Source organism: Aristolochia californica, unplaced genomic scaffold (genome assembly GCF_029961685.1).
Source record: "Aristolochia californica isolate CCGP_79_NKW_82.1479 unplaced genomic scaffold, dmAriCali1.0.hap1 SCAF_8, whole genome shotgun sequence".
Taxonomy (NCBI): Eukaryota; Viridiplantae; Streptophyta; class Magnoliopsida; order Piperales; family Aristolochiaceae; genus Aristolochia; species Aristolochia californica.
Genome location: NW_027182279.1, coordinates 8,288,666 through 8,360,754, shown reverse-complemented (window position 1 = coordinate 8,360,754; position 72,089 = coordinate 8,288,666). Strand labels below are relative to the sequence as shown.

The 72,089-nt window shown below is 36.8% G+C and overlaps 2 protein-coding genes, 1 non-coding gene and 1 pseudogene across 3 annotated transcripts; all 4 read left to right on the top strand.

The window, feature by feature from the left end:
- The first annotated feature begins 27,859 nt into the window (after positions 1–27,859).
- On the top strand, positions 27,860–27,966 carry LOC137939592 (small nucleolar RNA R71). The gene has a single exon (XR_011109973.1). It is a non-coding gene; the product is annotated as a small nucleolar RNA R71 (small nucleolar RNA).
- A 3,187-nt stretch (positions 27,967–31,153) lies between these two features.
- LOC137938266 (uncharacterized) lies at positions 31,154–31,693 on the top strand. Its single transcript, XM_068783253.1, has 2 exons — positions 31,154–31,243; positions 31,289–31,693. The coding sequence occupies exons 1-2, from the start codon at positions 31,154–31,156 to the stop codon at positions 31,691–31,693; spliced, it is 495 nt and encodes a 164-aa protein (XP_068639354.1).
- A 10,645-nt stretch (positions 31,694–42,338) lies between these two features.
- LOC137938265 (uncharacterized) lies at positions 42,339–42,947 on the top strand. Its single transcript, XM_068783252.1, has 2 exons — positions 42,339–42,428; positions 42,474–42,947. Exons 1-2 carry the CDS (start codon positions 42,339–42,341, stop codon positions 42,945–42,947), a joined length of 564 nt encoding a protein of 187 aa, XP_068639353.1.
- A 5,328-nt stretch (positions 42,948–48,275) lies between these two features.
- LOC137939634 (5S ribosomal RNA) lies at positions 48,276–48,394 on the top strand (annotated as a pseudogene).
- The last annotated feature ends 23,695 nt before the right edge of the window (positions 48,395–72,089 follow it).

Below are 72,089 nucleotides of genomic sequence, written 5' to 3'. Positions count from 1 at the left end.
TTTCTTCTAGTTAATTTACTAATTTTTATCTTGCTAATTAATTTTATCTATCTTCCCTTTGATTCAAGTAATTGTAAGTCTCTTTCATATCCCTCTTTTATTTTTCTCTCCCCTTCCTCTTTTCCTTGTCATTTTGATCTCTTTTCCTAGAATTATGGTAATCCAAGAGCTTGTAACGTAATAGTCATATTTTCTCTTTCTCGCTTGAAATGAGGATGAGGTTGAGAGAAAAGGAAATGAAGTGGAGAAAAGGTTTAGAGAAAGGGGAATGGTTGGGTTTCAGGGTCAAGCTTTAGTATTGGAATTTAGGTTTTCAAGAACTGTACAAATCCTACTTGTGCCCACCCCTAGTATTCGAGATAGTGAGGAGAGGAGTAAACGTGTAAATAGGGATTTCAAATTTGTTAGTGATATTAGTCCCCTCTAATAACATGAAAAGGATAAATAAAATTGGTCTACATGGAAGAATGGTTTGTCCATGGGAAGGGAACCAACCCATAGCTAGTACATATGTACTAACAAATCTCACAAGCTATTAGCAAAAACTCCTAACCATATATATCCAACGTACCCTTACATCAAAATGTAATACCCTAATTAAAATTATAAAATACTATTTTACACCTAATAAAAAGTAAAACTTCCCAATGGAGCTTCTTTGAAAGACATACAAATGACTCCAAGGCATTAGTGTATACAATGTAATCTTAATGTTTGTATTATAAGATGAGCAAGGAGATTGCTAGGGGTAAGTAAAGTTTAATAGGGTCATTTTTGGCATTTGGACACCAAGCATGAGAAAGGGAGGGGGGTGCCACCTTCGGGTTAAATGGTAAAATTTTTGTTAAGAAAGGTTAAAAGGTTGGTTAATGTAGGAGGTCAGTCTTAATTTCTTATTAGGCGTTTCATAATTCTTATTAGATATAATCTCTAGTTTTTTATTTGATGTATGTGAGTCTGAATTGAAGTAGGAATTGCCATATTATTGTTTTCAAGACCCAAGGGTACTAATAAAAAGTCTCAAAAAGATTTCAAACACCCATATAGATAAAAGGACCAACCAAAGCAATGTTGAAACGTTTGGCCAAAAGCGTAAGTGAGAGTCAAATAAATGACGATAGGAGAAAAGAGTGCCAAAGGCTAATGGGTAATGAGGAAGATAGGGTGTGGAAGTTGGGTTCACTATGTGTTTTATTTTTGTAAGAAATTCAAATCTTCATTAGAATAACCAATGACGACAACAATCTGTAAATAATGAACCCAAGGCAAGCAATTGAGGAGTTTTTCTTCAATAAGAATGTCTCAATCAAAGAGACACAATAGTAGCAAGACAAATGGGCCAATGCCCAAATAACCGGTAAATAATGGAAGTCCTTAAGAGTAATAAGGACACCTGAAATAATTCATAGTGAGTTCATCCTTGAATAAGAAAGATATGAACCTAGACTAGTATAACATAAGAAGAGAGCAAGTAGACCGAGTCAGGTTGGCTCGTGTTCGAGTTAACCCGGTCCAAGTTTGGTGTCATCATTTCCGACAACAGCAACAGAGCTGGTGCTCAGGAAATAACCCATGAACAGAATCAGTATGCAAACCTGATAGATTAATTAGATTAACTCAGCAGAGTCTGGTGTTGTCGTCTCCTGTAACAGCGACGGAGTTGACACTCGAGAAATAACCAACTCGAAATGAGTAAATTACGCATATCACTCGGTAGGCAGCAATAACCAAATAACAATCAGCTGAGTCATATGAAATATTTCCAAACAAAGCAATGCTATCAAAGAGATCATAAAGAAAAAATGAGAGAAAACTGACTGGCACATTGTCGTGATCTTTCCGAACAGAGGAAGATCAAATATTTTTGGAAACAACTAGATATCTTCCCGAATAGAGCAAATATATTCTCAGCAATCAAAGTAAAAATGGAATGAATCGGAAGATCAATAACGAAGATCCGAAGATACCAAAAGATCAATTTTGAGCATGAACAACAAAGCCAGGAAGGAATATCATTTTCCATGTGATCTCATAAGAGAAGAAACGATGAATCAAGCAATATTTTTCAGCCAAAAACGGATCCAAAAACATTTCAGCAAGTCTTGTTGAACGAAGATATCTTCCTTTGAAGCAACAACGTTTTCAGAATGACACACCAATGCCTGACTATCTGGTGAAGCAATTTTTGGAATGGAATATGAAATGCCAGTGCTCGAATAACATTACTAGACAATTGGTCATTCTCATATGAAGAATGGTAAGTTTCCAGAATTAATATTGAAGATGGCATTGATAAAACCAACCACGCTTTGCCAGCTAATGTCCAACCGAGCAAAGAAGCCAGCCTCCAATGATCAACAGATGTTCACAGAAGATGACAACAACTTTTGTCCAACGAGTTTGGTAGAGATATCAGAAGCCAACAGTCGATTTACCGAGTGATGGAAGATTTGTTGGAAGTTATCAACTGCCGAGCAATGGAGGAGCAAAGACTTCTCTTTAAACACCGATCAAAGGATGAGCAATGGAGGTATGAGATTCAGAGATCAGACACCGATGCTATGACAGATAATGGAAGAGCATCTTCTTCTCCAAAAGATAACGATCAAGAGAAGAAGAAAAACAACGGCCTATGCCGCTGAGATAGCAGCTTCTCCAAAAATAATTTCTCCCCTGTTATCAACACATATGCTTTCTGCGTATCAACGAGTAGTGCAGAAGAAATAGGGTAGTCTCTCCAATGAAAAAAAAAGTCACCATCCAAGCCAAATAGAGAGGATTGGTAATGGCACAGTAATGCTAGGCACCAGGAGAAAATGAGCAGTGTTGAAAGGAAGACGAGCCAATTAGGAGGAAACCATGGTTCCAACAGTTTGTCCACTAGCATTGGAACGAGTAACATAAAAAAAGAAGTTTTCAACAACAACAACAGAGATGATCAACAATATCGAAACGAAATTCCAGCAACGATGAGAAATGAAGCAGCATTATGAGCAACGAAAAATAATGGGTTTCTAGAATCCTGAAAACCATAGCTGTGAGTCTTGAAAATCAATGCATTGATACCATGTTGATTTTCAAGACTCCATGGATTACGCTATGGACAGAAGGAGAGAAGGCATGTTGGGGAGAAAACAGGAGGAGAATGAGATTATGGACTTGTGTCCAAACCCTCCCCTTGAAGCACTATTTACAAATGAATAAAAGTATAAAAATATAATTATGCCCTTCACCCTAAAAGAGTGAAAAAGAGACAAAAAAACATAAACTAATCACATCAGTGCCACCACAATTACATCGTATCTTCCAACATAAATAGATGCTCATTGTACTCAAATTATAACAAGTTAGTGAACTTTTCTCTTTTCCAGAAATTGAACAATCCCAACCTTATAAAAAAAATGAGGTTAGAAATCTAATCCCACTTTCATCTTCCTTCTGTTTCCCTCGACTCCATCTTATTCAAAAAAATATTAAGGTTTTCAAAAACCAACTCAAGCTTGCAAAAATTCCAAAAGTAGAAAATTGACTCTTACCCACATGTGTTTCTATTTCCTTGACCTTGTTCTTAACCAAAATCTAACCCTCACTCCAAACATGACCTCTAAACCCCACCTTGGTCAATTCCAACCCTGCTCATTTCATTTTCCCACAACCATGTTTCTAGCCTTGTGTGGTCAAGGCCATGTTTTCAAAAACCCAATTCTGAGCCGCAACCCTAAACCCTAAACCTTAAATACAAATAATAAATAAAATTAATGCGTAAATACAATATGCATCAACTAATACATTATACATATAAAAAATACTTTCATGATATGACAATTTGTATCATGAATACAGAGAAATCCTCTCCTCCTTGCTTATCCGTTCCATTCTGAATTAATTTTGCCAAAATTCAAAATCTTAATCCCAACAGAATGGTAGAAACAAAAACAGTATTGGGCATTAACAAAGCTCCCATTATGAATAAACAAAAACAGTGTATAATTTTTAATAAATAGTCAACAACTTGAATTTGAATGTTTTAATGATCTATCGCATGCGTCCCATTAAGAAGGTGAAACAAAAAACAAATGCCAGCATGATCCAATGAAGGCACACTGGTTTATCTTCCTCATTCGCAGATGAAAAACTGCCCTAAAGTGGAAAATACGGAAGAGAGGAGAAACACTGCTGAAACGGAAAAGAAAGAAGAAGAACGGGGAAAAAAAGATGAAATGGAAAATAAATAGATGAGAGAAGAGCAAAGAGACTAACGTGTGGGAGTCAAAACTGAGCTTCTCGAGACGATGATTAGATGAGCAGCGACTTACAGCAGCAGAAAGACGTTCGCTTGGTAGATTTTCGCAAAGAGTCATAGTCAAGATCGAAACTAATTGAGTTTAACCGAAATCGGTTCCAACTAGTCAAACGGAAACCACAATTGGGTTCTGCGATTTTGTCATTATGGCTTTCGTTTCTTTGAAGATCCAAAATCAATCTGATTTTCTGTTATCTCTCGGATTTTCACTCAACTCTCGTTTTGCTTAAGAGGTTGAGGGGGCGAGAGGAAGTAGCGAATCATCTCTTCAATGCAGCAAAAAATCCTATTGAGGTAACAAGTTATGGAATAAATGTACAGCCCTGAGAAGATTCATTACTATACACAGAAAACGTATCTTCACAATTTTATTGAGAATTTGGAGAGTTCCAAAATATTGATTCGTATCACAAACAACACCAACAGAATATTCATTTGTTTTTTGAACCTTGTGAGAGCTACTCATTTGATCTCTCGGGGTGGATTGAATTGTCTGCAATAGGAGTTCAGTAGCTTGAACTTGATGATATTCGATGGATGAAGAAATTCAGAAAACCGGATTGTTTGTTCTCTTGTCCATCAATATCTTCACTCGAGTTTACCTGATGCATAAAGGAGCCTCATTACGTTTTCAATGGTCTCAAATCCCTAAAAAATGAAAGCAATGAAGATTGATAATTTTCAGCTGAAGAGATGGAACCTGAAGAGTCTTAAGTACAATGGTGGAGTTTGGAACAAGCCCACTTTCAACAACACCCTCCCTGGATGAAGCTATGGAGATGCTCACCCTTGACCTCGAATTCTAATTTGAAATATCCAGGGATATAGATTACTTGAACTCAAGTTTTTGCCCAAAAAATAGATTGATTAACACAATACTTTTTTTGTTATTTCAGATCACAAATAGTAGTATGTAACAAACAAAAAACCTGTCAATGGACTTTCTGCATAAGAGAACCTTTACTGAGAAGACTGACAATATCTACTAGCTACCAAAAAATATTATTCACCACCTACTCTCTTTTCTTCCATTGAAGTGTATAGTGATGACATCAATTTTGTCTAGGCAATGGATAAACATGTGGAAACCCCTATGGATTTACAACACTATTATAGGCTTGACAAGGAGTTCACAACAAATTTAAAGAAGGCATATTATGTACAAGTTGTCTACCAACTTCTACAACTCCATACTCTGGACAAGATTAAGAAGTTTCGCCCGTTCTTTTGTCCCAGTGACAGATACTCATCCAATATCACAGAATGGATTAAATTTGTCAAAGTCGAAGGATTTGGGGAGCTTGTGGTTGATTTGAGTGGAAGTGTAAGGCACTCAGACTCAACAGATGATGATGATATTTGGTGGGGGATGAATAAATTCAGAATGTCAAACTCTTTGTTATCTTGTCTATCAATATCATCTCTCAACTTAACTTGCTGCATATTGGAACCTCCGGAAGATGTCAAGGGTTTCAAAACCCTAAGAAGTGTTGCTCTCTATCGCATGACCATTACTGGTGATCAAGTAGGTGAGATAATTTGTGGCTCGAGGACTTGATTTTGAGTAACTACGACTCCCTGAAGTCAATGAAAATTGATCATCTTCAACTGAAGAGAATAATAGTGGAGTAAGTTGCTTGAAATTGATGATATTCGATGGATGAAGAAATTAAGAAAATTGGACTGTTTGTTCTCTTGTCCATTGATATATTCACTCAACTTAACCTAATGCATCAAGGAGCCTCATTACAATTTCAAAGGTTTCAAATCTCTAAAAAATAAAAGTAATGAAGATTGATCAACTTTGGCTGAAGAGATGGAGATAAGCAAGCCGAACCTGAAGATTCTCGAGGTCAAGGGTCAAGTTGTGACATGCCCACTGTCAAAGACATCCCCTCCCTAAATGAATCTATCGAGATGCTAACCATTGACCTCGACTTCTACTTCGAACTATCCAGGGATGTAGACCACTTGAACTCAATCCTTTCAAATTGAATGCTCAACCCAGCCAGCTGCTACTTTGAACCATCACGTTTGTCAAATTGAATGCTCAACCCAACCAGTTCAGCATCTAGACCGGTTGGGTTGAGCATTTCAATTTGAAAACTGGATTGTTCAACTTGTCAATATCTCAAGTACTGGCGGAGCTCCAGCAGTGTTTACCTGTGATAAGCAAGCAGGCGAACTTAAATGGAGTTGAGAATATTTAAGAAAGCACCATTAAAGAAAAAAAACAAAGAGGATTCAAATAGCAATGGAGAGAGCACCAGAATTGCACATTGTAAACAGATGAATGAATGAGAAAAGGCTTACAAATGGATCTATTGCAGTATAGGAATCCAGTCCCCTAGAAGAAAGAGGATCACAAGTTTGAACAGCTATGTTGTTCCTCTTCTTTGCCGCAATTTCTTTATAGAATGCAAAAGAAGAAGAAGATGAAAGGAAAGACAAAACACTCTTTATTCTCTTTCCCCTACTCTCATTGCTCTAACTCTCTCCTGCTTTATATAACTCTTGTTTATGTATTTCTGACTGTAGCAAACAATTCAGACATTCATTGCACTCATAAAATTGGTTGTAACAAACCTAAAAGTTGGCTGTAACTTGTATGACACCAGAAAATCGGTGGTCTCCCCTACTCTTTCCAGCTTGATATAACTCTTGTTAATGCATTTTTGGCTCTAACAAACAATGCAGTCATTGATTGCACTCATAAAATTGGTTGTTAAAAACCTGAAAATTAATTGTAACTTGTAAGACACTAGAAAATAGGTTGTTACAAACCTGATGATGGGGCGTGACAGATATTTCTGTTGTGTTAGCAACAATTTTAGGATGGAAGCAGAAAGTGCCAACAGCCACATGGATATGTGGTGTCAGAATCAAAACTAACCCATCGGTTTAATGATTTTTTGTTTCTTATATAGGGAAAATAGATTTAGCTTAAAACCGGAAGATCTGGCCCGTTAGTCTGGTCCTATAGTAATTGGACCGAGTAAGATTATGCCTGGTTCAATGCTTACAAAGTAATGTGAAAAGAATCAGTTATACCTTAATGGGGTTTCGTTGAGTTATGAAGTTTCTTTCCACATGATTTTCGAGATTTCTTTCAAATAATTTTCTGAGTTCAATAAACTAAATGAGTTCCTAGACTATAGAAATAAGAAATAGAACGTGGTTACCTGATCCAGTGCAATGACACATACAATGAATGAAATATTATGGGTAAAGTCACTTCTCTTTGAATATACCTTGATGAAACTTCATTGTGACAATCAAACAATTATCTACAATTCAGTCTTTTCTAAAGAAACAAAACATTTTGAGATTGATCATCATTTTGTTAGAGAAAAATAAAACAGCTGGGATTATATCCCTTGAATATGTCTCTTTCCAAAGCCAGGTGACCGATATCTTCACTAAAGAGATTCAAATGAGACCACTTTTGTATACTCGTTCCAAGTTGGGTGTCTATGATGTGTATGCACCAACTAGAAGGGGAGTAGTGGAGAAGTGAAAAGACTAAATCGTAATTTTTTTTTTAATCTTTTTGTTATATGTCTATCCATTTATTTCACTTATATAAAAGGGCAACTTTGTCTAAATTCAGTCTTTCCAGGGGAGAAGAACGGAACATGCTCTAAGCTTCTCTTTCTTTTCCTCTTAATTCTCTCTCTCTTGTGTAGCTTTCTCCTTCCTCTTCTCCTTCCTCTTCTTTCTCCTCTCTTCTTCAATTTCTTTCCTTCTTCTTCTTCTACACTCAACCTTAAGAGAAAACTCAAGATAAATTAATGGAATTCTAGAACATAATATTTCTAATTTTATATGAATAGTTAAAGTGGACCATAGCCAATCAAATGGATATACTACTAGAAATTTCCTTTGAAAGATTTTTAAACAGCACAACATACTTAAAGCATATAATTGGTAACTTGAGTGTTTGTTATCATCAAAATTATCTCAATGGAGGTCTTAAGATCAACATTCCCTCCATTTTTATGATGACAAACACTCATAAGTTTATAATGATACATATGTTACGAGTGCATAAAATGAATACAAAAATTTTCTTTGAGGAATTTTTAAACTACATAACAAACTTAAGCCATATAATTGGTAACTTCAGTGTTTGTGATCATAAAAATTATCTCAATGGGGTTCTTAAAACCAACATTCCCTCCATTTTTATAGCAGACACTCATAAGTTTTTAGTGATACAAATGTTATGAATGCATAAAAGGAATACCAAATACCAAAATCAAACTCTTTCATCGTGACTCCCCAAAGTTCAATGCTATGTTGACTTTGTGTGGATTTTTTTATGTTCACTCCAAATTTTCTCCCCCTTTTGATATCATCAAAATTTATATGGGTACTATAGGTATGCTCCCCTTATAGTGATGCTCCCCTGACGTCATGCAATGCTCTCTCTTTTGCTATTGCATTCTACTACCCCTAAGATATGTACATTAGCGTGTAATTGTACTCCCCCTTAAATTTTGCACTCCCTTTATTTTCATGCATTCAAGCATCCTTAAGTAGTCTCAAGTAATATCACAATCAAAACACAACTCTTTTTTTAGGGATCTTGGGACTACATGTCTCATTTCATAATCACAAAACCATATACAATGACTAAAACACTGGTCAAAATTGTTAGTCAATTTTCACTTCTAAAGTTGAGCTAGCTTGGCTCTACTTTCACCTAGATTTACTAAGTGGTTCCCTAGAAGCTAATTTTCAAGACCCTTGTCTAGAGTATATAACCTCCTTTTGGGCTACATTTTCTCATTCTTTCCCCTACTGCTTCTTTCTCCTTTTCAATTTTCTTACCAACTATGCTCAATTGACACTCATGGTCTCATGACCAACTTTCTCAACTTAAGGTGACTTGATCATCTCTTTTATGCATCACCCTTCATTTGGTTTTCATGCACATTTCTCCCTAATTCTTCTATAAACTAGCCCAATGCTCCATTTCTTTCACCATACTCTATAGTTCCTTTTGAGCCTTTAGTTTTTCACTTGCAGACATTGGATGAGATTTTTGGATTTTAGCTTTTCTACTTATCTCATTTTTGTGGCTTCTTTATTTGCTAGCCTCTATCTCAAACACCTTATGAGGTTGCTTTCTTCTTCTTTTACTACTTCAAAAAAGATCTGCTGATTTTAGAATATGAGTTCTATCTCATTTCTTCATTCATGCTTCTTGCACACTATTCATTGACAAACACACTGTTTAAACTTTGTAGTTTAACTTGCTATAATTAGCAACACTAAAAAGTAGACAAGGTGGGTAATGTGTTAAGTATTAACCTCAAGAATTGACGTAACTGATAATATCTATATCATTAGTTATGTATCATCTTTCAAAGCTAATCATCACACCCAAAGTCCAAGACATATTACAAGATACATGATATAAGTGACAAACGCATCCCTTGGCAAGAGGACTAAAAGCTCCAAATCATAAATGATGTTTTTTAAGTGTTTCAGAAGAGAAAATTACGAAAGGCATCCCATTAAGTTTCATATATGGTCTTCCTCAACCTTGTCTAGGATAGATAAAGGAGGTGATTGTGAAGCAGCCAAATGATGTGTTGGAAGATGGGCTCCAGCCCACACGACCAAGGAAGACCCACATTTCTAAGAGTATTATAACATAGGCCACCTGACCAAGAAAGGCCCACAAGATGGGCCCAAGGACCACCAACCATGATTACCACAAGATGGCATCCTTATCACTTTAGTTGGAAGATCAATACGGACTCACAAAGGCATCATTATCTTATGGTCACGTCCTAGAAGAGTTCTAGTTTGAGTAATGTTTGTCTTTTACCTATATTGAGTTATTTAATTATAGTAGGACTTATCTTTAAGAGTTAGAGTTTGGGTGTAATTGGGACAAAGGTAATTTTATTATAATTGGACTCTACTACCTTCCTCTATTATAAATAGAGGTTCATGTACTTTGGTTATAATAAGTCAATGAAGTATTTCTCTTTTCTATAAATTCAACATGATGAAGGTGAGAAAATTTCATCAATCATGGAAGATTTGAGAGGGCACTTCAATGCACAAGAACAAGTCTTCGAACCACCAACAGAGGAACAAAAACAATTGCTTGAATTGAATCAATGTGAAGAATCAAGTATACAAGGGTTTACATAGTTTTTCAAATTCCCACAAAAAGGAAATACAAAGGTCTAGAATTCCACTCAATTAAGTGTCTTAGTGTCATCTAGGTGTCTTTACAAATTTGGACAAATCAATGGGTTGTTCCTTTCATTCTTCTTCTACGATTATTGGATCTTGATCTTCTTCACTTCAGTGATTCATTTGTCCTTGATTATCTCCCTTTTATTGAGTGATTTGTAGGGATAAATATTCTTGATTGATTTTGATTAATTGAGTATGATTTGTAGGAGAATCTTGAATAGCTAATTTTGCTTGTGGTGCGTCCCTCATGGGGTGATTGTAGGATAACAAATTATAGGAGATCCTTGAGGTGGCTGAGATTCATCCATGCATGAAGACGTCCCCCTTTGCATGGCTTGCTTGACTGAGAATAATGTCTCCTTTGCATGTGTGTACCTATCTTCTTGTAGGTTTTCCATGGGCATGATTTCTATGTTCATGATTCATTCCTTGGGCATGTCTTCTATGTTCATATTTCTTCGTGTAACTTTAGGTTGTGCAGTAGAGGGGAAGTGTAAGACTCAGGAATAGAGATCCCCTTCCCATGCATGTGTGTGCCACACTCACAAGAAAACAAACACAACTAAGAATTAGTTCCTATGGATTTTTTATCACAAGGCTATCAACACTTTGCATGAGACTTAAGACAGAGTTTGAAAAGGATTCGTTCAAAGTAAACTTATAGGGGGTGAATAGGTTTCCTAAAAAATTATGAACTTTAAAACTATCTAGCATAATCCCATCCACAACACCAATATTTAAAGTGGTTCACAACCACTATTTTAGATTGTGGCCCTACGCCCAGGGATCTCTTACCTTGGAGTTAAAGGATCCACTATGTAAAGCCAAACGACGTCTACAAATTAGAACCACATAGGTTCAATTACAACATCTTCCCCTAACAGTTAGGGGCTTATAGTTAACAAACTCTAAATAAAAAACCTATAACAACACAATTTTTCACACAAGGACTTACTAAAACAACAACAACAACATCAACAACAACAACGATAGCAACATCAACAACAATACTTGCCCACATATGGACTTATGGAAACAACAACACCTACCTAGACAGGGTCTTATGGCAATAGCAAATACTAGCCCACATAGATCTTATGGCAAGAACAACACTTTTCCACATAGAGACTTATGACCACACTAAGTATAGATGCTTAGCAAGTTAAGATTACATAAATCTCTTGCTTTTCAATCAAGCACAATATGCCTCTTGATAGACAGATAGATCAATGGAACAACATAATATAATATAAAAAATACTTTAAGTGGTTCTACCAATAAGATTGGCACCACTATGTATAAAAATTAAAAGTATACGATAATATCTTCAAAGAGTTTTGATATCAAAATTCAAAACTCAAATAAATTAATTTATCAAAACTCAAATCAACAAAACAAAGTACTAAAATAACTATGAATGTAAAAGCAAATACTTAGCTTACTTGAAAAGCTCAATTTGAAGACCTCCATTCTTCTAATTTCAGAGTATGGGACAAGTGGATCACAGAGTATGAATGTGAGGCACTTCAAATTCATGGCTAAGTGTTGAGCATAGGTTTGACACCTATGTTATTTTTTATGATAACAAAACTAAATTTATCTAACAATTTGAAAAACTAAGTATTCAGATATTTCACCTTCAAGAGTCAATGCATCTCAAGGTTTAAAACTTCACAACGATCAAGCCTACACAAGATGTCAAGCATCATTGAAGTACATCACTAGAAGAAGCACCCACAAGGAAGAAGACAACGAGAAGACTACAGTTCAAATGTAAAAGTTAAATGTCCATACTCAGTCGCAATGTAAGAGAGTATTCCTAAACTCCCTTCGTTAAGTACAATTGTGAAATTGGAGCTTTAAGTCACAAAATGCATATAGATATGTTTAAGAACATCACATAGAACTTGTTAGAGAACTTAGAGAAAAAAACATTCTCATATTTTAAATGTCAACATAGTTGAACTGACACTGGAGTGATCGATCATCTAGAACTGTAGGGGCCAGAAATATAAAGCATGATTGAGAAACCATAGTTGACTGATCCATCATCCAGAACATGACTATTTCATGCTATAGAGTCTGATCAATCATCCCATTTGGATTGATTGATCAATTCTACCCAGCCAAACAAATTTTACATGGAATGATTGATTACCCCACCTGATTGATTGATCAGATAGAATCTTGTCAATCAAACTGAATCTTGCAAGTCAGGGGCATAAAGCATGATTGATCATAGGAAATGCACTAATCGATCATATTTGTATCGCACAGTCAGAGGGAATCCTGATTGATTGATCATCCCCTAGTCCATGAATGAGTAACTTACCTTTTCTAGACCAACTGTAACATATTGATCAATCAGTCCATCGATCAATATGTCATTGTCTAACAGAAAAGTAGTTGTTATGATCAATTGATCGATTAGTCACATAACAATGATCGATCAATCGAAGTACTGATTTTTGCTAATGGGCAAAAAATGACTAGTTCGAGTTTGGGACGTTTTTAATACCCCACCAAACATTGTATTGAAAATTTTAATGAGCATTTATTTGCAAATATCCTAAGCATTTACTCTCAATCTTGCAAAATTTCTTAAAAATGCTTTAGAGTGAAGGAAGGAGTCATATTCTTTGAAATTTCACGTCACTTTCCATCCCATCCTTGCTTTCATATAGTCAAGCTACTTCAATCACTTCATATTGTGTTGCCAAGGAAGAGGAAGCTTGGATCTCTCAAGGAGAATGATCTCTCCAAGTAAGCGTGTACATTTTTCCTTTATATTTACTTAAATTTATGAAAGGTACATCTAGAACCAATAGAATCTAGATACAAAGGGCCAGGTAGAGGTAGAATCTAGTAGCAATCTCTTGGGAAGATTGGTGTTGTAAAATGTTGTGGACTCAATAGCACACCGAGTCACACAACGAAGAAGACAACAACAACTCACTCAATAGGATTTAATTCTTATATTTCTTTGAGTAGGATTTATTTCTAATATTGTTTTAAGTAGGATTTATTTCTTATATTGTTTTAAGTTGGAGTTATTTCTAATTACTTTTTATGTAAGGGCATTATGGGGCATTATTGTAACCCTAACCTTAAAACTCCCTATTTAAGGGATAGGTATGAATGAAATAGGTAAGCTTTGAGATTTTAGAATAACCTAGTCTAAATAGGTTGGGATCACCTCTTGATCTTGAGTTTAGGGTTTACTCCAAAAATCCAACCTATCATTCACCCTCCATTGCCATCCATCTTCACCCAAATTCATCCACCATCATCCCTATTAAGAAAAGGAGCTTCCTGCCCCTTTTCCGAGCCCAAAGAGGAGATCTATCCTCCTTCTTGGCAGCAGCAACAAGAGAGGCCGAATTCCTCCCTTACCAAGCAGCAAAGTGAGGATTTTTATCCTCAAATCTTGAGCAATTCCTGGGGCAACATGGGAGCTGATCATAGCATCAAAGAAGAGGTATTAATCTATCCCAAACTCGTGTTTCAAGTTATTTAAGAAAGAAGGATTGCATTCTTAGCTAGAGCAGCAACAAAGAGGGCCAAACCCTCTTTGCCGTAACCAAAAAAAGAGAGCACCTTGCTCTAGCATGGTCAGCATTGTTGTGGGGTCTTCTACCTAGCACAACAACTCGGTAGGACCCTCAAAAGAGGATCTTTCCTCCTGGCCAAGCATTGGTTAAGGAGAAATACTCATACACAGACCCTTGACGTGAAGTGAGTAAATTCTGAGTGCTGGATTCACAAATCCCATGCCGTGTTACTCGATCCATGACTCGGGACCGTAACAACTTGGTATCAGAGCAGGGTAACATGGGGGATAATATCAGCAATGAAGAAATCCAAATCAGGATACAAAAGATAGAAGATAGCCTTGAAACAGCACAACCAGTGTTGGGAAAGGTTTGTGGTTTGGAAGAAGAGATGAGCCGAATCATTAGCATGCTACAGGAGTTGAGGACAGAGAGACATCAGAGTCCAGAGGTGAGAGAGGTTGCTCAACCATATCACAGAAGAGGGGAGCAGTGGCCTGGGCGTACTGCTGTCCAAGCACCTCAGCATGGAGGCACAATCCCAAGGTACACCAAGTTAGAGTTTCCCTCTTTCAATGGTTCTGTGGATCCCGTAATTTGGTTGCATAGATGTGAAAATTTTTTTTTGAACCAAGGGACTACTGAATGGGATAAGGTGCAACTAGCCTCTTTCCATATGACAGATGAAGTCATGTTATGGGTGACTCAAGTAGAGAAAGAGAGACCGGGAATGACTTGGGGAGAATTTAAAAATCTATGCACAGTTAGATTTGGGCCTCCCGCCAACAGCAACCCCTTGGGAGAGTTAGTCTTATTGAGACAAACGGGTTCAGTGGAACACTATCAAAAACTCTTCCAGGAAAAGTTGGCTCATGCTAGAGAGAGGGTATTGGTTGACCAGCAGGTCTCAATGAGTATTTACGGCTAGAGGTAGAACTCCTTATGCCCACGGATCTAGCTCATGCCATGAATATGGCCCGAGCAATGGAACAACGACAACAATTGCAGCAACGTAAGCCGGGTTGGTCGAGTGAGAGGAACACTTCCTCCACGTGGCAAGGGCGCCGCTATAATTCATCTCAGGGAATCTCTTTTTTTAGGGATCTTGGAACTACATGTCTCATTTCATACTCACAAAACCATATACAATGACTAAAACACTGGTCAAAATTGTTAGTCAATTTTCACTTCTAAAGTTGAGCTAGCATGGCTCTACTTTCCATAAGATTTACTAAGTGGTTCCCTAGAAGCTAATTTTCAAGACCCTTGTCTAGAGTATATAACCTCCTTTTGGGCTACATTTTCTCGTTCTTTCCCCTACTGGTTCTTTCTCCTTTTCAATTTTCTTACCAACTATGCTCAATGAACACTCTTGGTCTCATGACCAACTTTCTCAACTTCAGGTGACTTCATCATCTCTTTTATTCACCACCCTTCATTTGGTTTCATGCACATTTCTCCCTAATTCTTCTATAAACTAGCCCAATGCTCCATTTCTTTCACCATACTCTGTAGTTCCTTTTGAGCCTTTAGTTTTTCATTTGCAGACAACGAAAGAGATTTTGGGATTTTAGCTTTTCAACTTATCTCATTTTTTTGGCTTTTTTATTTGCTAGCCTCTATCTCAAACTCCTTGTGAGGTTGCTTTCTTCTTCTTTTACTACTTCAAAAACGATATGCTGATTTTAGAATATGAGTTCTATCTCATTTCTTCATTCATGCTTCTTGCACACTATTCATTGACTGAATTTACCCTATAGACTCAAAACAACATAGCAAACAAATCACAAAATCACACAAATATATTAATGGATTTTAAAAAAAATACAGCCAAAACATTTATTATATCCAAGATGAATCTCATCATCAATGATTTTAAAATTTATGATATTCAAGATGAGAACATCTCTATGTGACTTTCTTACTCTCACAAACTTACTCCTAGTTTTAAATCAAAAGAAATGTAAAAGAAGATATTGAATTGCTACATCGTGAACTCTAATGATTTATAATATCCAAAAAATATTCATGAAATAAAATAGCTTTATGAATAATTTTAACTTCTATTGCCTTTGTACTGAAAAATCTTAGCTAAGGTGTAGTTTTGGGAAATGTGGTATCCCATAAAAATGATATCCTTTCACATTAATTAGAAATGACAATTATTATTTTGTAGGTGACTTTTCAATTTTATCCAAAACCACACCTTAGTTAAGATTTTTTTAGTCTTTGTAGTTTAACTTGCTATAATTAGCAACACTAAAAAGTAGACAAGGTGGGTAATGTGTTAAGTATCAACCTCAAGAATTGACGTAACTGATAATATCTGTATCATTACATCTAATATGCATGATTTTTTGGATTGTATTAGTTATGTATCATCTTTCAAAGCTAATCAACACACCCAAAGTCCAACACATATTACTCAATACATGATATAAGTGACAAACGCATCCCTTGGTAAGAGGACTAAAAGCTCCCGATCCACAATGATGTTTTTTAAGTGTTTCGAAAGAGAAAATCACGAAAGGCATCCCATTAAATTTCATGTATGGTCTTCCTCAACCTTGTCTAGGATAGATAAAGGAGGTGATTGTGAAGCAGCCAAATGATGTGTTGGAAGATGGGCTCCAGCCCACACGACCAAGGAAGGCCCACATATCTAAGAGTATTATAACATAGGCCACCTGACCAAGAAAGGCCCACAAGATGGGCCCAAGGACCACCAACCATGATTCCCACAAGCTGACATCCTTATCACATTAGTTGGAAGATCAATAAGGACTCACAAAGGCATCTTTATTTATGGTCACATCCTAGAAGAGTTCTAGTTTGAGTAATGTTTGTCTTTTACCTATATTGAGTTATTTAATTATACTTGGACTTATCTTTAAGAGTTAGAGTTTGGGTGTAATTGGGACAAAGATAATTTTATTGTAATTGGACTCTACTACCTTCCTCTATTATAAATAGAAGTTAATGTACTCTAGTTATAATAAGTCAATGAAGTATTTCTCTTTTTCATAAATTCATCACGATGAAGGTGAGAAAATTCAAGCAAACATGGAAGATTTGAGAAGGCGCTTCAATGCACAAGAACAAGTCTTTGAACCACCAACAGAGGAACAAAAAGAATTGCTTGAATTGAATCAGTGTGAAGACATAAGTATACAAGGGTTTACATAGTTTTCCAAAACCCCACAAAATGGGAATACAAAGGTCTGAATTCCTCACATTGAAGTGTCTTAGTGTCATCTAGGTGTCTTTACAAATTTGGACAAATCAATGGGTTGTTCCTTTCATTCTTCTTCTATGATTATTGGATCTTGATCCTCTTCACTTCAGTGATTCATTTGTCCTTGATTCTCCCTTTTATTGACTGATTTGTTAGGATAATTATCCTTGATTGATTTTAATTAATTGAGTATGATTTGTAGGAGAATCTTGAATATCTAATTTTGCTTGTGGTAGGACCCTCATGTGGGTGATTGTAGGATAACTAATTATAGAAGATCCTTGAGGTGGCTGAGATTCATCCATGCTTGAAGACGTCCCCCTTTGCATGGCTTGCATGACTGAGAATAATGTCTCCTTTGCATGGGTGTGAACCTATCTTCTTGTAGGTTTTCCATGGGCATGATTTCTATGTTAATGATTCATTCCTTGGGCATGTCTTCTATATTCATGTTTCTTCGTGTAGCTTTAGGTTGTGCAGCAGAGGGGAAGAGTAAGACTCAGGAGTAAAGATCCCCTTCCCATACATGTGTGTGCCACACTCACAAGAAAACAAACACAACTAAGAACTAGTTCCCATGGATTTTGCGTCACAATGCTATCAGCACTTGGCATGAGACTTAAGACAGAGTTTGAAAAGGATTCGTTCAAAGTAAACTTATAGAGGGTGAATAGGTTTACTAAAAAATTATGAAATTTAAATCAATCTAGCATAATCACATCCACAACACTAATATTTAAAGTGGTTCACAATCACTATCTTAGATTGTGGCTCTACTCCCAGGGATCTCTTACCTTGGAGTTAAAGGATCCTCTATGTAAAGCCAAACGACATCTACAAATTAGAACCACACAGGTTCAATTACAACACCTTCCCCTAACAGTTAGGGGCTTATAGTTAACAAACTCTAAATAAAAAACCTATAACAACACTTTTTTTCACACAAGGACTTACTAAAACAAAAATAAAAATAACAACAATAACAACAACAACAACAATAGCAACATCAACAACAATACTTTCCCACATATGGACTTATGGAAACAACAACACCTTCCCGGACATGGTCTTATGGCAATAGAAAATACTAACCCACATAGATCATATGGCAAGAACAACACTTGTCCACATAGGGACTTACGACAACACTAAGTATAGATGCTTAGCAAGTTAACAAATGACTACATAACAAAGGTCTCTTGCTTTTCAATCAAGCACAATATGCCTCTTGATAGACAGATAGATCAATGGAACAATATAATATAATATAAAAAATACTTAAGTGGTTCTACCAATATGATTGGCCCCACTATGTATAAAAATTAAAAGTATACAATAATCTCTTCAAAGAGTTTTGATATCAAAATTCAAAACTCAGATAAAGTAATTTATCAAAACTCAAATCAACCAAACAAAGTACTAAAATAACTATGAATGTAAAAGCAAATACTTAGCATGCTTGAAAAACTCAAGTTGAAGACCTCCATTCTTCTAATTTCAGAGTATGGGACAAGTGGATCACAGAGTATGAATGTGATGCACTTCAAATTCATGGCTAAGTGTTGAGCATAGGTTGACTCCTATGTTATTTTTTATGATAACATAACTAAATTTATCTAACAATTTGAAAAACTAAGTATTCAGATATTTCACCTTCAAGAGTCAATGCATCTCAAGGTTAAAAACTTCAAAACGATCAAGCCTACACAATATCTCGAGCATTAATGAAGGACAACACTAGAAGAAGCACCCACGAGGAAGAAGACAACGAGAAGACTAGAGTTCAAATGTAAAAATTAAATGTCCATACTCAGTCACAATGTAAGAGAGTATTCCTAAACTCCCTTCATTAAGTACAATTGTGAAATTGGAGCTTTAAGTCACAAAATGCATATAGATATGTTTAAGAACATCACTTAGAACTTGTTAGAGAACTTAGAGAAAAAAAACATTCTCATATTTTAAATGTCAACATAGTTGAACTGACACTGGAGTGATCGATCATCTAGAAGTGCAGGGGCCAGAAATATAAAGCATGATTGAGAAACACTAGTCGATAGATCCATCATCCAGAACATGACTATTTCATGCTATGGAGCCTGATCAATCATCCCATTTGGATTGATTGATCAATTCTACCCAGGCAAACAAATTTTACATGGAATGATTGATCACCCCACCTGATTGATTGATCAGACATAATCTTGGAAATCAAACAGAATCTTGCAAGTCTGAGGCATAAAACATGATTGATCATAGGAAATGCACTAATCGATCATATTTGTATTGCATAGTCAGAGGGAATTCTAATTGATCGATCATCCCGTAGTCAATGAATGAGTAACTTAACTTTTCTAGACCAACTGTAACATATTGATCAATCAGTCCATCGATCAATATGTCACTGTCTAATAGAAAAGTAGTTGTTATGATCAATTGATCGATTATGGAGAACAAAGAAATACGCCTAATACGTGCCTCCCCGGCAGCGGCGCCAAAAACTTGATGTATAATTTTAGTTACATCGGCTTTAATACCTCGCAAGCGTACGAATCGTTCATGTAATCTAGCAGTAAGCGAGGGTCATATCCACAGGGAGGATTGAATTTTGTGTATTCTTCAGTCAACTAGCCTAACCAAATATGATGAATTAATCTGAACTAAACACTAATTATATCCTAAATTATCAAGCAATAATTTAATTAACTACTTCCTAAATTATCAAGCAATAATTTAATTAACTACTTGCACAACAGGAAACGTCAACTCTGGATTTTATCGTGATTCGTGCCTCTCTCGAGCGCCACGTAACCACGAATCCGGATTCTCAATCCTTGCGTCTAGCCCCTCTTGGGCGCCTAGAGTCAATGACAAAGATCGGATTACAATAGAATGCAGAGAATCAATTTCCTATTGTGATGATGCTAAAATTATCAACTTTGGATTTTATCGTGATTCGTGCCTCTCTCAAGCGCCACGTAACCACGAATCCGGATTCTCAATCCTTGCGTCTAGCCCCTCTCGGGCGCCTAGAGTTAAAGACAGAAATTGGATTAAAATACCAAAATCCAACCTCAATTATAATCTTACCCTAATTAGCTGATTTAATCAAATATCAAGAAAACAAATCTTAAATAAACCTTAATTATCAAATCAGATTCAATTAACATTCAAGACCTAAGTTCAAACTATATGAAAAATTAAATTCAATAATGATGAATTACTCCCCTTCTTCCTCTCGCTCGGGCAGCAACTCGTTCTCACGGGTGCTGCAATTTCTGGAAATTGGTGGCGTCGGGTAGCAATAGTGAGTGGCCAGAGGTAGAGACGACGCCGGCGACGACGGTTAGAAGCCGACGGACGGAGGTAACGTCCGGCGAAGAACGAAACAGAGCTGACATTTTCCAACCGGCTCTCTTGAGTCTCGGTTGGAGTCGGAATAGCTCCGGGACTGGTCGGAAATACGTAACCGACGCCGGAGGATGGTCGGAAAGAAGAAGTGGCACCGGAGAAGCCCTCTCGGATCCCCTCCCGGCCTGGCGAGCAAAAAATAGCACTGTCAAAATCACCTCGACGGAGACTCTCTCGAGCTCTACTCAGGGTTGTTCGCAGTTGCTGGACGGTGGTGGACGGCGGTGGACGACGGTGGCCCGACAAACGGCGGTGGGGAACTCCTCTCGGATCCTCCCCTGTTTCGGTTGACGGTGCTCCTCTATTTTTTGATACTTTGTTTCTCTTTTCCTTTCACGCTCCTCCTTCCCTTCGTTCGATGCCTCCCTCCTTTAATATTTTTCTTATTTTAAAAACGATTTACCCTAGAAATTACCTCCATTTCACTAAGGGCATTTTGGTAAATATCTTTTTCTCACCCAAATTCTCCTGAAATTCCATAATTGAATCTATAAAAAGCATTTCAGGAAGAAATAAGACTAAAAAATAATTAAATATAATTCAGGAGAGAGAAATATGCAATATCGACAGTGATTAATGCCAAATTCAATAAATGCTCATTTCATTTGAAAACCGATAAGTAACCACCTATAACACAATTATAAAGGTTATTCTATTATAATTAACCTAGTTCTGATGTCAGAATATGACATCTATCACACCCCCAAACCTAAATCTTTGCTAGTCCCTAGCAAAACAACAATCGAACCAAAATTAAGCCTAGGAAAACAAAATGCCACTTTCGTAGGGAGCACGAAACCCCTACTCTGCAGTAGTGGACGAGTTATGTCTCGTGAGGGTTTGCATGGAATTTACCCACAAAATTCATCTAAATCAATAATATAAAAAGAAAAACTGAAGAAAATTTACTCCTCATTAGCATATGCCTAATACTTAGTATCGTAAAATATCTGAAATTCATATGAGATCTTGCGAAATATTAAAATCTGTGTAAAATATAGCCTATTATCAATCCAAATACACTCATTGTTACTCCACTTGAACCAATGTGACCCATAAGCTATTACTTCAACAGAACAAAGAGGCAACAAATAACAATAAAATCCTGGTCACATCACAATTAAGAGAAAATAGTAGAGTAAGCTTGTTGTCTGACAATCTCATAGAAGAAATATACCAATTTCAAACTTGACTTGCAACTTCTTTCAATCACAATTCATCTTCAAAGTCAAGAAACTCATTGCTTCCAGATTGAAAACCATTTTACGCTATTACCAGCGCACTTTTGCTATTACCAGCGTAATTTTTGTTTCACTGAATACTTTTGGTATTACCACCATTTTGTATTCGTCTTCACTGCACATGCACTTATTTTTAAGTAACCGACTGTTCTGGTGCATGTCTCTGGGTTTGCCCAGGCTGTTTCTGAAGTTATTTGTCTTTTGCAAGCAAGAGCATTTCCCTTCGCATTCATACATTACAACAAGGAATTTCACTGAGGTATAAAAAAGATTGAGTTCAAACAGGCATACAGGACTATTTAGACTAACATAGATCAACACTAGATTTACATGTTCTCTTTTGCAACTAAGTTCCAAGTCTAATGCAATAGTAAGTTATCCCACTGAATTCTCATGAATCACAACAAATGATATCAGATTTCTAATAGGCATATTCTACACAAATTTACGAAAATTTTTGAAACACATTTGAACAACTTATTTTAACTCTACTAATGTTAACCACATACTAAGAGGAGTAATTTGAAAACCACGAACAAAAATCGAACGAAAATTATTGCTAAGACATAAAAGAGTCGTCCCCTCCCCACCCCCCCCCCCCCCCCCCCCCCCCCCCCCCCCCCCCACAAACCTAAACCTGACATTGTCCTCAATGGGGAAAAGTTAAAACACTATAACGACTACAAAAAAAAATAATAATAATAATAAAGACCCCCAGGAATGATACATAGTCTCCCTCGAAAAAGGTTTACTCGTATCAGCCATACCCGTAGGTAATCATCCATAGATGAAACCGCTATCCCACATCACACTTTGAAGAAATCTCCATGTGACTAGCCACTGAAGGCAGCAGGAATCACGCGCTGAACACAAGTCCTTAAGTTACTCACCATAAGGTTTTCATTCAATACTTCAAGATCGAACTGGTCAATCCCAGAACGGTTGTTTGAGCACAGACCTCTCAAACTAGGGACCAAAAGTCTGGTCATCGACTACCGGAACCATTTATGCTCTCAGCCGGCAAGAGAGTATGAATAAACCAAAAAAATAAAAATAAAACTGTAATGTACAAAGGGATAGAAACGTGGGGATTGCCCACAATGTGCTAAGTTTATAGTCGTAAGCAAGACTCTGACGCATTCAAGATGAAATGACAGGTTCCTCCAAGAAAATGACCATCACCTCCTCTGGTGTGGGGACATTCTCAAGATACGGTTTGAGCCTCTGACCGTTAACTTTGAAGATCGACCCGTCTCCGTGATTGCGGATCTCAATAGCGCCATGAGGAAACACCTGTGTAACTTCAAATGGACCGGACCACCTGGATCTTAGCTTCCCTAGAAACAAATGCAATCGTGAGTTATAAAGTAAGACATTCTGCCCAACAGTAAAAGTCTTGCGAAAAATAGATTTATCATGTAAAAGCTTTGTTCGCTCCTTATACAGTTTGGCATTCTCATAAGCATCATGACGTATCTCCTCCAACTCATTCAATTGCAACTTTCTCTCCTCACCCGCTTGAGTTAAATCAAAATTTAAAGCCTTAATGGCCCAATAAGCTCTATGCTCAAGCTCAACAGGTAGATGACATGCTTTGCCGAACACTAGGCGAAATGGAGACATCCCAATCGGAGTCTTATAAGCGGTTCGATAGGCCCATAAAGCATCGTCCAATCGAGTGGACCAATCTTTCCTATCAAAGCGAACCGACTTCTCCAAAATCCATTTGATCTCCCTATTAGAGATTTCCACTTGACCACAAGTTTGCGGGTGGTACGGAGTGGACACCCGATGAGTGATGGAATATTTCTTCAATAAGGTCTCAAATGCTCTGTTACAAAAATGAGATCCCCCATCACTGATGATCGCTCTCGGGGTACCAAACCGATTAAAGATATTTTCTTTTAAAAACTTTACCACCACTTTGTGATCGTTTGTCTTACATGATATAGCTTCAATCCATTTAGAGACATATTCAACAGCAACAAGAATGTATTGATAGCCGAACGAGACAGGAAAAGGACCCATGAAGTCAATACCTCACACATCAAACAATTCAACAATAAGAACAGGGTTAAGAGGCATCATGTTCTTCCTAGACAAACAACCAGTTCGTTGGCATTTATCACACACCTGACAAAACTCATGGGCATCTCTAAATAATGAAGGCCAATAGAAACCACATTGCAAGACATTAGCCGCGGTCTTTGTAGCACCAAAATGTCCACCACATGCGTGGGAATGACAAAATTCAAGAATGTTGGCAAAGTCTTGCTCATGTACACAACGCCTAATGACTTGGTCAGAACACACCTTGAACAAATAAGGGTCATCCAAAAAAAAATGTTTGACTTGGGAAAAGAATTTCAACCTATCTTGTTTACTTCAATAATCAGGAATCTTATGAGTTACAAGATAGTTGACTATGTCAGCAAACCAAGGCAACTGGGATACTTGGAGAAGTTGTTCATCGGGGAAGGAATCATTTAAAGGAAGGAATCCTTCCTGAGGTACTACACAGATCCTAGATAGATGATCAGCAACAACATTCTCACAACCCTTCTTATCTCGAATCTCAAGGTCAAATTCTTGCAATTGCAAGATCCATCTAATCAAGCGAGGTTTAGTGTCCTTGATGGATAATAAGTACTTCAAAGCAGAATGATCAGTGAACACTATAACCTTTGACCCTAACAGATATGATCTGAATTTGTTCAAGGAAAACACAACAGCTAGCAACTCCTTCTCAGTGGTAGTGTAATTCAATTGAGTATCATGAAGAGTTCGGCTAGCATATTGAATGACACAGGGCATTTTATCCTTCTTTTGCCCCAAAACAGCCTCCAATGCATAGTCAGAGGCATCACACATCAACTCAAAAGGCAAAGACCAAATAGTGGATTGGACAATGGGTGCAGTGGACAAACATTTCTTTAGTGTTTCAAAAGCATGAATACAGGCATCATCAAAGGCGAAAGCAACATCTTGAGCAAGTAAATTCGTCAAAGGACGAGAAATTTTGCTAAAGTCTTTAATGAAACGCCTATAGAACCCAGCATGGCCAAGGAAAGAACGCACCCCCTTCACAGAAGTAGGTGGTGGCAGATTGGCAATTAGGTCAACCTTGGCTTTGTCCACTTCTACACCCCGCTCAGACACTACATGTCCTAAAACAATTCCTTCTTTCACCGTGAAGTGGCATTTTTCCCAATTCAAGACTAAATTGGACTTAATGCAACGGGACAATACAAGTGAAAGATTGTGCAGACGTGTAACAAAACTAGGGCCAAACACAGAAAAGTCATTCATAAAGACCTCTAAAAATTCACCAATCATGTCGGAAAAGATACTCATCATGCATCGTTGGAAAGTGGCTGGCGCATTGCATAAACCAAAAGGCATGCGTCTGTAAGCATAGGTGCCAAACGGACACGTGAATGTGGTCTTTTCCTGGTCTTCTGGAGCAATGGGAATTTGATTGTAGCCGGAGTATCCATCTAAGAAGCAATAAAAATTGTGGCCGGCCAATCGCTCTAGTACCTGATCAATGAAAGGTAGTGGGAAGTGATCCTTCCTAGTGGCGGAATTAAGTTTTCTATAGTCAATGCAGACACGCCACTTGGTGGTAGTTCTTATGGGAATCAATTCACCACTCTCATTTTTCATTATCGTTATCCCCCCTTTCTTAGGGACAACTTGAATTGGACTCACCCAAGTGCTATCGGAAATAGGGTAAACGATTCCTGTCACAGGCAACCTGATGACTTCTTCTCTCACAACCTTCAGCATATGGGGATTTAACCTACATTGCATCTCACGTGAGGCTTTAGTCCCCTCCTCCAAATGAATACGATGCATGCATATGGAGGGGCTAATCCCTTTTAAGGCATCAAGAGTCCACCCCAATGCCTCTCTGTGTGCTTGTAAAACTTCAGTCAATTGTTCCTCCTGCTCAGTACTCAAATAAGAGGAAATAATGACTGGTAATGAGTTCATGGGTCCCAAGAACGCATACTTCAATGTGGGAGGGAGTGGCTTAAGGTCTAGCTTGGAAGTTTCAAGAGGTTTGTCCAATTCAAGAGGAAGATCTTGTGGATGTTCAGTTGTGATAACCTCCTAAGCTTCCTCCAACAGAGGTACAAAATCGAGTAAGGAATTAACCTCTCGGAAATATGTTTCCTCATCAAAATAGTCCATGTCTAAAGGTGTTATGCAAGAATCAAAAGATTCAAGAGTGGATTCGTTATCAAGCATAACAGTTTCTATATTAAATGCAGGACTCGGATCATCAGACTCAAGTGGGTGGTGCCCGGCATTAAATACATTCAATGAGATCTTAAAATTTCCAAAAGACAACTCCAACTCACCCCTTTTCCAATGAATGATAGCATTAGATGTGGCTAAGAAGGGACGTCCTAGGATGACAGGAATTTGGTTGGTCACATCGAATACTGGTTCTGTATCAAGAACAATGAAATCAACCGGGAACAGAAATTTGTCCACTTTTATCAAAACATCTTCAACTATTCCTCGTGCTATCTTGACAGAATGGTCAGCTAGTTGAAGTGTGATGGGAGTAGGCTTCAATTCCCCCAAACCTAATTTCTGGTACACAAAGAAAGGAAGCAAATTCACACTTGCCCCTAAGTCAAGAAGAGCTCTCTGGATGGTATGTTCACCAATGACACATGAAATTGTGGGACATCCAGGATCTTTAACTTTAGGAGGAGTGTTATGCTTCAGAATTGAGCTTACATTCTCAGTAAGAAAGACCTTTATGTTAACATGTTGTTTTCTCTTCTGTGTACAAAGGTCTTTCAAAAATCGTGCATAGGCAGGCACTTGCCTAATAGCATCAAGAAGTGGAATGTTAATGTGAACCTTACTAAACAGTTCCAACGTTTCATGCATGCTATCTCCTTTCCTAGGTGGGCCCGATAACCTCTGCGGATAAGGAGCTAATGGGACTTGGTTAGGGATCTGCTTGGATGTTGGTGGAGAACTTGGAGGTTCTTCACTCAATGATGTGTCCCCATTGTCATCCTTTGACTCCTTAGACTTAGTGGTCCCTACCCCATTGTTCAACTCACGACCACTCCTAAGGGTGGTTATGGCTTTGGCTTGCTCATGGTGGGGTTTGGAACTCAACTCACTCTCATGTGTGCTTTTGGGGTTAGGAATGGTTTGACTCGGGAGTCTATTTTGTACTTGTTCACTCATGTGGCTGGCCAACTGACTCACTTGCATTTCAAGTTTAGAAATGGAGGACTGTGTATTCTGCATGAATAATTGAAGTGTATCCTCAAGTGAAGGTTTTTGTGGAATCAATGGTTGTTGAGTGAAGTGTGGGCGCGGAGCTTGGGGTTGAGTAAACCCTGGAGGACCCCCAACCTGTGGGCCCTTGGACCATGAGAAATTTGGGTGCCTAGCCCAACCCGGATTATATGTTTCTGAAAAAGGATCGTTCCGGTTCGGTCTATGAAAAATCTGGACTGCATTCAAGTCCTCAATGAGCTCTGGGTAGGATGAACTAGATGGACACATTTGTGTGGGATGAGATGAACCAGAGCATATGGCACAGACAGTAGATGGGTTAGGAGAAGGTGAACTCTTGGACACCATAAGGGCATCAATTTTTCTCGTCAACCCTTCAATCAGGGCCATGAGCATGGGTGTTTCACTAACCTCGTAAAGACCCCCTCTTTTGGCTTTGTGGGATCTCCTATCAACATTAAATGATGAACCCCATTGCTGAGATTGATCACTCAACGTTTCAAAGAAGTCCCACGCCTCACTAGCACTCTTACCCATCAAACTCCCACCACTCGTTGCATCTACCATGGATCTAACCTGAGGTGTAAGACCTTGATAAAATTATTGCACTAAATGCCATTTCTCAAACCCATGATGCGGACACCTACGGATCAAATCCTTCCATTTCTCCCAAGCCTCATAAAAGTGTTCACCCTCCTGCTGCATAAAGTTGGAGATTTCTCTCCTGAGGGCTGTAGTTCTCTGAATGGGAAAGTACTTGGACAAAAATTTCGTGACTAATGTGTCCCATGAAGTAATGTTGCCCACCTCTAAGGAATTAAGCCAAGACTTGGCCTTATCCTTAAGTGAAAATGGAAAAAGTCTTAACCGGATAGAGTCATCTGAGAAATTCTGGAATTTAAAAGTTGCACAAATATCTAAGAATTCCTTGATGTGGTAATATGGGTCCTCCTTCTCCAACCCATAGAATGTAGGGAGGAGTTGGATCACACCCACCCGGTTTCAACTCATAACTGGCGACAGTAGTGGGTGGCAATATAATGCAAGAAGGTGATGTGAAGTGGGATGGGATAGAATAATCCCTCAGGGCTCTACGGTCACCTGCTGCAGGTGTAATGGTTCGCCCTGATTGGCCATGGTAGCTCATAACTTGACTTCGGGTGTTTTCCTACAAATATGTTCTACCTCTTCAACAAAGGGAGCTAATGGTCCACCTAGGGAACGGCGCCCGTGCATAAAAACACAAAAAGAAACAAAATGAACTATCAAATTAAGCTAACAAACTCGCTACTAAAAATATGAACTAACTAGAAGAAATAAAAATAATTCCAAAAAAATAAAAAAAATACCAAACTAAAATTATGAAAAAAAAAAAAAAAAAAAATATATATATATATATATATATATAATAATAAAAAAAATCTAACCTAAGACTATGGAGAACAAAGATATACGCTTAATACGTGCCTCCCCGACCACGGCGCCAAAAACTTGATGTAGAATTTTAGTTACATCGACTTTAATACCACGCAAGCGTACGAATCGTTCATGTAATCTAGCAGTAAGCGAGGGTCATATCCACAGGGAGGATTGAATTTTGTGTATTCTTCAATCAACTAGCCTAACCAAATATGATGAATTAATCTGAACTAAACACTAATTATATCCTAAATTATCAAGCAACAATTTAATTAACTACTTCCTAAATTATCAAGCAATAATTTAATTAACTACTTGCACAATAGGAAACGTCAACTCTGGATTTTACCATGATTCGTGCCACTCTCGAGCGCCACGTAACCACGAATCCGGATTCTCAATCCTTGCGTCTAGCCCCTCTCGGGCGCCTAGAGTTAATGACAAAGATCGGATTACAATAGAATGCAGAGAATCAATTTCATATTGTGATGATGCTAAAATTATCAACTTTGGATTTTATCATGATTCATGCCTCTCTCGAGTGCCACGTAACCATGAATCCGGATTCTCAATCCTTGCGTCTAGCCCCTCTCGGGCGCCTAGAGTTAAAGACAGAAATCGGATTAAAATACCAAAATCCAGCCTCAATTATAATCTTACCCTAATTAGCTAATTTAATCAAATATCAAGTAAAAAAATCTTAAATAAACCTTAATTATCAAATCAGATTCAATTAATATTCAAAACCTAAGTTCAAACTATATGAAAAATTAAACTCAATAATAACGAATTACTCCCCTTCTTCCTCCTCTCGCTCGGGCAGCAACTCGTTCTCATGGGTGCTGCAATTTCCGGAAATTGGTGGCGTCGGGTAGCAATAGTGAGTGGCCGGAGGTAGAGACGATGCCAGCGACGACGGTTAGAAGCCGACAGACGGAGGTAACGTCCGACGAAGAGCGAAACAGAGTTGACGTTCTCTAACCGGCTCTCTCGAGTCTCGGTTGGAGTCGGAATGGCTCCGGGACTGGTCGGAATATGTAAACGACGCCGGAGGATGGTCGAAAAGAAGAAGTGGCACCGGAGAAGCCCTCTCGGATCCCCTCCCGGCCTGGCGAGCAAAAAATAGCACTGACGAAATCACCTTGACGGAGACTCTCTCGAGCTCTCCTCGGGGTTGTTCTCGGTTGCTGGACGGCGGTGGACGACGGTGGCCCGGGGAACGGCGCTGGGGAACTCCTCTCGGATCCTTCCCTGTTTCGGTCGACGGTGCTCCCTATTTTTTGATACTTTGTTTCTGTTTTCCTTTCACGCTGCCTCCTCCTCGGGTTTTCCCTCTCGGGTCCCCTTTCGACCTCCTCTTTGGACGCCCCCCTTTTGCTTTAAATACCATCTTATTTATTTTAAAACGATTTGACCTAAAAATCATCTCCATTTCACTAAGGGTATTTTAGTAAATATCTCCTTCTCCACCATAATTCTCCTGAAATTCCATAATTAAATCTATAAAAAGCATTTCAGGAAAAAATAAACCTTAAAAACAATAAAATATAATTCAGTAGAGATAAATATGCAATATCGACAGTGATTAATGCCAAATTCAATAAATACCCACCTATAACACAATTATAAAGGTTATTCTATTATAATTAACTTAGTTCTCATGTCAGAATATAGCATCTATCAGTCACATAACAATGATCAATCAATAAAAGTACTGATTTTTGCTAACAGGAAAAAAATGACTAGTTCGAGTTGGTAAAGTTTTTAATACCCCATCAAACATTGTATAGAAAATTTTAATGAGCATTTATTTTCAAATATCCTAAGCATTTACTCTCAATCTTGAAAAATCTCTGAAAAATGCTTTAGAGTGGAGGAGTGAGTCATATTCTTTGAAATTTCAAGTCTCTTTCCATCCCATCCTTGCTTTTATTTAGTCAAGCTCCTTCAATCACTTCACATTGTGTTGCCAAGGAAGAGGAAGCTTGGATCTCTCAAGGAGAATGATCTCTCCAAGTAAGGGTGTACATTTTTCCTATATATTTACTTAAATTTATGAAAGGTACATCTAGAACCTATAGAATCTAGATACAAAGGGCCAGCTAGAGCTAGAATCTATTAGCAATCTCTTGGGAAGATTGGTGTTGTAAAATACATGTATTGAGCTAGACGTGGTTTAAAGAAAACTGAAATCTCTTTATGTAATTTCGGCTATTAGAGCTTTTGAATAGTGGAATTTCCCAAGCAATGGTTCTCTCGCAGTGAATACCAATAGGGGAACATCAATAACAAAATTTTTTTTGTCTCCTATGGTGTGTGCATGTTTTGTTTTACATCGAATTACTTTTATGCATGATTTTTATTACACGTGCAAATTAAAGTTAATTCAATATTCTCAATTCATCCTCCCCTTGAGAAGCCATTGGGCCAACAATTGGTATCAGAGTGGGCCAAACACTTAATTGAAATCAAAATCCTCATGATTTTGAAAAAATAATAAATGGCATGTCAAGAAAAATTGCTCTTCCCCGAAGAACAATATGCCAACTATCCACCTTTGTTCAATGGAAAAAAATATGGATATTCGAAGGTAAGAATGGAATTCTTCCTTCAATCTATGAATTTGGACATATAGCATGTAACGGAGAATGGTCCTTTTGAGCCACAAAAACTTGAATATGGCCTTCCGATTGAAAATGAATTCAATAAGCTAACTAGGAAAGAGAAAGAGCAGCTCAAGACAAACTCTAAGGCCTTCCACCTAGAACCAAATGAGTTCAATAGGGTCCCCACATGTAAAATTGTCAAGGAAATTTGGAAAAAACTAAAGGTCACACATGAAGGAATCACTAGAGTAAAAGACTCTAGAATTAGCTTATTGCTAGCCCAAGAAGATGAATTCAAAAAGAAACTAGGTGAATCAATAGCTGAGATGAACTCTAGGTTCACTCATATAACTAATGAGTTGAACATTCTAAGAGAAGAGATTTCCTTGTATAGACAAAATGACAAGCTACTCAAGGCACTTCCAAAGTTATGAGAGGCAAGGAAGATAACCGTGCATGAGAATGATAACTTTAGAACTATAAGCTCAGAATAGCTACTATGAATCCTTCTCACTTATGAGATGGAACCTCAAGATGTTGAGGAAGAGCAAGCTAAAAAAATGGCTCTTAAGCCCAAGACGAGAGTTGAAAGTAACTCTAGTGAAGAAAGCTCTGATGACGTAAGTTTCATCACTAGACTTCTTCAAAGAATCTATAGGAAAAAGAAGAATTTCAAAAAAGGCCATTATACAACTCAAAATGACAAATTCTAAAAGCAAACTGATGTTTGTTTTGAGTGTGGGAAACTAGGACATAGAAGGAACAAATATCCAAAGCTTAAAGAAAGAACCCCATCTACAAGCAAAGATCCCAAGAACAAAAAGAAGAAAGTCTTGATCTCAGTTTGGGATACAATTGAAGAAAAGAGTCTATTCATTGTCTAAACAAATATAAAGAAAAATGCAATGCTCAATTACATAAGATTGCAAGGCTCAAGGAAGAGCTTGTTGGAGGCTAACGAAAGATATATAGCAAATGCCTCAAGACAAAATGAATTGATAGACAAGCTATCATGTGATTGGCTTGCATTTTAAAAGAAGAGTTTAGACTTAGAACATCAAGTCAAACTGCCATCTCTCAAATCCACATCTAAGAAGAAAGTTGGAAAGAAGAGTACAAAGCAAAATAAGAAAATTTCTCCCATTCCTCACATTAGATGCCACTATTGCAATGAGATGAGTCACTATGCCGACATTTATGAAATTAAGAATGAAAAAGGCATCAAACAAACATGGGATACCCAAATCAACCAGAAAGGTTATAGTAACCCAAAAGAAGTTGGAATAACAAGCTTGGAAACCCAAATCACCTAGAACCTCAAATGTTATCCCAAAAGGACCCAACCTAAAATAGAGCTCTAAGGGTTAGAATTTTCATGATGTAGGTATGTCTCCAAGCCAAGGCTCAAAAAAAATTTGGATTTTAGATAGAGGTTGCTCTCTTTCCCTCGACTCCATCTCATTCGAAACTGTATTTAGGTTTTCAAAAAAAAAACTCAAGCATGTAAAAGTTCCAAAATTAGAAAATTGATTCTTACCCACATGTGTTTCTGTTTCCTTGACCTTGTTATCAACCAAAATCTAACCCTCACTCCAAACATGACCTCTAAACGCCACCTTGGCCAATTCCAACCCTGCTCATTTCTTTTTCCCCCAACTTTGTTTCTTGACCTGTGTGTTCAAGGCCATGTTTTCAAAAACCCAATTCTGAACCGCAACCCTAAACCCTAAACCTTAAATAAAAATAATAAATAAAATTAATGTTTAAATACCATATGCATCAACTAATGCATCATACATATAAACAATACGTTCTTGATATGCCAATATTTATAATAGATATAGAGAAATCCTCTCCTCCTTGCTTATCTTCCTCGTTTGCAGTTGAAAAACTGCCCTGAAGTGGAAAATACAGAAGAGAAGAGAAACACAACTAAAATGGAAAAGAAAGAAGAAGAACAGGGACAAAAAGCTGAAATGGAAAATAAAATAGAAGAGAGAAGAGCAAAGAGACTAATGTGTGGGAGTCAAAGCTAAGCGTGCAAAGACGATGATTAGATGAGCGGCGAGTTACAGCAGCAGAAAGACGTTCGCTCGGTAGATTTTCGGCAAAGAGTCATAGACAAGATCAAAACTAATTGAGTTTAACTGAAATTGGTTCCAATTCGTCAAAAAAAAATCGCAATTGGATTTTGCAATTTTGTCATTATCGCTTTCGTTTATTTGAAGATCCAAAATCAATTTGATTTTTTGTTATCTCTCGGATTTTCACTCAACTCTCATTTTGCTTAAGAGATTGAGGGGGTGAGAGGAAGTAGCGAATCATCTCTTCAATGCAGCAAACAGTCCTGTTGAGGGAACAAGTTAAGGAATAAATGTACAACCCTCAGAAGATTCATTACTATACACAAAAAATGTGTTTTTACAATTTTATTGAGAATTTAGAGATTACAGAATATTGATTTCATATCACAAACAACACCAACAGAATATTCATTTGTTTTTAGAACCCTGGGGATTGATTTGTCTGCAATAGGAGCTTAGTAGCTTGAACTTGATGATATTCAATGGATGATGAAATTCAGAAAATCGGATTGTTTGTTCTCTTGTCAATCAAAATATTCACTCGACTTTACATGATGCATAAAGGAGCCTCATTACATTTGCAATGGTCTCAAATCTCTAAAAAATGAAAGCAATGAAGATGGATAATATTCGGCTGAAGAGATGGAGATAAGTAAGCCGAACCTGAAGAGTCTTAAGTACAATAGTCGAGTTTAGAACAAGCCCACTTTCAACAACACCGTCCCGAGATGAAGCTACGGAGATGCTCACCCTTGACCTCGAATTCTAATTCAAACTATCCAGGGATATAGATCACTTGAACTCAAGTTTTTGCCCAGAAAATAGATTGATTAACACAATACTTTTTTTGTTATTTTAGATCACAAATAGCAGTGTGTAACAAACAAAAAGCATAAAAGAACCTTTACTCAGAAGACTGGCAATATCAGCAAGCTACTATAAAATATTATTCAACTACATACTCTCTTTTCTTCCATTGAAGTGTGCAGTGATGACATCAATTCATTCTAGGCAATGGATAAACATGTGGAAACCCTATGGATTTACAACACTATAATAGGCTTGACAAGGAGGTCACAACAAATTTAAAGAAGCTATTATAGGCTTGACACTATTATGGATGTACAAGCTGTTTACTAACTTCTACAACTCCATACTCTGGACAAGATTAAGAAGTTTCTCCCATTCTTTTGTCTCAGTGACAGATACTCATCCGATCTCACAGAATCGATTAAATTTGTCAAAGTTGAAGGATTTGGGGAGCTTGTGCTTGATTTGAGCGGAAGTGTAAGGCACTCAGACTCAACAGATGATGATGATATCAGGTGGGGGATGAATAAATTCAGAATGTCAAACTCTTTGTTCTCTTGTCTATCAATATCATCTCTCAACTTAACTTTCTGGATACTGTAGCCCCCACAAGATGTCAAGGGTTTCAAAACCCTAAGAAGTGTTGCTCTCTATCGTGTGGCCATTACTGGTGATCAATTAGGTGAGATAATTTGTGGGTCCCCTCTTCTCGAGGACTTGACTTTGAGTTGCTACAACTCCCTGAAATCAGTGAAGATTGATCATCTTCAACTGAAGAGATTAAGAGTGGAGTTAAGTAGCTTGAACTTGACGATATTCGTTGGATGAAGAACTACAGAAAAGTGGACTGTTTGTTCTCTTGTCCATCGATATCTTCACTCAACTTAACCTGATGCATACAATTTCAATGGTTTCAAATTTCTAAAAAATGAAAGTAATGAAGATTGATCAACTTTGGCTAAAGAGATGGAGATAAGCAAGCCGAACCCATCGGTTCAATGATTTTTTGTTTCTTATATAGGGAAAATAGATTTAGCTTAAAACCGGAAGATCCGGCCCGTTTGTCTAGTCCTATAGTAATTGGACCGAGTAAGATTAGGTCCGGTTCAATGCTTACAAAGTAATGTGAAAAAAAAATTGTTATATTTTATTGGGGTTTCTTTGAGTTATGAAGTTTCTTTCCATTTGCTTTTCAAGATTTCTTTCAAAAAAAATTTTGAGTTCAATAAAATAAATAAGTTCCTAGACTGTAGAAATAAGAAATAGAACGTGGTTACCTAATCCAGTGCAAAAGCAACCTAGAGGGCAATGACACATACATTGAGTGAAATAGTATGGGTGAAGTCACTTCTCTTTGAATCTACCTCAATGAAACTTCACTGTGACAATCAAACAACTATTTAAGTTATCTACAATTCAGTCTTTTCTAAAGGAACAAAACATAATGAGATTGATTATCATTTCATTTGAGAAAAATAAAGTAGTTGGGATTATCTGCCTTCAATATGTCTCTTCCCAAAGCCAGTGACTGATATCTTCACTAATGAGATTGCAATGAGACCACATTTGTATACTTGTTCCAAATTGGGTGCCTATGATGTGTGTGCATCAACTTGAGGGGAGCATTGGAGAAGGAAAAAGGCTAAATTATAATTTTTTTTGTTATATGTCTATCCATCTATATCACTTATATAAACGGGCAACTTTGTCTAAATTTAGTCTTTAAAAGGGAGAAGAGAGGAACATGCTCTAAACTTCTCTTTCTTTTCCTCTTAACTCTCTTTCTCTTGTGTAGCTTTCTCCTTCCTCTCCTTCTTCCTCTTCTTTCTCCTCTCTTCTTCAATTTCCTTCCTTCCTTCTTCTTCTACACTCAACCTTAAGAGAAAACTCAAGATAAATTAATGGAATCATAGAATCTAATATTTCTAATTTTATATGGATAGTTGAAGTGGACCATAGCCAATCAAATGGATATGCTACTAGAAATTTCCTTTGAAGGATTTTTAAACTACACAACGTACTTAAGGCATATAATAGGTAACTTGAATGTTTGTTATCATCAAAATTATCTCAATGGAGATCTTAAGACCAACATTCCCTCCATTTTTATGAAGGTAAACATTCTGAGTTTATAGTAATACAAATGTTATGAGTGCATAAAATGAATAAAAAAATTTTCTTTGAGGAATTTTTAAACTACATAACATATTTAAGCCATATAATTGGTAACTTGAGTGTTTGTTATCATAAAAATTATCTCAATGGGGTTATTAAAACCAACATTCCCTACATTTTTATAGCAGACACTCATAAGTTTTTAGTGATACAAATGTTATGAATGCATAAAAGGAATACCAAATACAAAAATCAAACTCTTTCATCTTAACTCCCCAAAGTTCAATGCTCTGTTGACTTTGTGTGGATTTTTATACGTTCACTCCAAATTTTATCCTCCTTTTGATATCATCAAAATTTATAATGGAGACTATAGGTATGCTCCCCCGACGTCATGCAATGGTCTCTCTCTGGCTATTGCATTCTACTACCCCTAAGATATGTACATTAGCTTGTAATTGTACTCCCCCTTAAATTTTACCCTCTCTTTATTTTCATGCTTTCAAGATTTCTGAAGTAGTCTCAAGTAATATCACAATCAAAACACAACTCTCTTTTTAGGGATCTTGGGACTACATGTCTCATTTCATACTCACAAAACCATACACAATGACTAAAACACTGGTCAAAATTGTTAGTCAATTTTCACTTCTGAAGCTGAGCTAGCAAGGCTCTACTTTCACCTAGATTTACGAAGTGGTTCCTATTATGGACTCCATAGCATCAAGAGTGGCTAACCGGATAAGAGAAGAGATGGAATAACTTGTATTTCAGTTCCTTAGGGGTTTAATTGTAATTTGAAGTTCCATACGGGTCTAATTGTAATTATAGAACCTTTGATGTTTTCCTTGACCTATTTAGGGCGTCAAGTGATGGAATGAAAACAAGCATTGATCATTAGTCTAAATGAGATCAGGTTCTCTCTCTAAAGAGGCCTAAGGTTGGAGCTCCTTCAAAGGCTCACGTCCCTTCATCATTGGGCATTCCAAGAACCCCAAATCCTTCCCTTCTTCGTCATTCAATCTGGAAGCTAGAGGAGATCGCCGGGTGACTCGATCCATAGCTAGAGAGCCTAACATCGTGGTATCAGATAGGACCACCCTTGGTGATTCCTCTTCCCCTGCAGAAATTCGAAATTTTGTGGAAGAAAACCATGCTAATCTACAATCTCAAATCAATGGCCTGGAGGGAAAATTCCAGATGTTGCTGTCACCATGGAGGAAGGCTTATCGAGTCACCCAGCGATCTCCTCTAGCTTCCAGATTGAATGACGAAGAAGGGAAGGATTTGGGGTTCTTGGAACGCCCAATGATGAAGGGATGTAGCCTTTGAAGGAGCTCCAACCTTAGGCCTCTTTAGAGAGAGAACCTAATCTCATTTAGACTAATGATCAATGCTTGTTTTCATTCCATCACTTGACGCCCTAAATAGGTCAAGGAAAACATCAAAGGTTCTATAATTATAATTAGACCCTTATGGAACTTCAAATTACAATTAAACCCCTAAGGTACTGAAATACAAGTTATTCCATCTCTTCTCTTCTCCGGTTAGCCACTCTTGATGCTATGGAGTCCATAATAGTTCCCTAGAAGCTAATTTTCAAGACCCTTGTCTAGAGTGTATAACCTCCTTTTGGGCTACAGTTTCTCGTTCTTTACCCTACTGCTTCTTTCTCCTTTTCAATTTTCTTACCAATTATGCTCATTTGACATTCTTGGTCTCATGACCAACTTTCTCAACTTGAGATGACTTCTTCATCTCTTTTATGCACGACCCTTCATTTGGTTTCATTCACATTTCTCCCAAATTCTTCAATAAACTAGCCCTAGACTCCATTTCTTTCACCATACTTTGTAGTTCCTTTTGAGCCTTTAGTTTTTCATTTGCAGACATCAAATGAGATTTTGGGATTTTGGGATTTTAGGTTTTCAACTTATCTCATTTCCATGGCTTCTTTATTTGCTGGCCTCTATCTCAAACTCCTTATGAGGTTGCTTTCTTCTTCTTTTACTACTCAAAAAAAATCTGCTGATTTTATAATATGAGTTCTATCTCATTTCTTCATTCATGCTTCTTGCACACTATTCATTGCCTTAATTTACCCTATAGACACAAAACAGCATAGCAAACAAATCACAAAATCTCACATATATATTGATGGATTTTAAAATAAATTATGCCAAAACATTTATGATATCCAAGATGAATCTCATCATCAATGATTTTAAAATAGATGATATTCAAGATGAGAACATCTCTATGAGACTTTCTTACTCTCACAAACTTACTCCTAGTTTGAAACCAAAAGAAATGTAAAAGAAGATATTAAATTGCTACATTGGGAACTCTAATGATTTAGAATATGCAAAACTATTCAAGAAATAAAACATCTTTATGAATAATTTTCACTTCTATTGCCTTTAGACCAAAAAATCTTAGCTAAGGTGTAGTTTTGGATAAAATTGAAAGGTCACGTACAAAATAATAATTTTCATTTCTAATTATGGTGAAAGGATATCATTGTTATGGGATACCTCATTTCCCATAAAAATGATATCCTTTTACATTAATTAGAAATGACAATTATTATTTTTTAGGTGACTTTTTAATTTTATCCAAAACTAAACTTTAGCTAAGATTTGTTTAATCTTTTTAATTTAACTTGCTATAATTAGCAACACTAAAAAGTTGACGAGGTGGGTAATGTGTTACGTATCAACCACAAGAATTGGCGTAACTGGTAATATCTATATCATTACATCTAATATGCATCTTTTGTTGGATTGTATTAGTTATGTATCATCTTTCAAAGCTAATATCAACACACCCAAAGTCCAACACATATTACTCGATGCATGAAATAAGTGACAAGGGCATCCCTTGGTATGAGGACTAAATGATCGAGATCCAAAATGATGTTTTTAAGTGTTTCAGAAGAGAAAATCACAAAAGGCATCCCATTAAATTTCATGTATGGTCTTCCTCAACCTTGTCTAGGATAGATAAAGGTGGTGATTGTGAAGCAACTAGATGATGAAGGTGAGAAAATTTAAGCAATCAAGGAAGATTTGGGCAGACACTTCAATGCTCAAGAACAAGTCTTCAAACGACCAACAGAGGAACAAAAAGAATTGCTTGAATTGAATCAGTGTAAAGACTAAGTATACAAGGGTTTACATAGTTTTTCAAAACCCCAAAAAAAAAGAAATACAAAGGTCTAGAATTCCACATGTTGAAGTGTCTTAGTGTCAACTAGGTGTCTTTAAAAATTTGTACAAATCAATGGGTTGTTCCTTCCATTCTTCTTCTACGATTCTTGGATCTTGATCCTCTTCACTTCAGTGATTCATTTGTCCTTGATTATCTCCCTTTTATTGAGTGACTTGTGAGGATAAATATCCTTGATTTATTTTTATTAATAGTATGATTTGTTGGAGAATCTTGAATAGCTAATTATGTTTGTGGTGGGTCCCTCGTGTGGATGATTGTAGGATAACTAATTATAAAAGATTCTTGAGGTAGCTGAGATTCATCCATGCATGAAGATGTCCCCCTTTGCATGGGTATGAACCTCTCTTCATATAGGTTTTCTTTGGGTTTGATTTCTATGTTCATGATTCATTCCTTGGGCATGTCTTCTATGTTCATGTTTCTTCGTGTAGCTTTAGGTTGTGTAGTAGAGGGCAAGTGTAAGACTCTGGAGTAGGGATCCCACTCCCATGCATGTGTGTGCCACACTCACAAGAAAAAAATACAACAAATAACTAATTCCTATGGATTTTTCATCACAAAGCTAAAAGAGTTAAAGTAGCAACACTTGGCATGTGACTTAAGACAAAGTTTGGAAAGGATTCGTTCAAAGTAAACCTATAGGGGGTGAATAGGTTTACTAAAAAATTAAGAACTTTAAAATAATCAATCATAATCACATTCACAACAACTTTTATAGTGGTTCACAATCACTATTTTAGATTGTGGGTCTACTCCCAGGGATCTCTTACCTTGGAGTTAAAGGATCTACTCTGTAAAGCCAAACGACATCTACAAATTAGACCCACACAGGTTCAATTACAACACCTTCCCCAAACAGTTACGGGCTTATAGTTAGCAAACTCTAAACACATAACCTATAACAACACTTTTTTACACACAAGGACTTACTAAAATAACAGCAACAACAACAACACTTGCCCACATAAAGACTTACGGAAACAAAAACACCTACCTAGACAAGGTCTTATGGAAATAGCAAATACTTTCCCTCATTGAGTTTGATGGCAAGAACAACACTTGTCCACATAGGGACTTATGACAACACTAAGTATAGATGCTTAGCAAGTTAACAAATGACTACGTAGCAAAGGTCTCTTGATTTTCAATCATGGCTAAGTGTTGAGCATAGGTTGACTCCTATGTTATTTTTTTATGATAACTAAACCTAATTAATCCAAAATTTTTAAAAACTAAGTATTCATCTATTTCACCGTCAAGAGTCAATCCATCTCAAGGTTTAAAACTTCAAAAAGATCAAACCTACACAAGATCTCCAGCATAATTAAAGGACATCACTAGTAGAAGCACCCACAAGGAAGAAGACAATGAGAAGACAAGACTTCAAATGTAAAATTTAAATGTCCATACTCAGTCACATTGTAAGAGAGTATTCTTAAACTCCCTTGGTTAAGTGCAATTGTGAAATTGAAGCTTTAAGTCATAAAATGCATATAGATATATTTAAGAACATCATGAACATCACTTAGAACTTGTGAGAGAACTTAGAGAAAAACATTCTCATGTTTTAAATGTCAACATAGTTGAACTGACACTGGAAAGATTGATCATCTAGAAGTGTAGGGGCAGGAAATATAAAGCATGATTGATAAACCATAGTTGATTGATCCACCATCCAGAACATGGCCATTTCATGCTATAAAGCATGATCAATCATCCCATTTGGTTGATTGATCAATTCTACCAGGCAAACAAATTTTACATGGAATGATTGATCACCCCACCTGATTGATCGATCAGATAGAATCTTGCCAATCAAACAGAATCTTGCCAGTCAGGGACATAAAGCATGACTGATCATAGGAAATGCACGAATCGATCATACTTGTATTGCATAGTCAGAGGAAATTCTGATTGATCGATCATCCCCTAGTCAATGATTGAGCAACTTAATTTGTTTTAAAAAATGGTAATATATTGATCAATCAGTCCATCGATCAATATGTCACTGTCTAATAGAAAAGTAGTTGTTATGATCAATTGATCGATCAATCAAAGTACTGATTTTTGCAAATGGGAAAAAAATGTCTAGTTCGAGTTGGGAAAGTTTTTAATACCCCACCAAACATTGTATTGAAAATTTAATGAGCATTTATTGGAAAATATCCTAAGCTTTTACTCTCAATCTTGCCAAATCTCTTAAAAGTGCTTTAGAGTGAAAGAGTGAGTCATATTCTTTCAAATTCCACGTCTCTTTCCATCCCATCCTTGCTTTCATATAGTCAAACTCCTTCAATCACTTCACATTGTGTTGTCAAGGAAGAGGAAGCTTGGATCTCTCAAGGAGAATGATCTCTCCAAGTAAGGGTGTACATGTTTCCTTTATTTTTACTTAAATTTGTGAAAGGTTCATCTAGAACCTATAGAATCTAGATACAAAGGGCCTCCTAGAGCTAGAATCTAGTAGCAATCTCTTGGGAAGATTGGTGTTGTAAAATAAATGTATTGAGCTACAAGTGGCTTAAAGAGAGCCAAAATCTCTTTATGTAATTTCTGCTATTAGAGGTTTTTAATAGTGAAATTTCCTAAGCAATGGTTCGTGGGCAGTGAATACCAATAGGAGAACATCAATAACAAAAAAAAAAAAAATTGTCTCCTATGGTGTATGTATGGTTTGATTAACTTTTATGCATGATTTTTTATTACACGTGCAACTTAATTTTTATTTGATATTCTCAATTCATCCTCCCCTTGAGAAGCCATTGAGCCAACAATTGGTATCAGAGTGGGCCAAACACTGAAATGAAATCAAAATCCTCTTGATTTTGAAAAAAAATAAATGGCATCTCAAGACAAATTGTTCCTTCCCGAAGAACAATATGCCAACTATCCACCTTTGTTTAATGGAACAAACTATGGATATTCGATGGTAAGAATGAAGTTCTTTCTTCAATCTATGAATTTGGAAATATAGCATGTAACCAAGAATGGTCCTTTTGAGCCTCAAAAACTTGAATATGGCCTTCCAATTGAAAATGAATTCAATGAGCTAACTAGGAAAGACAAAGAGCAGCTCAAGACAATCTCTAAGGCCTTAAACCTAGAACCAAATGAGTTCAATAGGGTCTCCACAAGTAAAATTGTCAAGAAAATTTGGGATAAACTAGAAGTCACACATGAAGGAATCACTAGAGTAAAAGACTCTAGAATTAGCTTATTGCTAGCCCAAGACGATGAATTCAAAATGAAACTAGGTGAGTCAATATCTGAGATGAACTCTAGATTCACTCATATAATTAATGAGTTGAACAATCTAGGAGAAGAGACTTCCTTCTATAGACAAAATGACAAGCTACTCAAGGCACTTCCAAAGTCAAGAGAGACGAGGAAGATAACCTTGCATGAGAATGATAACTTTAGAACTATAAGCTCAGAAGAGCTACTGTGAATCCTTCTCACTTATGAGATGGAACCTCAAGATGTTGAGGAAGAGCAAGCTAAGAAAATTGCTCTTATGGCCAAGACGAGTGTTGAAAGTAACTCTAGTAAAGAAAGCTCTGATGGCGTAAGTTTCCTCACTAGACTTCTTCAAATAATCTATAGGAAAAAGAATAATTTCATAAAAGGCCAATATAGAACTCAAAATGACAATTTCTATAAGGAAACTAATGTTTGTTTTGAGTGTGGGAAACTAGGACATAGAAGGAACAAATATCCAAAGCTTGAAGAAAGAACCACATCTACAAGCAAAAATCCCAACAACAAAAAGAAGAAAGTCTTGATCTCAGCTTGGGATGAAATTGAAGAAAAAAGTCTATTCATTGTCTAAACAAATATAAAGAAAAATGCAATGCTCAATTACATGAGATTGCAAGGCTCAAAGAAGAGCTTGCACTAATCTCAAGCTCAATTACTATCTCTACAATCCCATTACCAAGCATCTCATGACTCTTCCTCCACTTCCTCCTTTTAGAATGGCCCATGTCTCCTTTGATAGTTGTTTCCCTTTTTTAGGTTTAACCCATTATTAGGTAGTTTCCCATAGATAAAAGGATGGTGAGCCTGAGTTTGGATTGTACGTTAAATGGGATTTGGACAAGAAATAACCCTGAGTTTTATCATCAACGGGAGTTTGGATAAAGACGTTCCTCTGCAAATTCCTGGAATTTTGTCTACCATGATTGAAGGTATGCATCTTGGATTTTCGATTTTCTTTTTTTGAATTTTATATTATTTTAGAAATTCTGATTTACATTTGGAATCTCTCGTCTTTATTAAAATTCCATTATTATTATTTTTTAAATGTTGTCTATGATTTTATTCTGCCGTAAAAAAAATAAAAATTTACTTATCATTTTCGAGTACCGTAGGATGTAGACTTAAGATGAGGCCCTATGAGCCCTGTGCTTCTTCGATAGCCAGTAGTGGCACGTCCAACTGACAATACGTTGTGTGCCTAGCGAATCTCAATCACACTGGTGCTCCCCGGTTAGACAGCATCCAAGAGAGGCAGTGATGTTTCTGAACAGCGTCCCCGGCCAGACAAGATGATTGCACTGGTGCGCCAAAGTAGGTTTCGCTTAGTGCGCTGGAGGTGCCAGCATATTAGTAGGAACAGATGCTCCCGTGGGAAGAAAATGCCCATAGCCAGCCATCAACTGTCATTCGGGTCTGCAGAGGGGATCATCAACGTGGGGAGACGAACGACGGGGCTCGTTGTGTGCGTTGGTGTCGAATCATCGACATTTTGTGTGCATTTTCTTCTCGACTCCCGGTTGGTCCCGTTCCTCACTTCCAGTCGCCTGGAGACCGGCATTGCGCACAATTGATTCTCGGTCGAGAGACGTTGCTTCGGTGGGTGGCAATGAACACCAGACAATACGTCGCGCAGCCGAGAGGAGCAGTCACAGAGCACAGAGAGAGAGAGAGAGACTGTAAAGGAAGCCTGTGTACACCAAGGTGTTGTGCTCGTCGGACGCACACCGGCGACAATGGAGCCAGAGGAAGTAGACGGCGGCGCGGGGATGGTGAGTAGAGTCCCAAACGGACGAGACGCCTGGCTATGAGCAGCCGAGAGCAGTGCGAGCGAACAAAGCAGAGACCTATGTTGTGTGCGTCGGTGTTCCGTGCTCTCATTGGAGTGCAGCCAAGGCCAGGAGCACGACATCGTGCTCTCCGGTTGTCCCGCACCACTGTACGTGTAAGAGCACCAAATATGCTCACAGCCCATCCAAGCCCAATGTTATCGTTGGATACATTTAATTCATATAAAAATAACAGGAAAAATAGAATATTTTAGTTTTCATTCTTTTTCATTTTAGCGCATATGGATTAAAAAATTGGATATGCATATATGAATGTTTAATATGCAAGTGTTAGTTAATTTTTATTTGCATAAAAATTGATTTTGGGTTTATGCATACTTAATCTTCTATGCATATTATGATTGACCTAAATATAAGAAATTAATAATTGGCATAAATTTTAGTCAATTATTTTGATGTCATATTTTGGTTTACATTTGAATAATTAAGTAATAACCACAACATTCTTAATTATGAAAAATGTCTAGTGACATTAAGTTTAATCACATAAAGTTAATGACATACAAATTTGATAATATCCAAGGAAATCTAATAATTTAACCTCACGTGGTAATTGTTATATTTAAGTGGTTAATTTGGATTGGATAGAAACATTTAAAAAAAAAATTTAGTCGTCTATAACAATACAAAATTTCTTTAGAGATAAATTTATGATGCCATTATAAAGTGATATAAATCGTTTATGTGTTATAATCTAAGCCTACTCACATGTTGATTTATTTTTTAAAATTTATTTACGTGGGTAAATATTCAATTTTTGGTTCCATTGCATGTTTTAGTAAGCATTGTTGTTTATTTTGTAATTCTTCAAACTTTATCTATTCTGAATTTTGATTCCTCCAATATTATTCCTCTTAATGGTAATAATTAAGCTCTTTGTTGGTCATTTCTTCTATTAAATAGCACTGACATTTATGACTCTTTCATTAGGAAAGTCATCACATTTTCTCTTGGGTCATATATGACTCTTTCATATCAGCTCTTCATCTCATGTTCAATTTCTTTTTTATAAGATTAACTTATTAGACTCCAGTTGATAAAGTACTGACACATTTTAGGTTATTCAATTTGTTGTTCTTTATGAAATCCTCTGGTAATGTCATGAGTTACTTTAGCACAAATGAGGAGAACCATGCTTTTAGTTCAAGTTATGAAGTTATAATTGGATATCTCATTTTTATGCTATGTTTTATTTTCTATTTGTTTTATTTGAGTAATTAAAAATATTAGGCATAGGAATTGATTCGTAAAATATTAAAAGAGAAAACAATTAATTGATTGTATAATGAGTACATTAAATAGAGAAAACTCACATAATCAAAATAAAATTAAACCTACCCATGTTCCACTTACAACTTGAATAGAACTCCTAATATGAAACAAAGTAAATCAGTATTACAGAATACTGATAAAATCAATAGATTTCTTATGTAAGATTCTATCCCATGAGACTCAAATAAGACTTTGTCCTACTAATTCTTCCACCATGAGATTCCTTTACCATGAAAATCATATTAGACTCTTCCATTTTGCTTCTTCAACACTCCCCTCAAATTGGAGTTGCTAACTTTCGCATGAAAAGAAATTTTCATCTCCTATCCTCCTCCATACTTAGATGTTCTTTATTTCTAAAAAAACAAATTTACCACCACTACTTCTCAACACCTCTTCTTTTGAACTTCTCCTTCTACTTCTCTCCATTAAGTGACCCTTTCCCTTTAAAGAGGCCCCAATTGTACATAGCTAATATGAGAGAAGGAAGCATCACTCCAAACGATAAAACTTCATATTCCTTTCAAAATGGTCTATGTTTGAAAAAAGACTCCATTCAATTTCAAATGCAGACAAGCCCAACTTTTGTGCATGAAAAAAAGAAAGTGTATTAATTATTTTAATGGTAGCTCACAAAAATATACTATTTTAATGGTAGCTCACAAAAATATACTACTTTGGTGAATAAAAAAACTTAACTCACTCTGACTGTTGGGTGCACTCTTGTTCTATGTAGGTAGTGGAAGTATAGCCAGTGCTCTAAAGTGATAAAAAAATACAAGAAGTTTGAAAAGAACAAAAAAAAAGACCTTTGAAAATAAGGGAAACTTCTTTGCATAAAATGAAGATGGTTTACACCCGTGGGTACAAAGCCTACTTATATTCAAACTAGGGATAAGAATCCTTATCCCCTCATCTTACATGGATTAGTATGATCTTCCCACCTAAGTACGAGGTTTACCCCATTATTTAAATTCAAACTTGGCAATATCACAAATGCCTAAATAAGCTCATAAAATATAATTCAAGAGCATTTGAATCGATCCAAGTTAAAATTTTAAATTTTAAATGAGATAAAGAAATTGATAGCCAGCCTCTACAACTTGAATGCACGCGCGCCACTCACCTACACACGTGCCTTGCCTATGTGGCTCACCCATGCACCTCACCTACATCCTCACCCACGCCTAGGTGGGGGGCAAGGGTTGGGTTGTGATTAATTAAATAACACATTTAATGTAATACATAACTATCTTGATCATATCTAATACTAATTAATTAATGACATTATGTATTTACTAATCATATAATTACTGATTAAGTAAGAAATAACTAAATACCCAATGATTTCTGCTAATTAATCAGCCAAGTGACATATTTAATGTAATAACTAATCAATTATTTAATAGAAAAGTAGTAATAAATTACTTATCTAATTAATTAAACATTTTCTAGTTATATAATTAGGATGGGTGACTTCCTCAGAAGTCCTCGTGTTGCACCCCTTTTTGCCCTATTTTCCACTGTCACTAGCTAATTTCTTCCTCGCAATGCTGCGGTTAGGGGTGACAAAACATATATATATATATATATATATATATTGACGGTTTGAAACTTTCAGGTAGAAGAGAAGGGGGAAAAAAATAAAAAAAAAAGAATGATTTTGTTTAGTTTTCCTTTATTAATGCAGTTCGCTACACTTTCGACACGGACGGTGAATGTTTTATTCTTTAATCCAACAACATAGTGCTCCTTTCTTATTTTTTATATCTTTATTTTTGCATAAGATTATAATTTATATTTTATTTTATGTAGGGAATGTGGAAAAGACCGACAGAACACGGGGGGATAGTGAAGCCGAGGAAGGGATTGGCAGGATGGAGAAGGTAACAACAACGAGTGCGATCATACTAGCACCAATGCACCAGATCCCATCAGGTTAAGCGCGCTTGGATGAGACTAGTACTAGGATGGTTGACCTCCTAGGAAGTCCTCGTGTAGCACCCCTTTTTCCCCATTTTTCCTTTGCCACCAACTAATTTCTCCCTCGCAATGCTACTGTTAGGGGTGGCAAAACATATATGTGTATATAGTTTGTTTTATTTTTTAACGATTCGAAACGTTTGAGTAGAAGAGAAGAGGGGAAAAAAGAAAAAAAAAGTACGATTTTGTTTTACTTTCCGTTATTAATGTAGTTTTGTTCAGTTTCAACACGGACGATGAAAGTTTTATTCTTTAAGCCAACAACAAAACACTTATAATTTTTTATATTCCGATTTTTTTTGAAGATTTTAATTTTTAATTTTATTTTATGGAGGAAATATGGAAAAGACCAACAAAATACGGGGGGAGAGGGAAGCTGGGGATGGGATTGGTAGGATGGAGAGGGAAACACAAATGGGTGCGATCATACCAACATTAATGCATTGAATCCCATCAAAACTCCGAAGTTAAACGTGTTTTGGCGATTGTTGTACTTGGATGGGTGACCTCCTAAGAAGTCCTCTTGTTGCACTCCTTTTTACCCTTTTTTCCTTTGCCACCAGTTAATTTCTCCCACATAATGTTGAGGTTAGGGGCAACAAAACGTATTTGTATATATAGTTTGTTTTCTTTTTTAACGGTTTGAAATGCTCTGGTAGAGGCGAAGAGGGAAAAAACTACGATTTTGTTTTGTTTTCCATTGTTAATGTAGTTCGGTTAAGCTTTAACATGGCCAGAGAACGTTTTATTTCTTTAATCCAATGACATAGCGTTTTTTTAATTTTTAATATCTTGATTTTTTCTTAAAATTTTTATTTTTTATTTTATTTTATGGAAAGAATGTGGAAAAGACCGACAGAACACGGGGGAAGAGGGAAGCCAAGGGATTGGTTAGATGGAGAGGATAACACAAACGGGTGCGATCAATAAAATTTGGCATTTTGATAAATGTGGTAGAAAGAAAAACTTCTGAGTAAGATATGCAAGCTAAAACATTTTTGCAATTTCAGTTGATGTAATAAAAATCAGTTTCTATTCTCTTTCTCCATTGAACTAACACATCAGCTCAGAAAATAGTTTTAGTTTTTAGACATGAAGAAGATTGGATTTTCAGCATAAATGATGCTAATGCTGACAGATTTCAGATCACCTTTGTGCTCACTCTAGGAAAACAACACACAAAGTAATTGACTTCAGTTCTAATAGGAGGGGTTAGTCAACTCACGCAGGAGATGAATTTCAACCACATTACTCAGTTCGTCTCCCGACATTGTTAGTGGAACACTAGCGCATGATTCATGTTGATGAATCAGAAGAACCCTAAAATCATCTCTACGGTTTAATTTTGGGAATTCGGATTCTGTAGAATATTGAGAATCATCCGGATGAAGCCGGTGGGATGCCTTGAACCCTCGTCGAATTTTTTCATTTCAGTCTCTCTTCTACACTCTTCCCTCCCTCGGTCTAATTCTTCTCGAGTCTCTTCTTCCTCCGAAATTTTTTTCCTTGCTCTCATCCTCCATCTCCCGTCTCCCTTCTCCCTTCTCTCTCTCGTTGCGAACGTCCTCTTGGCCTCCCACTCCCTTCTCCCTGTAGCTATTCTCTCTTCACCCAAAATACCTCCTGATTTCGTTTGATTTCCCCCATTTCAATTTCGATTTTCTTTGATTTTTTATATTTCGGTGTTGATTTCTTCAATTCTACTTCGATTCGGCTTCGATTTCGCCCTTCGACTACGGTTTTCCCCAAATTTAAGAAGGTATGCCTATACCCTGACTTTTTTTATTATTTTAGTGTTGTATTTGATTTAATTTTAATTTTTGTACGTAATGTGTATTAATTGTTGCTTAATTGTGGGATTTAGGGTTGCGGTTTATGGTTCAATTTTGTCTTCATAGGGTTTAATTTCTGGATTAGGGTTAGGGTTTAGTGTATTTAGGGTTTGGTGCTTGGTATTCTAGGGTTTACATTTAGGGTTTATTTTTTTTTTAGGGTTTAGTCTTTTTTTTTTTTTAAATTTTTTTAGGGTTCTTAGTGTTTGGGTTTTAGTGCTTTTAGGGGTTTTAAGGTTAGGGTTTAGGGTTTGGGTTCTGGTTCTAGAATTAGGGTTTAGGGTGTTGAGTCTAGTTCAAACAATGTTGAGTCTCCTACAAAGGCGTCCATTAGCCAACGAAACCCGACCTCCATCACTGACGAGGTACAGTTTGTAGTGACTGACCAGGGATGTTTGGTGGATTTGGACTTGATATATGTGTTTCTGCAATGTTTAGTGTATCTACAATGGAAATAGTTTAGTTAATTTTGAAATGTCTTAGAATATTGCTGAAAATTATTGAAGTGCTATAGAATGATTTTACCGTGTGGAGAGGAGATTCAAGTGTTATAAATATCCACCACTTGGTATTTTATTTTTTTTGGTTTGATGAGGACCATCTCGGATTTAGATTATAAATGGCTGTAAGAAGACCACAAATTGCTCGATATTATGACATTTGGATCTTCGAAGAAGATAACAAAATGTTCAATCTCTTGGTCGAACAGGTCAATCTAGGGAACAAGTTGCCCAACAGGGTTTGGAAGCATGGGGTATATATGGACCGTCGCCCGAACGTCCCAACTACAATACCCCAAAACTTAGCTTTCCTTGCATTCAATATTGCTTTTTTCTGAGCTTCTTTCATCCCATTGAGATCATATTCTTCCAAGAAGAAAACTTTGAGATATAGATCATAACAAAATGCCCTAATATGGGGATTTGCTATCATAAATGCCTCTAGATGGAATCTTCCATCTGCAACAAATACAACAACAACAACTGCAACACTATTAGGAATTGTAGGAGATGCACTTCCCTTGAAGACAAAGGTTTAGATTGTGGAACAATGATATCAATACCAGAGTCAGCTAAAGCAGATTTAACTGCTCTCCCAACTGCTGAAAATTGGATGGTCCCTGCCACTGCAATCTTTTTGTCACAAAAAACGCTTTAATTGTATTAATGATATGGTCTACACCAATTTTTATTTCAACGGAAACATATAAAGCAAGGATTTTGGTGTAATCTATTGGGACTAAACAGCTATGCCTGTAATGGATCAAAAGATCCAGAAAAATCATCCACTCAGCAGCATGCCCCATATGTGATGTCAACCAGAATAAAGCACTCATCAACAGAAGCAAAGGTTTCAAAAATGTCGGAAAGAACGAGTACATGAGGAGACCTTTGCAGAATTGAAGGGCGACCCTTTTGGGGGTTTATTTCTGACCCAAATGCCTAACCGACCTACATTTTTTCACGCCAAAAATCTTTTAAAAATGGATTCTCTATGCATTGTCAAAGAGATCACAAAAAAAGCAACAAATTATGATTTTTTTTTTTTGTAGTGACTACTTTGCTTCAAAGTGAGATAGTAGTATATTGCCTACATCTACAAAAATCGCCTAATCCCAATGTTTATTGATTTTCAACAAGCCTATTCAAAAATTACTTGGCAATCTCTCTTGGTTATACCCATTGTCACTCTCCATATCAGCTCTTTGTTGGTCATCTTCTTCTATGACATAGCACTGACATATATGACTCTTTCATTAGCAAAGTCATAACATTTTCTCTTGGTTGGTCATATATGACTCTTTCATATTTGTTTTTCATCTCATGTTATATTTCTTTTTTATAAGATTAACTTATTAGACTCAAGATGATAAAGTACTGACACGTTTCTGGTTATTCTATTTGTTGTTCTTCATGAAATCCTTTGGTAATGTCATGAGTTACATTAGCACAAATGAGGAGAACCAAGCTTTTAGTTCATGTTATGAAGTTATAATTGGATATCTTAGTTTTATACTATATTTTATTTGCTATTTGTTTTATTTGAGTCATTAAAAATATTAGGCATAGGAATTGATTTTTAAAATATTAAGAGAGAAAACAATTAATTGATTGTATAATGAGTACATTGTTTCTCTATTTATAATAGAGAAAACTCACAAAATCAAAATAAAATTAAACCTATCCACTTAAAACTTGAATAGAACTCCTAATACGAAACAAAGTAAATCACTATTACAGAAAAATGATAGAATCAAAAGATTTCTTATGTAAGATTTCTTATTTAATGTAATAACTAATCAATTATTTAATCGAATAGGTAGTAATTACTTAATTATCTAATTAAGTCAACACATTCTTATTATAAAATTAACTAATTAATTTGTTTTGTAGGATTAATGGAGTCTGTAAGAACCACAATGACATACTATTTGATGATTGCTAATACTAGTTAATTAGAATAATATATTTACTAATTAAATAAGTATTGATTAGGTAAGAAAATAATTAAAAACCCATGATTTGTGGTAGTAAATTGGCCAATTGACCTATTTAATGCAATAAATAATCAATTATTTAATTGAATAGGAAGTAATTACATAATTATTTAATTAATGGAACACATTCCAATGGAGTTGGTATGAAGAACTAGAATAATTTACTATTTGACTGCAACTAATACTAGTTGATTAATTTATATTTAATACATTTACTGATTGAATAATTACTGATTTGGTAAGAAAATAATCAATTACATGATGATTTGTGGTAATTAACTAGCCAATTGATATAATTAATTATATAACTAATCAACTATTTAATCAAACATGCAGGACTTACTTAATTAACTAATTAATATAACCTTTTCTATTTATATAATTAAATAATTATTTCATTATTAATTGATTCAAATAATTTTTTTAGTTTTATTAGTTATGTTTTATTTTAATGACTAATTACTTTTCCTACCATTATTATTTTTTTTTGTGTTCCTTTTTTATTATTATTTCATTTTTTACTTTTTTATAATCCTTATTTTCCCTTTTGTATTTTAAATTTTATTATTTTTGTATTTTTCCTGTAATCTTTTCTTCTTTAGTGTTTTTATATTTGCCCATTTCAATAGAGCTTGTCCAAATGACGCCACATCAGCATATCCATTAAGGAAAGAGGAAAGAGGAAAGAGGAAAGAGGAAAGAGGAAAGAGAATGGGGAAAGGAGGAATTTTAGGTTTTAATGGATGGGTTGGCATGGTGCTATATGGACAAGCTTTACTACATGGGAAGTTGACGGTTCGTATGAGGATTCCAAAGGTTGAAATCAGATAATTTGGGAAAAAGTTTAAAAAGTCATTATTCAGGTAAATAAAATTTTAAATCCAATATTCGACTACAATTCCTTGTAATATAATAAAAATAATAATAATTTTCCACAAAATCCTTCTTATTACATGAGTAGCTAATTGGGTGTAATTAGATTGGACAACAACAACCTTCATGTAGGGCATATTGAGTGAGAATTTCTTAAAACCACTAAAATTTTAAATTTTGATCAATTCATTTTCTATAATTTTTGTGAGAAAATTTTACTTTTGTGCAATGGTACCCCACCTATAAAGTAATATTTAATTAATCTATCTAATAATTACATAAAAAATTTAAAGCTACAACAATTCAAAGTAATATTTAATGAATTTCTTCTTTTGAATGTTGTAGTTATTGAGAATTATGGTTCAATTGCATAATTCTAAACTTTTTTCAATCGATCCTTTTACTTTTTCTACATAGCACAACAAGGTGCATCTATAGATGACAAAAATTCAAAATACTGGCGCTAGTCCTACATCATGACTTAAAAACTATGAACTGTGAAATCTCCAGTCAGCGAAATATCAAGGAAAGTAGAGCTCCATGTTTAGCAAGTATTACGTAAAAGGAAACTCTAGGGAAACAAGGATTCCTAATCAGACTAGAAAAGGTAGCCTCTTCGATTTATATATAACTGACATAAGACTTGCTCTCTTTTGCCTTGTAGCATTGCCGGATCATACCATCTTCCTTTAGTCCACGTTTTCCATCTTTGTTGTCAGATCTTGCTCTATTCTTGCATCTTGGGGATCGACCTACTACTCTTATATTGTTTTAATTGAGGTCAGCTTGCCCGAAGACTGTTAGGGAAAAATCGTCGATGACAACAAGACAAGTAACAAGTAATCATGCACGACACAATATTAAACGTGGTTCTGCAAATTGCCTACGGCCATGGGAGATGTAGAAGATTTTATAGAAAAATTGAAGAATCACAATATAGTTCGTTTCTCACACAAGAAATACAACCCGCGAGAGTCTTCTCTCTATTTCGTCTCAACGACTTTCGGCGAGACCAAAACTTCTGACCGCTTCGTCTTCCTGGTGCACACATAGGCACTGATATGAAATCCCGAGGGAGTTCTATAAACCTCTTTGTTTCATTAAGTCCCAGACTCTGTTATTCCGATAGCAGTGTCAAACAGCAGCACTAGTAATGGTACGACAACGGCAACGAATAGTAACTCCAACAACAGTGACGACAACGTCGTCGTTCTTGTCGAGTATCTCTTTCAGCCAAGAGACTCTATTTCGTACTCTGTTTTTGTTTCAGAAAGAGAGTCGAAGTCTCGCCGTACAACACCGGCAACGGCAACGGCAGCGACGTCGTACTGCAGCTTCGGCAACGGCGTCGAGCCTCTGAGCACTATTTCTTCTAACCACGGCATTGCCTGAAGTCTCTCCAAAAACCCCTACTGTTTTTTCGAAAGCTCCTCTATCGTTCTCTGTTTTTCACCCTGACCCTATTCAGAAACCTGAGGGTTTTTATTTCACAAACAAAGTCACAGTTTCCTCCTAAGAGACTCTCTACGTGCAACATCTCTGTTTCGGCAACATAGACGAAGTCTTCATGCCGAGGAACTTTGTTCGCACACCATCTCTATTTCGGCAACAGAGTCGTGTGCAGTGGACCAGGCTCCACAGTCCTCAACAATTCTCCCACTTGGATACTGGTACACCAACTGCATCGCCCTCTTCCTCAAACATGATATCCTCCATCTCTGCAACTCACTACCCCTGTCTTCATACTAGAAGACCAACTGAAGCTGCGCACAACTTCAGTTTCTTAAGAGTAACACCCTTTGTCAACATATTAATAGGGTTCTTCCCTTGTGGAAGTTTTGTCAACTCCCATGTCTGATTCCCTAATAGGGTATCCATCTCATCCTTCATGGCTAGCTTCCACTTGCTATAATAGTCATCTTGAGAGGTTTCTTCGCAACTTTGTGGTTCTCTACCATCTGTCAACAAAATATAAATCAAAGTAGGTGAGAAATGCTGTGGAGGATGAATAGTCCTTACTGACATGCGAATTGCAGTTGTAGGAGTGGACGTCTCTAAATCTGACTACGGAATAATAGGAAGTGGTGCACTGGACCCACTCCCCCTGTCACTCGTATCTCTGCACTACACTGTAGCCTCTGGTAGGCCATCCAGTCTAATAAAGTCGCACTCCATAGGAGCTGCTTTAGCAACTGTACTGGACTAGTCCTTGTACACAATCTTCTTATAATCTTTCGGCTCTGATACCAATTGTTAAGGAAAAATCGTTGATGACAACAAGACAAGCAACAAGTATTCATGCACGATACAATATTTTACGTCAAATTGCCTATGTCCACGGGAGCTGTAGAGAATTTTATTGATCAATTGAAGAATCACAATATAGTCTGCTTCTCACACCAGAAATACAACCCAAGAGAGTCTTCTCTCTATTTCGTCTCAACGAGTTTCGACGAGACCGAAACTTCTCCATGCTTCATCTTGCTGGTGCACACATAGGTACCGATACGAGATCCTGAGGGAGTGCCATAAACCTCTCTGTTCCGGTAAGTCCCAGAATCTGTTCTTCCCACAAAAGCATCTAATAGAAGCACGGGTAACGACGACGACAATGGCAACGAATTGAAACTCTGGCAACGGCGAAGACAACATCGTCGTTCTTCTCGAGTCTCTCTTTCTGCTGAGAGACTCTATTTTGCACTCTGTTTCTGTTTCAGAAACAGAGTCGAAGTCCCGCCCTACAACATCGACAGCGGCGATGGCAGTGGCGTCGTACAGTAGCTCTGACTGCAACGATGGCAACGTTGTCAATCCAACAGAGTGCCAGTTAAATCTTGCCTTTTCTATACTTTTTTGCCATTTTCCTGCTTCCACCCCCACTCCTAAGTCGCCACTCAATTCAAGAAAGAGCACACACGGTTTGCCAATAGTGAGGTGACCTGCCATTCCCAGTCGACCGCCCAAAGTGCATAACAGACCTACCTTTTTCCCGCCAAAAATCTTTTCAAAATGTATTCTATGTGCCCTCGCCCCCTCTTTGTCTAAGCAAACGAGAGATCACAAAAAAATGCAACAAATTATGATTATTCTCAATAGTGAACAAACAATGAAATGCAAGACTCTCTACACGCAACGTCCCTATTTCGGCAATAGAGACAAAGTCTTCCTAACGAGGGACTCTATTCGCAAACCGTCTCTGTTTCAGCAATAGAGTCATGTGTAGAGGACCAGGCTCCACAATCCTCAACAAAGACATCTCACTTGAAATTCTTTCACGTCTGCCCAAGAAATGAGAACTCAAGTGTTAGGCTATTTTAAAGAAATGACAAAATATGATCAAGAAAGTTAGTTTCTTTCACTGCCAAATCAATTGACTTCGATTTTGTCTATCTCAAATACAACGACTATGGCTTCATACGTGAATGTATGTTTTGTCGCTTTGACGACAAAGGGGCACTCATGCTCCATGAGTCCCTCGTCTTCCCTTAACATCACAACATCAAGAATATGGGTTCATACAATGGGGTCATCTTCTAGTGCAAGAAAATCCATACTAATCTCAAACTCAGTCACTATCTCTATAATCCCATTACCAAGCATCTCATGACTCTTCCTCCACTCCCTCCTTTTAGAATGGCCCATGACCCCTTTGATAGTTGTTTCCCTTTTTTTGGTTTAACCCTGTAAAATTTAGGATATCATGAATGGAACTTTAGATCAACAAGAAAGAAGAAGAAGAAGAAGAAGAAGAGAGAAGGAGAAGAGAAGAAGAAGAACGAGGAAGGAGAGAGTTTGGATTAAGGGAGAAGAGGGTTGCGTCAAAAAGAAAAAGGAGGGCTGGACGAATTTGTGGAAAGAGAGGAGAGTGCTTCAATGCCCTACCTCTTAGCCAATGCCTTTATTTGTAGTTTTACAATGCCCTTAGGGCTACAACTTGATAAAACAAAAGACATAAAAGGAACACATATTTACACTTCTATGCCATCTTTATGGTAAGTACCATATTTTACACATATGCCACTCCTTTGACGTGAGGGCTTCTTGTCTTAAGCTCGTGGGCTTGAGCCCATCTTCCAACACTCTTCCTCAAGCTGAAGGAGAAAAAACATCTTAAATACCCAGCTTGCCACATATAAATGATAGGATTTTAGATGTAATGGGTTTAGTGAGAATATTAGCTACTTGCTCTTGAGATGACACGTGTTTGAGAGAGATTATTCTTGCTTGAAACTTCTCCCATATAAAATGACAATCCAACTTAATATGTTTAGTTATTTCATGAAAAACTGGATTTGAAGTGATATGAATGGCTGCTTGATTATCACAATGCAGATTCAAGTACCTCTTTTTATAAAAATCTAGTTCGGTAAGAAGAATCCTGACCCATAAAAGTTCACTAACGGTATGAGTCATAGCTTTGTATTCTGCTTCGGTGCTAGATCTTGCAACCACATTTTGCTTCTTACTTTTCCATGTAACCAAGTTTTCCCCAACCAGAGTACAATATCCTGATGTTGATTTTCTATCATCAGGAGATCCAGCCCAATCTGCATCTCCTTTTAGATAATGTAATATTCTCTCTAAAGCCTGCCAATGGGTAATTTGTGGTTTGTGCATGAATTGACTCACCACACTTACAACGTATGATATGTCTAGCCTAGTTACCGTGAGATAAATCAGTTTTCCCTTGAGTCTTTGATATTTGACAATATCAATATCTCCTTCATTTGTGACACATAATTTTACATTTGTATCCATAGGTGTGTCAACTGGTCTACAACCCTTCATTCCTATTTCTTCAAGGAGATCCAAGACATATTTCCTTTGAGACAATATTATCCCATGTTTGGTTTGAAGAACTTCTATACCCAAAAAATATTTAAGCTTACCAAGGTCTTTAGTCTTGAATTCCTGACATATCATCTGCTTCACCTCTTGTATGTTCAAAGCATCGTCATCGGTTAAGATAATATCATCCACGTATACGGCCAATAATATTTTTCCTTTGACCGTATCTTTATAATATATAGAAAGATCAACTGAGCACCAATGAAAACCAAACCGAAGGAGTGTTTGACTAAATTTATCTAACCAAGCTTGAGGGGACTGCTTAAGCCCATATAAAGACTTTTTTAACCAGCATACAGGCTCCCCCTCAACCACATAACCAGGTGGTTGAACCATATAAATTTCCTCATTGATATCACCATTTAAAAAAGCATTTTAACATCCAACTGATAGACGGGCCATGAGGAGTTAGCATCAATAGATAAGATGATGCGTACCGAATTCAATTTTGCAATAGGAGAGAAGGTCACCTCATAATCTATCCCATAGTACTGCGTATAGCCCTTAGCAACCAATCGAGCTTTAAGACAAACAACCGATTCATCCGGATTATGTTTTACCAAAAAAACCTATCAACAACCAACCGGTCTTTTACCTTTCGGGAGTGATGTTAAGTACCAGGTTTGGTTTTTGTATAAGGCGTGCATTTCTTCATCCATAGCCGCCTTCCATCCTGGATGTCTCAGGGCCTCCTGATACGACTGCGGAATGGAAGTAGAAGAAAGGGATGCAAGAAACTGAAAACACTCAGAAGACAATCGATGGTGAGACATAAAATTTGAGATAGGATGCGAAGTAGTAGAGGAGCGATGTTCTTTTCTTAAAGCAATAGGCCGAGTATCAAATTCAGGCCCATATATAGGAGGAGAATGACTTACCTCGAGTGGATCCAACAACTCCAAAGGTGAAGGTACGGTCGGTGCATCAGGGGATGGATCCACTTCAAGATTCAACGGCATAAGCAGACAAGGAGTAGTAGAAGGACAAGTCCATCTTGAAGGAGCATCATGGGAGGAGTAGAAGGGGGTGTCCTCAAAGAAAGTCACATCCCTAGAGATAAACATCCTCCTAAGGGTAGGATTGTAACAGACATAACCTTTCTGGGTGCGAAAGTACCCCCAAAAAATGCACCTCATAGACCGAGGATCAAGTTTATTTTTATGTGGGGATGCAACATGAACAAAACACGTACATCCAAACACTTTCAAAGGAAGAGAAAAAGGATCTTCACTGTTAAATAACACACAGTAAGAAGTTTTATGATGAAGGACTGATGAAGGTAACCTATTAATGAGAAAGCATGTTGTAAGTATAGCATGATGCCAATAGAAATAGGATACCTTCATGGAGTAGAGGAGGCCCTGAGCAACTTCAAGAAGATAACGATTCTTCCTTTTAGTAACACCATTTTGTTGAGGAGTATAGTCACATGATGTTTGATGAATAAGCCCATTACTCTCACAAAATTATTTGAAGTCATGAGACATGTATTCCTTAGTATTATCAGATCTAAGGCTTTGAATTTTCTTCCCAAATTGTGTTAAGACCATAGCATGAAAATTTTTAAACAAAGGAAGAATTTTGGAACGCTCTTTAAATAGATATAACCAAGTCACTCGAGTAAAATCATCAACAAAAATGATAAAATATTTAACTTGGGTAATATTTGAGACACATAAAGGGCCCCATACATTAGAATGTATTAGCTCAAACGGAGCAGTACTTGTAGTTGTAAGACGAGGAGAATATGTACTCCTAACATGTTTACTTAATTGACAAACCTCCCAACTGAAATTAGAAAGTCCTTTTAAAGATGGAACCAAAGAACGAAGTGAAGGGGTAGATGGATGACCAAGTCGATTATGCCAAAGTTGGGCCTCAGATGTAGTGGACATAATGCAACTAATGGTGGAAGAGTGAAGCAGAACAAACCCCCCCCCCCCCCCCCCCCCCCCCCCCCCCCCCCCCCCCCCCCCCCCCTCCCTTTCATGGCTGCCACCAATCACCCGCTTCGTAGTCAGATCCTGAAAGACACAAGAAGACGGTGAGAAGGTGATAGAGCAATTTAATTGTTTGGTCAATTGACTAACCGGGTGCAAATTTAAAGGAACTTTAGATCAACAAAAAAGAAGAAGAAGAAGAAGAAAGAAGGAGAAGAGAAGAAGATTAACGAGGAAGGAGAGAGTTTGGTTTAAGGGAGAAGAGGGTTGCGTCGAAAACAAAAATGAGGGCTAGACGGATTTGTGGAAAGAGAGGAGAGTGCTTCAATGCTCTACCTCTTAGCCAATGCCTTTATTTATAGTTTTACAATGCCCTTAGGTCTACAACTTGATATAACAAAATACATAAAAGCAACACATATATACACTTCTATACCATATTTATGGAAAGTACCATATTTTACATATATGCCACTCCTTTGACGTGTGGGCTTCTTGTCTTGAGCTCGTGCGCTTGAGCCCATCTTCCAACAAACCCATTACCAGATAGTTTCCCATAGATGTAAGGATAGTGAGCTTGAGTTTGGATTATAAGTTAAATGGGATTTGGTCTAGAAATAAGCCTAAGTTTTCTCCATCAACAGGTTACTCTCCAAAATTCCTGGAATTTTGTCTCCCATGACTGAAGGTATGCATCTTGGGTTTCAGATTTCTTTTTATGAATATTATATTGCCTTAGAATTTCTGATTTACATTTGGAATCTCTCATCTTGATTACAATTCCATTTTTTTTTTGTAAAATGTTGTCTATATTTTTATTATGCCGTAAATAAAAATAAAAATTATGTGTCGGTTTTTAGTAGAGGAGGATGTAGACTTACGATGAAGCCTTATGAGCCCCGCGTTTCTTCGATTGCCAGTGGTGGCACGTGCGATTGTCAATACGTTGTGTGCCTAGAGGATCTCAATCACGCTGGTGCTCCCCAACAAGACAACGTCCAAGAGAGGTAGTGATGCTTCCGAATAGCGTCCCCGACCAGACAGGATGACTGCACTGGTGCGCCAGAGTAGGTTGCTAAGTGTGCAGGAGGTGACATCATGTTAGTGGGAACAGATGCGCCTGTGGGAAGAAAGGGATTTCAACCACCCATCAGCCGTCGTTCGGGTCTGCAGAGGGGATCATCGACGACGGGGCTTGTTGTGTGCTCTGGCATCGAACCATCGATGTTTTGTGCACATTTTCTTCCTGACTCCCAGTTGGTCTTGTTCCTCACTTCCAATTGCCTAGAAACCATCGTTGCGCATAACTGATTCTCGTTCGAGAGACGTTGCTTCGGTGGGTGGCAATGAACACTAGACAATGCGTCGAAGTGCAGCCGAGAGGAGCAGTCACAGAGCACAGAGAGAGAGAGAGAGAGCTAGAGAGAGAGAGAGAGAGAGAGAGAGAGATAGAGAGAGAGAGAGAGAGAGAGAGAGATGTTGTAATGGAAGCCTCTATACACCGACGTGCTGCGCTTGTCGGACGCACACCGGTCACAATGGCACTTGAGGAAGGAGACGACGGTGTGGGGATGTGAGTAGAGTCCCCAACGGACGAGACGCCTGGTTGTTAGCAGCCGAGAGCGGCACGAGGGAACATAGTAGAGACCGATGTTGTGTGCGCCGGTGTTCCGTGGTCTCATTGGCAGGGGCAGCAAAACATATTTGTATATATAGTTTGTCTTCTTTTTTAACGGTTCGAAATGTTCGGGTAGAGGTGAAGAGGGAAAAAACTACGATTTTGTTTTGTTTTCCATTATTAATGTAGTGCGGTTAAGTTTTGACACAGTCGGAGAATGTTTTATTTCTTTAATCCAATGACATAACGCTCCTTTTAATTTTTTATATCTCTATTTTTTCTTAAGATTTGAATTTTTTATTTTATTTTATGGAAAGAATGTGGAAAAGACCGACAGAACACGAGGGAAGAAGGAAGCCAGGAAAGGGATTGCTAGGATGGAGAGGGTAACACAAATGACTGCGATCAATAAAATTTAGCGTTTTGATAAATGTGGTAGAAAGAAAAAATTCAGAGTAAGATAGGCATGCTAAAACACTTTTGCAATTTCAGTTAATGGAATAAGAATCAGTTTCTATTCTCTTTCTCCAATGAACTAACCCATCAGTTTAGTTTCAATTTTAGTTAATGATGCTAATGCTGACAGATTTCAGATTACCTTTGTGCTCACTGTAGGAAAACAACACACAAAGTAATTGACTTCAGTTCTAATAAGAGGGGTTAGTCAACTCACGCAGGAGATGAACTTCAGCCGCATTACTTGGTTCATCTCCTGACATCGTTAGTGGAGCACCAGCGCATGATTCATGTTGATGAATCAGAAGAACCCAAAAATCATCTCTACAGTTTAATTTTAGGAATCTGAACTCTGTAGTATATTGAGAATCATCTGGATGATGCGGGTGGGATACCTCAAACCCTCGTCAAATTTTTTCTTTTCAGTCACTCTTCTGCACTATTCCCTCTCTCGGTCTAATTCTTCTCTCGTCTCTTCTTCCTCCGAAATTTTTTTCCTCTTTTCGTCCTCTGTCTCCCTTCTCCCTTCTCCCTCTCGTTGCGAATGTCTTCTCGGCCTCCCACTCCCTTGTTCCTATAGCTATTCTCTCTTTGCCCAAAATACCTCCTGATTTCGTTTGATTTCCCCCATTTTAGTTTCAATTTTCTTTGATTTTTGACATTTCGGCATCGATTTCTTCAATTCTACTTCGATTCGACTTCGATTTCACCCTTCGACTACGGTTTTCCCCAAATTTAAGAAGGTATGCCTAAACCCTGACTTTTTTATTATTTTAGTGTTATATTTGATTTAATTTTAATTTTTGTGCGTAATGTGTATTAATTGTTTCTTAATTGTGGGATTTAGGGTTGGGGTTTATGATTCAATTTTGTCTTCATATGGTTTAATTTCGGGATTAGGGTTAGGGCTTAGTGTATTTAGGGTTTGGTGCTTGGTATTTTAGGGTTTAGGATTAGGGTTTTTTGTATTTTAGGGTTTAGTTTTTATTTTTTATTTTTTTAGGGTTCTCAGTTTTTAAGTTTTTGGGTTTTAGGGCTTTTAGGGGTTTTAAGGTAGGGGTTTAGGGTTTAGGTTATGGTTCAAGAATTAGGGTTTAGGGTTAATAGGGTTTAGGGTTTAGGGTTAATAGGGTTTAGGGCTTGGGTGTTGATTCCAGTTCAAACAATGCTGAGTCACCTACACATGCATCCATTAGCCGACGAAACCCGACCCCCATCACTGACAAGGTACAGTTTATAGTGACTGCGAAATCATATGGGGCTCTACCAGGGATGTTCGGTGAATTTGGACTTGATATGTGTGTTTTTACAGTGTTTAGTGTATCTACAATGGAAATAGTTTTGTTAATTTTGAAATGTTTTAGAATATTGTTGAAAATTATTGAAGTGCTATAGAATGACTTTGCCATGTGGAGAGGCGATTCAGGTGTTATAAATATCCACCACATAGTATTTTATTTTTTGTGGTTTGATGAGGACCATCTCGGATTTCGATTATAAATGGTTGTAAGAAGACCACAAATTGCTCAATATTATGACATGTGGATCTTCAAAAAAGACGACAAAATGCTCGATCTCTTGGTTGAGCAGGTCAATATAGGGAACAAGTTGCCCAACAGGGTTTGGAAGCATGAGGTATATATGGACTATCGCCCGAGCATCCCATGCACAATACCCGAAGAGTTAACTTTCCTTGCATTCAATATTTCTTTTTTCTGAGCTTGTTTCATCCCATTGAGATCATATTCTTCCAAGAAGAAAACTTTGAGATATGGATCATATCGAAATGCCCTAATATGGGGGTTTACTATCATAAATGCCTCTAGATGGAATCTACCATATGCAACAAATACAACAGCATCAACTACAACACTAATAAGAATTGTAGGAGATGCACTTCCCCTCAGCTTGTTTCATCCCATTGAGATCATATTCTTCCAAGAAGAAAACTTTGAGATATGGATCATATCAAAATGCCCTAATTTTAGGTTTAAACTGTGGAACAATGATATCAATACCAAAGTCAGCTAAAGCAGATTTAACTGCTCTCACAACTGCTGAGAATTGGATGGTCCCTGCCATTGCAATCTTTTTGTCACAAAAAATTGCTTTAATTTTATTAATGATATGGTCTATATCTATTTTTATTTCAACGAAAACATATAAATCAGGGATTTTGGTGTAATCTATTGGGACTAAACAGCTATGCCCGTAATGGATCAAAAGATCTAGAAAAATCATCCACACAGCAGCATGCCCCATATGTGACATCACCCAGAAGCAAAGGTTTCAAAAATGTCAGAAAGATCAAGTGAGTACATGAGGAGACCTTCGGGGAATTGAAGGGCGACACTTTTGGCACCGGAAGATACAATTCGCCATATTGATTTATGAATTTCGAAGTTATAATTTGAGGGGAGCAGGGAAACTGCAGTATTGAGGGAAGGATTGTTAAGAATCGAATCAAGGACTTGATTTCTGAAGAAACAAATGCTTAGGAGGGGGTCTCGGGTTTTTGGAGGAAAGGGCAGTGTCGGGTTCCATCTGATTAGCAAGCTACGTGAAAGAAAGTCACGACAGAAATCACCTTTTCTAGCGAAAACAATGAGAAGCTAATCGGAACAAACAAAATACTTGAAGAGTAAAAAATACATAATGAACCAATATGCTTTACTCACAGAACTTAGAATTCTTCTATAAAACCTTTACTTCACAAAATTTCTGTAAAACCTGTCCTATGTGTGCAAAATTTGGGGATAACCCCTACTCTCCCATTGAACCCGAACCCATTCATGTTACCGTTTGATAAAATTTGAATATGAGATCTGTGCTAGAGGAGCTCTGAGTCTTACCCCAAAACAATTGATCAGAAGGAAGATCAAGCCCCGTCTGAGACTGCTGAAATGGATTCATGCAAGAAATTGGAAGATAAGCGTTGTTGCTTCCCTAAGATTCCATCTCATAGACCAGCCACAGATTATGCGAGTGATCAACTGTGGTTTGCGTCTCAATTTTTCTGTCTGATGCTCCTTCGCACACCAGTCCCATTCCCTTGGGAAATTCTAATCTCTGTTTCACTTCTTCCCATTTACCAGAAATTTTGTAAGACAAATTCCACAGAGATTCTTTCGATGAGTTGGCACTTAAAGTGGTTGGATGCTTACGTATTTCTTCATTGCTTCGATTACTGTACTTTGTGAGGATGCAAAGAACTTCAGGCTTATTTGGAGGCCAAGAATGAGGAGAGAATTTTTTCTCGCTTTCGGGAGGAGAACACAAGAAGAAGATGTCAATGCCGCAGAGCAGAAACAATCGATGACACTTTTTCTTCACCCCTTCGACTCGATTCTTGAAAACCTTGCAGCGAGCCCTTTCGTCGCCGATGAACTTCATCTCGAGTTTAGATCTCACCATGGAAACTATGCGAAATAGAGAAGAAATTTGGGAAAACTGTGATAGGAGCGTTGAAATAGGAGAGTGAGTGCCAGTTGTTTTCCAGTTTGCGGTTTCCACTTCCACTCACAAGTCGCCACGGAAGAGCACACGCCGTATTCCCGGTCGACCACCCAAATGCCTAACCGACCAACCTTTTTCACGCAAAAAATATGGATTCTCTATGCACGTATAATGTCCCTCGCCTCCTCATTGTCAAAGCAAACCAGAGATCACAAAAAGTATAATAAATTATGATTTTTTTTTGTAGTGACTACTTTGCTTCAAAGTGAGATAGTAGTATATTGCCTACATCTTCAAGAATCGCCTAATCCCCATGTTTATTGATTTTCAACAATCCTATTCATAAACTACTTGGCAATCTCTCTTGGTTATACCCATTGTCACTCTCCATATCAGCTCTTTGATGATCAACTTCTTCTATGACAAAGCACTGACATATATGACTCATTCATTAGCAAAGTTATAACATTTTCTCTTGGTTGGTCATATATGACTCTTTCATATCTGCTCTTCATCTCATGTTCTTTTTCTTTTTTATAAGATTAACTTATTAGACTCAAGTTTATAAAGTACTGACATGTTTTTTGTTATTCAATTTGTTGTTCTTTAAGAAATCCTCTGGTAATATCATGAGTTACATTAGCACATATGAGGAGAACCATGCTTTTAGTTCATGTTATGAAGTTATAATTGGATATCTTATTTTTATACTATGTTTTATTTGATATTTGTTTTATTTGAGTCATTACAAATATTAGGCATAGGAATTGATTCTTAAAATATTAAGAGAGAAAACAATTAATTGATTGTATAATGAGTACATTGTTTCTCTATTTATAATAGAGAAAACTCACAAAATCAAAATAAAACTAAAATGGGGAAAGGAGGAATTTTAGGTTTTAAAGGATGGGCTGGCATGGTGCTATATGGACAAACTTTACTAACGTGGGAAGTGGATGGATTGTATGAGGATTCCAAAGGTTGAAATCAAATAATTTGGGAAATCAGTTTAAAAAGTCATTATTCATGTAAATTAAAATTTTAAATCCAATATTTGGGTACAATTCCTTGAAATATAATAATAATAATAATAATTTTCCACAAAATACTTCTTATTACATGAGTTGGTAATTGGGTGTAATTAGATTGGACAACAACAACCTTCATGTAGGGCATATTGAGTGAGAAATTCTTAAAACCACTAAAAATTCAAAATTTGATCAATTCATTTTCTATAATTTCTGTGAGAAAATTTTACTTTTGTGCAATGGTACCCCACCTATAAAGTAATATTTAATTAATCTATGTAATAATTACATAAAAAATTTAAAGCTACAACAATTCAAAGTAATATTTAATGAACTTCTTCTTTTAAATGTTGAAGATTAAAATATAATTTTAGTTATTTAGATTTATGTTTCAATTGCATAATTCTAAACTTTTTTCAATCGATCCTTTTTCTTTTTCTCCATAGCACAACATGGTGCATCTATTGATGACAAAATTCAATATACTGGTGCTAGTACTACATCATGACTTAAAAACTATCAACTGTGAAATCTCTAGTCAGAGAAATATCAAGGAAGGAAAGTAGAGCTCCATGTTTAGCAAGTATTACGTAAAAGGAAACTCTAGGGAAGCAAGGATTCCAAATCAGACTAGAATAGGTGGCGTCTTCGGTTTATATATAACTGAGTTAGGACTTGCTCTCTTCTGCCTTGTAGCATTGCCGGATCATACCATCTTCCTTTAGTCCACGTTTTCCATCTTTGTTGTCGGATCTTGCTCTATTCTTGCATCTTGGGGATCGACCTACTACTCTAATATTGTTTTAATGGAGGTTAGCGAGCCTGAAGATTGTTAGGGAAAAATCGTCAATGACAACAAGACAAGTAACAAGTAATCATGCACGGCACAATATTTTACATGGTTCTGCAAATTTCCTACGTCCATGGGAGATGTAGAAGATTTTATAGATAAATTGAAGAATCACAATACAGTCTATTTCTCACACCAAAAATACAACCCGAGAGAGTCTTCTCTCCATTTTTTCTCAAAGGGTTTCGGGGAGACCAAAACTTCTCCCCGCTTCGTCTTCTTGGCGTACACACAGGCACTGATACAAAATCTCGAAGGAGTTCCATAAACCTCTTTGTTCTAATAAGTCCCAAACTCTATTCTTTTGACAGCAGTGTTGAATAGCAGCACTGGTAACGACGACGACTACGGCAACGACAATGAACAGTCACTCTGACAACGGCAACGACAATGTCCTCGTTCTTCTTGAGTCTCTCTTTATGCCGAGAGACTCTATTTATGTTTTAGAAATAGAGTCAAAGTCCCGCTGTACAACACCGGCAACGGCGTCGTACTATAGCTCCGACAGTGGTGACGGCAGTGGCATCGAGCCTCTGAGCACTCTCTCTCCTAACCACGGCATTGCCTGAAGGTCTCTCAAAAAACCCCTCTCTATTTTTCCGAGAGCTCCTCTGTCGCTCTCTGTTTTTCGCCCTGACCTTGTTTGGAAACCCTGAGGGTTTTTATTTTGCCAACAGAGTCGCAGTTTTCTCCCGAGAGACTCTCAATGCGCAACATCTCTATTTTGGCAACATAGACGAAGTCTTCCTGTCGAGGGACTCTGTTCGCACACCGTCTCTGTTTCAGAAACAGAGTCATGTGCAGTGGACTAGGCTACACAGTCCTCAACAATTCTCCCACTTGGAGACTGATACACCAACTGCATCGCCCTCTTCCTCAAACATGATATCCTCCACCTATGTAACTCACTGCCCCTGTCATCATACTAGAAGACCAACTGAAGTTGCGCACAACTTCAGTTTCTCAAGAGTAACACCCTTTGTCAACATATCAATATGGTTCTTCCCTTGTGGAAGTTTTGTCAACTCCCATGTCTGATCCTCTAACAGGGAATCCATCTCATCTTTCATGCCCAGCTCCCACTTGCTAGAATATTCATCTTTCAAGATTTCTTTGTAACTCTGCAGTTCTCCACAATATGTCAACAAAATATAATTCAAAGTAGGTGAGAAACGCTGTGGAGGACGAATTGTCCTTACTTATCTGTGAACTGTAGCTGCAGGAATGGATGGCTCTGGATCTGACTGTGGAATAATAGGAGTTAATAATTTGGTTTGGATGCTTGTTATAAGCTATATATGCATGGCAACAATAATAGTATGCTGAATTTCTTACCATGGAAGTCTTTCCACTTGCATAAAATTAATATAAATTTAGAACCCTTTATAATCTACTGTTTAGTACTAGATTTGCACATACCAATCATAAATTGGTAGAAGATTGTAAGTTGATAAGACCAAAAAAGTCTAAGGATGAGTTAGAAAGCATAACTTTTGGCATAGATTGTCGTCAATCCATTGTAGAGTATAAATGGTGGTTGAAGATTACAAGGTATGTTAATATGGTTTTATTTCAACAACATTTAGGGTTGAGAATAGTAATGGGGTAACTTCACTATTTTCTAGGCCTCATGTAGGGGTGGGCACGGGTTGAGTCAAGGTCTAGTTTTTTTAAACCCAAACCATGAACCCAAAACATGACCCAAAAAAAAAAAAAAACTTGAAAAAATCCCATCTCTGAAACCTCGACTCCTAACCAAACCCCGTCTCGAAACCCCATTTCTCTCCTTGTTCCTCTCCATCACCATATCTCCAACCCATCCCCATCTTGTCTCTACCTAGTTTTCTAATCCTTGCCCCATCCTCGACCTAAAACCCAACGATTTATTTCCTCTACCCATGCTCATCCCTTGTCTCATGCTAATGTAAAAATATAAATTAATTATTATCGATTGATGATATATATGGATACTTTACCTCTAATAAGTAAATTTATGATTTAATGAAATGTAGAGAGCCTAGAAAATAATTTTGATGTTATATAGTACAAATACAATAAAAAAGTCGAAATACAACAATAACTCCTTTGTCCCTATTCCTGTCCATTTGAAATTGTGGGGCTCTTCATCTGGCATCTATTGACAAAATTGATACACTTATAGATAAAGTATTGTTCGACTTCCATATCACACCAGTAGATTAATATTAGTAGCCCTTTAAGTGTCATCTCTCTTGATTTTTAACTTTATTTATATTCTATAGACTATATTGAATCTCATTCTAGGATACAACCACAAAGATAGCAAAGACCACCATTTAGTGCCTATACGTGGCTTGAGGAGTCAAGGCCACAAGCATGCCAACTCCCTTAATGGTGAAAAGCAAGTCAACATGACACATACATGACTAGTCCACAAAGGAGATTTATGAGAACATGTACTTGAGGCAACAAAAATTCTATAGTAGGCCTATGAATACACCACCTAAAGGAGGTAAAATTGTCCAAGGTTGGTGAGAGAAAACAAGGGTGTAACATTCTCTTCTACCCAATCCCTGAACATCACGACCTATGTTAAATTAAGTTGCTAGAGACTCCTTTGCCTTGAGGAGCCTAGGCCATTAGCCAACCTACTCCCTTGATATTATGAAAATTATACTTAAGATAATACAAATTCAATAGTACACTCATTATTAACATGCTACATTCGATAAGACCTCACCTGCCAAGACATGGGAGAAACAAAGGCTTAACAATTAGACTCTTGTTCAAAATCAACCACCAACAAATGTGTGAGCAATATTGAGATTCTTTTTAGGTGTATGATATAGAGAGTACTTATGATTTGTTGGATCTCCATAATGAAGAAATAGAGGTTAATTTAATACTTCATATTTTTTAAGTAAAAGTATTAGGTAGTATGGTGAATTCTTTATAAAAATTGCATATGTAGACCATAAAACTCATAGGAAATTATTTTTACATACATTTTATCCTTTTCTAAGAGTTTTTCTTTTATTTCATAGCAATTTCATGGTTAAATGGACTCAAAATGAGAAAAAAACTCTTTATATAATAAACCATTCGCTTATGCTAAATTCTTGAAACTCTATTTAGATTGTTAAATGATCTTAACAACAATCTTATTAACATAACATGACCCTAGGGTAGGTACTTTCTTATAACCTTGTCAAAAGTTGAAAGCATGAGTCAACTTTTAGAACTACTAGAAGGTGCAAGCACTTCATGACAACCATAGCAAAAGTTGCAAGTTGCATGACTCACCTTTAAGAACTACTAGAAGGTGCAACTGATTAAAGAACATTTTGCTTGAACTTGGCCATGAGTTCATCTAGATGTTCATTATGTTGAATCTCAGATTCCAATTCTTCTTCATATTGCTTCCTTTTCAGTTCCTTCATTCTTTGAAAGTGTTTTTCTATAAGTTTTATCTTTTCTCGTTGAAATGTTGCAGCTTTGGTAAGTTGGCTCTTCATTTGGATGTTCTTGCCTGCAAGATAGAGTAACAAACTTAGGTAACTCATTCACATAAAAAAATGGCTCAGTATATTACGAAATGATGGTTATTGTTTTTAGTCTGTCATTTGTACCTGGAACCATCATCTTGCAAGCCCATTTGTGTTGTTGATTTGAGGAAATCATGATCACAATTACATTTTCTGAAAATTATAAAAGTGGTAGGGAAGAGGTATCACAAAATTTAACTAAAAGATATTCAAGGAGAACTTTGGCTGAAAATTTGTGTCTTATAAATAGCATAATCATCATGATGAATTATTATTTTTTTGTGGAACCAAGGTAATACATAAGCCACAAATAACTTTGTAACTTCTCTTACAATGTGAGAAGCTCTAAAGTTATCTTTGTCACATGCCTAAAAGCATAGAAACCAAAGCATTCTTTCGAAGGCTTAATAGATGTTCTTAACTACCTATGGTGTTTATGACAATACTTGGATTTCAACTTGATAAAAGGGAGGTTATAACTAACAATATAGTTGAATTGTTCTTTAAACTTATGTCTAGTTAATAGATATGAACTAAGATAAATCCATGTGGCCTAGAAGAGTGACATATGCCATCACCTTTATATCTGGTTTGCATGAATTCCTCATATTTATAAAGAGAGAAGGAAACATGTTCTTAAACTCTTAGATTGGCATTAAAATTAAAAATTTAGATTTTAGTTGTATTTTTTTTATTTTTAAAAGGTAAGATAAACATATTTATGCAATAATGACACTTTAATGAAACTTAAGGGCCCTTTAAAAATACATAAATGGTATTCAATGATCCTTTCCTTGTAACATTTCATATATAAGAATTAGAAACAATTTGAAAATTTTCATATAAAATTTCTTCATTTTGATTGTTCATAAAAGTATTTTGGCATTTTCGTTCATTAAAATAAATAAGAAGCTTACAACTTACTATTCTATTATGTGAAAGAGGTCAATATCAAATAAGGATTCCTGTAAAATGAAATCTAATATGACATATTTAATAGTTCAAAGCTAGTAAATGGTCTACAAGAAAAGATCCTCATGCCAACGGATAAGGGAAAGTTTTGTAAAACATATATTTAATTGAAACCATCTCTTAGTGAGAAAAAGGAAAGGATAAGTTTAAAAATCATTAGTCAGAAAAATCAATGCAAAATAATGCAAGCTAATGCATAAGTTTGAAAAGATGAGGAAAATTGTGACTTTTGTGTGTTAATGTAATAATAGATTTTGAAAAATCTTCGTATTGAAACAAGGTACAAAGACTTATAACTCAAAATTGGCCATAGAACATTCACAAAAAAATTCACTT

Bases quoted from the DNA above. Each gene is read 5' to 3' on its own strand.
- LOC137938266 (XM_068783253.1), top strand. From the start codon at position 31,154: ATGGCATGTCAAGAAAAATTGCTCTTCCCCGAAGAACAATATGCCAAC. The intron at 31,244-31,288 runs GTAAGAATGGAA...TTGGACATATAG, and splicing joins AAAAATATGGATATTCGAAG to CATGTAACGGAGAATGGTCC.
- LOC137938265 (XM_068783252.1), top strand. From the start codon at position 42,339: ATGGCATCTCAAGACAAATTGTTCCTTCCCGAAGAACAATATGCCAAC. The intron at 42,429-42,473 runs GTAAGAATGAAG...TTGGAAATATAG, and splicing joins CAAACTATGGATATTCGATG to CATGTAACCAAGAATGGTCC.